Source organism: Heteronotia binoei, chromosome 21 (genome assembly GCF_032191835.1).
Source record: "Heteronotia binoei isolate CCM8104 ecotype False Entrance Well chromosome 21, APGP_CSIRO_Hbin_v1, whole genome shotgun sequence".
Taxonomy (NCBI): Eukaryota; Metazoa; Chordata; class Lepidosauria; order Squamata; family Gekkonidae; genus Heteronotia; species Heteronotia binoei.
Window position 1 is genome coordinate 169,704,682 of NC_083243.1, and position 65,052 is coordinate 169,769,733.

At 42.1% G+C, this 65,052-nt stretch overlaps 3 protein-coding genes across 3 annotated transcripts in view; 1 reads left to right on the top strand and 2 right to left on the bottom strand.

Annotated features, from left to right (window-relative positions):
* Positions 1-823, top strand: part of LOC132589190 (macrophage-expressed gene 1 protein-like) — a 4,022-nt gene extending 3,199 nt beyond the window's left edge. The window contains exons 1-2 of the mRNA XM_060261880.1: positions 1-219; positions 375-823. The exon at positions 1-219 is cut by the window's left edge and continues 3,199 nt beyond it. The gene's annotated coding sequence lies outside the window, so the exon portion shown is untranslated. The remainder of the gene's footprint in view (positions 220-374) is intronic.
* Positions 824-13,365: 12,542 nt separating this feature from the next.
* Positions 13,366-20,541, bottom strand: CNTF (ciliary neurotrophic factor). The gene is made up of 2 exons (XM_060261232.1): positions 20,425-20,541; positions 13,366-13,969 (listed from the first exon to the last, which is right to left on the bottom strand). The coding sequence occupies exons 1-2, from the start codon at positions 20,539-20,541 to the stop codon at positions 13,487-13,489; spliced, it is 600 nt and encodes a 199-aa protein (XP_060117215.1). The 3' UTR covers positions 13,366-13,486.
* A 7,499-nt stretch (positions 20,542-28,040) lies between these two features.
* Positions 28,041-59,321, bottom strand: ZFP91 (ZFP91 zinc finger protein, atypical E3 ubiquitin ligase). The gene is made up of 11 exons (XM_060261220.1): positions 58,308-59,321; positions 56,443-56,468; positions 54,476-54,688; positions 45,621-45,657; positions 42,934-43,020; positions 42,515-42,643; positions 39,393-39,443; positions 36,854-36,932; positions 34,587-34,701; positions 31,990-32,089; positions 28,041-31,809 (listed from the first exon to the last, which is right to left on the bottom strand). The coding sequence occupies exons 1-11, from the start codon at positions 58,679-58,681 to the stop codon at positions 31,299-31,301; spliced, it is 1,722 nt and encodes a 573-aa protein (XP_060117203.1). The 5' UTR covers positions 58,682-59,321; the 3' UTR covers positions 28,041-31,298.
* Positions 59,322-65,052: the final 5,731 nt, after the last annotated feature.

Consider the following 65,052-nt stretch of genomic DNA (forward strand, 5'->3'; position numbering starts at 1 on the left):
TGGGGAGAAGAACAGAAGGAGATTGCAAGCCACTGAGATTCCAAGTGAAGGGTGGGATATAAATCCAATCTCCTCTTCCTCCTCCCGTCCTCTTCAGATCATGGCAATAAGTAATTTGGTAACAGTCCTACTTTTACAACCACAAAAGTCTAAAAAGTGGGAGAGGGGATAAAAAGGCAGTGGTCTGTGATTTGAATGCAGATAGGCTTTCAAATGAGGGTAAAATGTAGATGACTGGGGAAGGCGATGGCAAGGAAAGGAAAGGAAAGGTCCCCTGTGCAAACACCAGTCGTTTCCGACTCTGGGGTGACGTTGCTTTCACAACGTTTTCACGGCAGACTTTTTACGGGGTAGTTTGCCATTGCCTTTCCCAGTCTTTTACACTTTCCCCCCAGCAAGCTGGGTACTCATTTTACCGACCTCAGAAGGATGGAAGGCTGAGTCAACCTTGGGCCAGCTGCCTGAACCAGCTTTCGCTGGGATAGAACTCAGGTCGTGAGCAGAGAGTTCCGATCACAGTACTGCAGTACTGCTGCTTTACCACACTGCGCCACAGGACTGCTAAGGCAATGGCAAACCACCCCATAAAAAATCTGCCAGGAAAGCATTAGAATGTGACATCACCCCATGGGTTGGTAACGACTCAGTGCTTGCACAAGGGACTACCTTTACCTTTTACGCTTTCAAATGACATAGCATTGTTAGTTATTTTTTTTTCTTTTTTACTTTGTTCATAAGCTGTTAATTGATGTTTAGGTAGAAACTTCCTTGGCAGTCAATTTGTGCTTTTTCATCTGACAAAATAAACTATTTTATACTTTTACACCTGGTGTATTGTGACTATTTTTCATTACCATACTGTATTTTTGCTAACTGGGTGAGCATTTTTGATGTGGGCTACTGCAGTGTAGCTGCTTACAGTTAGGGAGGGGGAAGGGTTGCGAACCAAATATGCTTAATAGTTTTCTAGCAGGAACCACATCTGAATTCTTTTATCCACTCCCTGAACTGGGCTTTTATTACATTTTATCCACTCTCTGAACTGAGTTTTTATTTCATTTTCAGTCCCTCCTTGGGTAAACATAGTTACTTTAGTTAGTCCTACTAATCAAAGGGGGGGGCGGGTACCAAGCGCTTCCCACTGCGTTTCCTGATCTTGCTGTGATTTGATGGCAGCAGTCCTTTGCCTAAGACCAAAGTTCTGACCCTTATAGCACTGGGATACATTTTCTAACAGGAAAACAAAAAAGCTTGAATCTCATTCATATAGCTTATGGCTAGTTTTATGCATTCTGTGTGGTATACGGTACCAGATTAGAACAGGGAGACCCAGGTTTTAGTTGTCATTCTGCTCATAAGCTCATTTGGTGATCTTTGACTAGTCAGATCTCAACCTGTCCTACCTCAAAGGATTGGTGTGAGGATAAAACAGAGGAAAGAAGAGCCATGAATGCTGCTCTGAGCTCCTTGGGAAAAGGGGGCTGGATTACAAATGTAATAGGTGACAGACTTTTTAGAAACCTGCTTTTCAGTTCATGAAGTAAAAAGTATTTGAGCTACTAGAAGCGCAGTCCTAAGAGAGGTACACCCTGCTAATTCTATTGTATCAGTGGGCTTAGACTTGGTGTAACTCTTCTTAGGATTGCATTGTAAATTGCTTTAGTCATAAAACGACAAGATTGCATAACCCCTGAACAGTCAATGTGCAAGCATGTGACCCTTCTGGCAAGTCAGCATAGTGCTGACTCAGTTTTTATTGCAGTTGCTTTTGTCCACACATGAAGCAGCTATTCATTCTCTTCCCCAGGAGCCAAAGCCAAAGATAGGCATGTGTTGTAACAAAGACTTTTCAAAATTCAGGTAAAAACAAACTGGCTTGCAATCTAAGTTTACGGTGAACTGTTGCTTAATCACAAACAATTCAGCTCCCTTCTTTTTCATTTCCCTCGGTGGCTAAATTTCAGTTTGGGGGCAGGGATCTATGTTCTGATTATGTACCTCTGTCTGGTGCCGTGCGTGTTATCTTTAAACTTTTGTCTTTTGCTTTTTATTTCCATAGTTCCTACATACTGTTATCCCCATATGTAATAAGGGGGCTGATGAGTAGACTTGCTTAAGGCCACCTAGTAAGTTGAAGACTGACATGCAATTGGGATCAGGGATTTCTCAGAAGGCAAACATGATCATGATTAACTACTTCTGTGTCTCTGTAAGGAAGGTGAATATCATTAACAACTTGGAAAATAGCACTGAGAATAGTGCTGCTGTGAACCCTTTGTATCTCACCAGTGTTGCAAATTAAAACCTATAGAGTAGATAGCGCAAAAAGACTTGAGAATCCATTTTGCTTCTTGAATCATTGGCTTAAAGTAAAAAACAGAACCACAACCCAGCCACAGAAAAAGGGGAACTTGTGCTATCTTAAGCATCTAACCCAGCACAGAAAATGTCTGCCAGGTGTTTACCCATGTTGCATACAGACTGAAACTGTCACATCTGCTCAGACCATGAAAAGCTGTTATATTTAGCAGCTAAATTTCAGACATTTCCATCCCCAGCATTAAGATCCTTATTAACTAAAGCAGTTATCACAATATGCTATTTACTAGAGTCAGGGTTATGTTGACAGCTAGTAATCTTGGTTGAAACTGACCAGGCAACATAAAATTTGTGGGGGGGGGGGGGGGGCTGTACATAGAGCCATCTGCTTAACATCAGCTTTGGGTCCAGGCATTGACATTACCAATCCAGAAGACTGAATATTCTGAACATCATTCAGCTTTTTAACTCCAAAGGCTTGGATCCAGAGCAGGGTTTCCAGGGGCTTCTGACTGTACAGCATGATTTTGCAATCTCCACACTGCTGTGGCAGCCCCAAATGCCAACCTGCAATCCTGCTTGACTACCAGGAACAGGATTTGGAGGGCATTTCGGGCTGCCCCAGTAGAAGACAGGAAAGTCACACATTGTGGGTAGAAATCCTTACATACTCAGAAATGCTGCTCTGGATCTAAGCCATCAACTGGAAGAAAGGCTAAACGAGGAGGATATTTCCAGAATACGTGAAACAGTAGTTGCCGTGACAGGAATTTCAGCGCACAAGATTGCCCTCTTGATTCTGATAATGACATGAACACATACATTGCCTATAGATCAGATGAAGAATTAACCAATGTAATTAGTGGACAATTAGACATGGGTGTAATATCTCCCTGTGTAGTTCTGTTATTTGAATATGGGACTAGTGAGACACCAGGGGTGTCAAACATGCGGCCCAGAGGCTGAATCAGGCCCCCGAAGGGTTCCTATCAGACTCCCGAGCAACTGGCTGTCATCTGCTTCCTTCTCCTCTCTTGCTTCCTTCTGCATAACAGCTTGCTTTGCAATGCTTGCTCAATTGCGCAGGAACTACAGAGCAAAACCTCTATTTTCTCAATTGGCCGAGGCTCCTCCCTTGGAGAGGACGAATAGCTTGCTTTGTCAGGCTCTCTCAATTGCACAGCAGAGCTACTGAGCCAATCTTCTCTTCCTTCTTTTGGCTGAGGCTCCTCCCCCTCCTCATCCTTTGGGGAAGGAAGGAAAGAACCAGAGCTTCCTTTGCCCAGTTCCCTGGATCACACGGAAGAGATACAAAGAAAGCACCTTTAAGACCAATGAGTGCTAATGTTTTAAGCATGTTTTAAGGTCTGGGTTTAAAAAAAAGTACAACAATCTTTGTGTTTGTCTGTGTCATTTAAAAAGTTTATGTCTCTGCTACCTAATCCTAAATACACATGGCTCGGTCCGACATGGTCCGGCCCGGCCCGGTATGGCCCAGCCCAACAAGGTCTCATTTATGTCACATTCGGCCCTTATGAGTCTGACACCCTTGCTTTAAGCTAACAAAGAGTGAAATCACTGAAAGTGATTTTTTTTTGACAAGCCTCCTATAAAATCACAGCTGAGCAGAGGTCTAGATCCAGAGCCAACACAGCTTGCTGGTTCTTATAGTTTCTGCTCAAGTGGCTCAATCTGAGAGGAACAGCATGAGAGATGGGTGAAAAGGGTAAATCTAGGCTTCCCAATCCCCAGGTCCCAGCGGGGGATCGCCCGTTTTTACAGGCTTCTCCCCACCCCCCACAGTCACCATGTAGTTTTAGAGCTCCTGCAGGTCTGTTTTTAAAATATGTGCCTTTAAAGCTGAGCAGGAAACAGGAAGGGCTTCCGAGAACGGCCCCTCCCTTTGTTTTGCTTTCGTTTTCAGATCAAGTAAAGTTCTGCAGGAACAAGACCCAGTAAGTATTTGTGTGTGTGAGAGAGGGATGGAGCAGGGGATTCCCTGGTTTGGAGGCCCTCCCCCCACTTTAGAAAGCGTGGCGGAGGAAGGGAAATGTCTAGTGGGCACTATTATTCCCTATGGAGAACGATTCCCATAGTGAATAATGGGGAATTGATCCGCGGGTATTTGGGGGCTCTGGGGGGGCTATGTTTTGAGGTAGAGGCACCAAATTTTTAGTATAGCATCTAGTGCCTCTCCCCAAATTACCCCCCAAGTTTCAAAACGATTGGACCAAGGGGTCCAATTCTATGAGCCCCAAAAGATGGTGCCCCTATCCTTCATTATTTCCTATGGAAGAAAGGCATTTTAAAAGGTGTGCTGTCCCTTTAAATGTGATGGCCAGAACTCCCTTGGAGTTCAATTATGCTTGTCACACCCTTGTTCCTGGCTCCTCCCCCAAAGTCCCCAGATATTTCTTGAATTGGACTTGGCAACCGTAGGTAAATCTGAGTCAGATGCCTACCACAAGAACATTTTCTAAAGCTACTTGTTTATGAGCTTTTATCAATTTTCACAAATTGACTATGTTTGCTAGTAGATGCACCTTTCTTCATGGCAAAACATATTTGAACTGTCAGTGGTTGCATGCTCTTCTGTTGCTAAAAAGGGATGGATGTAGAGATCCAGTGATATGCAGGATGATGTACAGCAGTTTCTGCTTTGCTTGCTGTGTAGGAAAATGCATGCACTCTGCCTGTAAATCGCTATGTGCTACACAGATGACTTGTTCCATGAACAGACAGAGAAAGTATATACTTGTGTGACTAGCTAGGTCACAGATTGTCCTGCAAGGAAATGCTTTGCTAAGAAGAGAGGCCCCAGCAGACAAAGCACATGAGGGAAAATTGCCAGATCGATCAATGCCTGACCTAGGAAGGCTGCAATTACTGAGCATATTGTTCTTCAATATAGGATGTTAAACAGAAGGAAACAGAGACAGGGTAGGACTTTCCCACATTTCTTTCTCCTCCGTTTCTCCTTGGTACATACAATGCAAGCATTCCAGGTCTAGATAAATACTCACCCTTAGCTGGTTTTAGTTATACTATTGTTGTCTTGAGGACCTGTCAGTTGCATCACTTGGGAATAAAACCTCATTCTTAAGTGTTTTTTACTTAGAAGTTCAGTTCAATGGAAAACAGCAGGCCTTAAGAGGCTCCAGTGTCCAGGGAAAACTGATGAAGATTTCAGTCTGCCTGTTTTATATGTTTTGGTTATTTTCCCTTTTTTTGTGGAGAAAAATATTAGAAAGTTTGTCAAATCTTAGAGTTCAGCAAAATTCTCACTGGGAGTTTGAACAATGGAGCCCAGAAGCAAGTACGGGGGTGGGGTGGAGAAGAACTCAACAAAATTTAGAGGTTCTGGAGCTCCGCTCTGCTCCTGTAAGCTCCTGCTAAAAATGAGGCCTGACTACATGGATCAACAACCAATAGTGTGAGTTTTTTCCTCCCATGCCTTCAAAAAGGGATATACACAAAAGCAAAAATGCAATATTACATTGTTTGGAGAAGGTAATACACCGTGGAGTGAAGAGTATAATACACCACTCACGCCTTGTGAATGTAATATAATTCATTCAGAAATTTTGATAGCTAACCCCCACCCCTCAAAAAAAAAAAAATCTGAATAGGATTAAGTTCCTGAATAGTAAAATTCTTTCAAGCTAAACCTGGCCCAGAGCAAAATGTTCAGGAAATAATGACAAGCATTGTAGTTATATTTAAGAACAGCAATATTTCACACAAGGAAGGGCTGTCTTGTGATTTTTTTGTCTCACTGCTCTCTGCTGGTAGCAATAAGATCTGCACTTCTCTTTCCTTATCACTGCAAGATTATTCCTGAAATAGTAAAGCAATTTTCAAATGTGGACACTTTCAGTAATCACTGCAAATACACTGTAACAGGTAAAGCAAACATAATGTTTAGTTAAAAATAAAGCAATTTTATTTAATAGAATCAGTATAACACACTTTGGTACAGTCTGTTTAATAATGTTATATTTTTCCACACACAATAATCTTCAAGCTGTGAGAAAAACAGCAACCATGATGTAGCTATGATGCTTCCAAGTGAAGGATCTCAAAATTTAGCTAGGCTTAAGTTTTATTCAATCAGTTTTGACAATATAAAAATAAACTCCCAGAACCATTAGATTTCACATATTTCTAAAAATGTCAAAGCTTGGCAGAAACATTTCACATTTTAAAAGATAAGATAAATCTAAACTTCAAGTTATAAACAGCACAATAACCTTTTATATTGTTTTAATAAAGTGTATTAGCAAATAGCCGTAGGGGGATCATTGGGCTTATTGCTTGCTTCATATATAGGCATGTAAAAGGTTTGTTTTCATTATGCAATTCAAAAAGGACTGTTTTCCCAACCGAGTGAACAAATCATGACTTTTGCAGAACAAATTGAAATTGCTAGATCTGAGTTTCTTATTTGATAACCACATGGTCACTGAAAACTTGGATGTTTAGCTTGGGGGCAGGCGGGGAGAAGTAGAAACCAGATCCAGACATTGATTTCTGAGCCCTGTACAGACTTGAAACGTGCACATAACATGCAGTCTCTTCTCTGTCCCTCTTCCCCTGCTTCCAGTCTCATCCACCATTAAAGAAAATTGTGTATTTCTAAATCAACCCTAATATATAGGGTTACCAGGTCCGTGTTGGAAGATACTGGGAGATTTTGGGAGTGGATCCAGGAGATGGTGTGGTTTGGGGAGGGGAGGGGCCTCAGCAGGTACGATGCCATAGAGTCCACCCTTCAAAGCAACTATTTTCTCCAGGGGAGCTGATCTCTGCCAGCTGGAGATCAGTTGTAAAAATGGGAGATCTCCAGGCCCCACCTGGAGGCTGAGTAAACCAAAAGAGAATCACAGTAGGGAGCAGCAGGAAAGGTAAAGCCCAAGGCTTTCATGCTTACCAGCCTCAAACAATAATGATTTTATCAAACAATGACGATTTTATCATTCTGTTGTTTGGTTTTATTGTATTGTTTAAATCTAACTTGTTGGTTTTTATTGTCTAACCTATGTTGTGATCCACCCTGAGCCCATTAGGAAAGGGAAGAATATAAGTTCACTAAATAAATAAATAACCACAGAAACTTAACAAGCTTATATAATGTAAAGTGATGATTAAAGTAGAGTCAATGCAGTCTCTTATATAATCGGAACATCTCAAAAACCACCAGAAATCAAGTCTATCTTTCAAGCAACCCAATGCTGTCTCTTGCCAGAAAATCCAATGGTGACGTGCAGAAAGATGATGTCACTATAATCCAAGTCTTATAAAGCAGCCAGCAACCTAATTGTTGCAACAAGGCTGTACTAATGCCCTTGTTTCACATTTGCTTCTTCAAGCTTCACAAAGTCAATTTCAGATACAGGGTATGAATGCCAAAAACTTCAAGTCACTTGCAGCAAGGCTTCTGCGATTACTAGCAAATGACTTGATGTTTTTGGCGTCCAAGCATTGGATTGCTTGAAAGATGGACTTGATTTCTGGTGGTTTTTGAGATGTTCCAATTATATAAGAGAGTGCATTGACTCTACTTCAATTATTACTTTATATTATATAAGCTTTTGTTAAGTTTCTGTGGTTGTTCGTTACTGTTTGAGGCTGGTAATCACGGAAGCCTTGTGCTTTACCTTTCCTGCTACCCACCTGGAAACTGGCAACCCTAATAGACTATCGGTGCAATCCTCAGCACGATTACCACCTTCTAAGATAATTGAAGCAAATGGAATTTAAATAAGGTTGCCAAGTCTAATTCAGAAAATATCCGGGGGCTTTGGAGGTGGAGCCAGGAGACTTTGGGGGTGGAGCCAGGAGACTTTGGGGCTGAGTCAGACTTTCCCATTTCCAAAATAAATGCATAAAAATACAGCAGTGTAGTTCACCTGAATAGTCATCATTTCCTCATCCCCCAATAGCTGCAATTCTAGTAAATGAAAGTGTAAACACAAAAAAAAGCAGCCAAAATGCAGTTTGCAAGCTCACATTTTTGTGATCTCACTAGGGCTTTACTCACAGGAACTGCTATTCTTCAGCCTAACACAGGCAAACAAAAGTGAGAGAGGTGGAGTTTTCCTCTATCTCATAAACAGGCTGCTATACAAAGACTCTGAAAACAATGCAAAACAGGCCCAGAGACTGAAAAGTACTCTCTCTCTCTCTCACTGGGTCTGGCTCCTCCACAATGACATCTGATAATTACAGGGGCTACGCTGCTCTCTCTCATACGCACACACTCTTACTTGCTGTGAAAGGAAAGCAAAACAAACGGAGGCTCTGCTTCTGACCCTGCCCCATGAAGTGCTTCCTGCTTCCTGCTCAATTTTAAAGGGGCACACACACACACAAAGAGGCATTTTAAAGCGGGACCTGTTTGCAGGTTTCTTAACCTGTGGGAGATCTAGAGGTACTGGGGGCGTGGCTTCCCTCTGCCAGCCAGTTGGCTGGGAACGGGGGAACGCCTATAAAACCGAGGGATCCCCCGCTGGGACCTGGGGATTGGGAAGCCTAGATTTAAAAGATGCATCTTTGCTTAGAACTGTGCTGCATATCATGGTAACAGAATTTCAGGCCAGCACTGCCTGGCATCCCTGTGACTGTAACCACTCACCACCCAAACACACACTTCACCTGCAAAAGAATCACCCCACTCCATGCCCCATCTTTACACCATTTGTCATTTTCTGTCTGTGCAGAAATTTTTACAGCTTTGCAACATTCACTTTTGTAACCACAGTATAGGGATCAGCAGAGGAACATCTGTTTTGCATGCAGAAGCTCCTTGACTAAATCCCTGGTACAATTAGTTGAAGGATCTCAGATAGTTGACACTGCTCAGATGGTGAGTTTGTGTCCCACATAATTTCTTCAGCTGTCTCAATGAGACCAATGACCTATATTTCCAGGTAAGCATATAAAGCAGCCCCAATCACATTCTCCTCTCCATACACCTTCTATCACTTTCTTGTCACTTTCCTTCTGACAATAAAGTAGTTCTTGCCAAAGTATCCCAAATTCAGACAAATAATCAGTTTGAGAATATATGTTTGCTTTTCAGTAATGTGAAAGTTTCGATTCTGGGAAAAGAATCTCAGAGTCATTTGGCACAGAATATAAATATTTATTTACTTACTTCGTTTATTCTTGGACATTCCTCCCAAGAGGGGAACCCAGAGTAGCTTATATGTAATTTTATATAAGGTTCTATTCAATCCTCACAATCCTGTGAAGTAGGTCAGACTGAGAGTGTGTGATTAGCCCACAGTAATCCAGCAAGCTTTCATGGTAGAATGGGGATTTGAACCTGAGTGAGAAATCTCCCTGATCCTAGTCCAACACTCTAACCACTACACTGTAATTCTATGCACACACATCCTCTCCATAAAGCTAACTCAGAAAATATTTGGGGACTTTGGGGGTGGAGCCAGGAGACTTTCATATTCCCTAAATCAAATAAATAAAAATACAGCAGTGCAGTTCCCCTGAATCAAGTCTTCATTTCATCCCCCAGCAGCTGCATGTCCCCTCTCACGCACTCACTCCAGCCAAAACAGTTTGCAATCTCACACTTTTCTAATCTTACTGGGGCAATTTGCTCATGGAGTTGTTGAATGTAACTATCTGCTGTATATTCAACCAAGTTCTTCAGACTAACACAGGGAAACCAATGGTTCTTGTTTACTATTTACTCTCTATTTTACTGTGCAAATGACTTCTGAAAGGAATATAAAACAAACCGAGGGACTGGGCTGGTTTCTCTTTCTTACTCACAGCTTCATAGTTCACTGGGTGCAGCCACCATTGTTCTGCCAGCTCGCCCCACCCCCATTCAGCCTGGCTCCTACAGATTTAAAAGCACACACACCTTCTGAAAAGCAAGCAGTTTCCAAGCTGTTTCTAGCCGCCTGAGGTGGAAAGGCACATGGTGGCTGTTAAGGCAGGGCTTCCCCCACTGGCCAGCTGACCGGGGATGGGAAGGAGCCTGCAAAACCAGGGGATCCCCTGCTAGGACCTGGGGATTGGCAATCCTACCTCTTCACAAAGGAAACTGCTCTTCAAATTAGTGAGGTGGGATGCAAGTTATATGACCCCTTCCCGTTCCTCTTGGGCACAGAGCAAAACCTCTCTTCTTCTACCTTTGCTCAAGGACATCAGCATAAAGCCTGTTCTCCAATCAAGAAAGATAATCTTCAACCCCATTACATTCTGCATTGTGTGCTTCTGAGTTAGGGTTGCCAGTCCAAGTGGATCTACCTATGCATTGGAGTCCTTATATTAACAGAGGTGGAGATTAATTTCAGATGACACAGTAGATGAAGAATCACATGGCTATCTACACTCTCTGTCTAGGCAAACAAACAACTCAGTTTTAAGAGACATACAACATAGCTTGCAGCCTTAACGTGTTGCTGCTAAACTGAATATTTCACCACAGTATGAAATTTTTTTTCAATTTTTTTCAGTATGAAAATATGAAATTATTTTCACTAATTGGCTCGGTACATTAACAGGTTTTTTAAATAAAAGCTTGTAGGAATGTGCATTAATTTTTCATGTCCAAGGTCAAGCTGTATAGCATAAATGTGGCAATTGTAAAATTGAGATCCCAAAGAAGGTGCTTCTTTGCCACGGTCATAGAAAGGATCTGGCCAGATTCTCATAAGAACATAAGAGAAGCCATGTTAGATCAGGCCAATGGCCCATCCAGTCCAACATTCTGTGTCACACAGCGGCCAAATATATACACACACACACACACACTGTGGCTAATAGCCACTAATGGACCTCTGCTCCATATTTTTATCTAAACCCCTCTTGAAGATGGCTATGCTTGTGGCCGCCACCACCTCCTGTGGCAGTGAATTCCACATGTTAATCACCCTTTGGGTGAAGAAGTACTTCCTTTTATCTGTTTTAACCTGTCTGCTCAGCAATTTCATCGAATGCCCCCGAGTTCTTGTATTGTGAGAAAGGGAGAAAAGTACTTCTTTCTCTACTTTCTCCATCCCATGCATTATCTTGTAAACCTCTATCAAGACTCTTAAGATCACTACAACTGTCAGGGAGTCTGCTGGTTGCCTTTTATCGTAGTTCCATTGAGAGCATTTTATCTTATTGCCTCTGCGCGTGGTTTGGGAGCTGCACGGAAGCAGAGAGAAGGGTGCTCCAAAGAGTGACGAGAAGAGCACAAAAGATTTGTGGATGTTCTCTCCCCTCATTGGTGGATCTGTATAATATGGCATGTAAAAGGAAGATACAAATGATCCTAAGGGACCATACACATCTGGGCCATTTGCTTTTTGAGATCTTACCGTCAGGTAGACGATATAGAGTGTTGAAGGCTAGGACAAACAGATTTAAGGACAGTTTCTATCCAAGTGCTGTGGTTAGGTTAAATGCAGGGTTATGAAGGATTATCTGTTTTAGATGTATTTAATGGTTTAAATGGTTTTAATGGTTTTATGAATGTTTAATGGTTTTATGAATGTTTATTTAATGGTTTTAATGGTTTTATGAATGTTTATCTGTTTTAGATGTATTTAAATGGTTTTAATGGTTTAAATGGTTTAATGGTTTCAGATGTATTTAAATGGTTTATGAATATGTGTGTTTGATGTGTTGGTATGTTTGTGGAAGAGCACCTCATTTCGTTGCTCTCTTTTTGTTGAGAACAATGACAATAAATTCATCTATCTATCTATCATGTCACTCCGCAGTCGACGCTTCTCCAAGCTAAAGAGCCCTAAGTGTTTCAAACTTTCTTCATAGGGAAAGTGTTCCAGCCCTTTAATCAGTCTAGTTGCCCTTTTCTGGTCTTTCTCCAATGCTATAATATCCTTTTTGAGGTGCGGCGACCAGAACTGCACACAGTACTCCAAATGAGACCGCACCATCGATTTATACAGAGGCATTATGATACTGGCTGATTTGTTTTCAATTCCCTTTCTAATAACTCCCAGCATGGTGTTGGCCTTTTTTATTGCAAACACACACTGTCTTGACATTTTCATTCTCCTTTTTGTTGTGGCCCCTGGGCCTCTCCAAAATCTGCTCCTGATGCTTGGGGAACCTCGGGAATGGAGTGACATGTAGTGTATGGGAATGAATCCAGAACAGGGAACTGACAGACCTCCCTCCAATGAATTTCTTATGTGAATGGAAAATGCCCCCATGGGCTCACTGTATTCATGCTCTCCCCAACAGGTAGAGGTCCATTAGGCCTCCTAATCCACTTGACCTTATCCAGTTTGAAGGCCATGAAAATTTATCATGGCTCAAACACAATGGATATCTGTGATACCACTGAGTGTTAATGCATTAGCATCCTGGCTTAGGACCCAGCCTATACTTTCATTTCAGTTAAATTTGCCCACATAAATGAAATTGGGTGGATTCAGATGGGTTAATTTAGGTCAAACATTGCTTCCACTGAACATTTCTTTTGATGTAAACTACATGTTACTAATCACCTGTAGCTTAAAAAAAAGTCACAGTACACTGATGAAAATGTCAAAGCCCGTGTGATGAAACAAATTGCAATGAGTTTAGAGACTGGAAATAGATGACTGCTTACCTCTGAACCTTTGTGGGTGACTCACCACCATTCTATATAAAACTGTGACAAGTTAGCTACAAGGATCTACTGCAATTGGGGCTGCCAGCTCTGAGTTAGGAAATACCTGGAAATTTGGAGGTGGACCCTGGGGAGGGGGCGGGACTTCAGCAGATTATAATTCTATAGAATTCATCCTCCAAACTGGCCTTTCCCCAGGGGAACAGACCTTGGTCATATGGGGATCAACTGTAATAGTGGGAGATCTCCAGGTGTTACCTGGAGGTTGACAACCCTAACTGCAACTCATCTTGAGCACTAAGGTGAAAATAAGAAGATAGCCAATTAGTAATCAATAACCAATTTATAGTAATATTAAAAAGCACAATGGTAGAAATCTAAACAAAGTTAAAACTGTCAAGGGCTCAAGTGTAAGGATGGTGCAGGAGGAAATAAATAACATCTGGAAAGTACTACTCACTTCAACCATCACAAAGGGCTCATTCTGTTCATACATGTCATTCTAGTACACCACAGCTGAAAACAGGAAAGGCCTTTGAGAAAGTAAAACTCTAACAGAGAAGAAAGGCCTCACTTTTTCAGAGCCAAGCAGCAACTGGCATGTGGGATTTCTCCTGTCTGAACAGGCTTGGAAAGCTGGTGTAGATCCCGGACAGACCTGACAGACCACTGAGCAAGCTCCTGCAGCACCTTCATGCCTCTAAGTTTCTTCTCAAATAAGCCTCTTTCGTGAGCATCTCGGGTACCTTCCAGCTCTTTGGCCGGCACATTGTGCTCCAATATCACCATCAGTTCTTCCAGTTGGTAAGCCAAAGCAGAGACTTGGAGCAGGACTGACTGGATAGACTCATGGAAGTCTAAATCATTTGGGGTCAGGTAGGACCTCTGCTCTTCCAGGATCTCATTCAACAAAATCTGAAATGCCCAGTAGGCCTTCAGGTTATCTCTGAGCCGCTCAGCTTCTGAAGCTTCACTCCATTGCTCAGTGCTGGCTGTTGGCACGCCATCCATTGAGTCGAGGTTGAAATTTTTGTCCAAACCCTGCTTCTCTACCTAAGAGGATGGAGGGGAAAGGAATGCATTTTAGAATAATTATTTTGCACATTTCTGACAGCAGTTCCTTCTGTTAACTAAAACTTGATCCCTATCACCAGGAATTAGGGTCTAATTTCAATGTTTAACTAGTTGGCAAGAAGATCTTAACTGTGTAATGATGCACGAGCCCAGCATGTTTACATGTGCATCATTTACATGCAAGTATAATGCCCATATGTATTGCGGATTTCTGGGGTATTATCACTGTTGGTGTCATAGCAGAGGAGATTGTTTAAATGAGATGCTGGGTGGGCATGTACAATGTTGAACGGGTAAGTTATTCTTGCCTGCCAGCATCACGAATCTCAGACATTAATAGAGGCATGAACTGCATGGATTCCTCCAGAAAAAGTTAAGCCAGCCTCTGAAGCTGAATAACAATAAGCCAGTTGATCTCAGTTTCTTGCACAAAAATGGTAACGGAAGTCTTGGAAGACCCTGAATTGATTGATACAGCCAATGCATCTAGGCAGGAGTTAGCACACACTTAAAGCCATCCCTTAAAACTCATTCCCCTATCAAAGATCTCGTGTTTCTCCACAGTTTACTTTAAATGACAGGAAAACTGAAGATGGAGTATGCATGTATATCTTGTTCATGTGCCCACTATTAACATGCAAAACTGGAGGGGTGATTTTTTTTACAAACAAAATGGAATAAGCACACATGAAGGAAGGCAAACCCTCTGCCCAGCACAAAACAAAATGCTGAAGGAAGAAAGTAGGACCATACCTGACTCAGCCATGATAGCTGGGAGTGAACAGACAAGTGAAGCTCAATATGAGGACTGTGGGCACCATAACAGCCCTACTGGCTCTGACCAGTGGTCCATCTAGTCCAGCACACTGTTTCACACAATGGCCAATCAGCTCCCCTGTGGGGACAACAAATGGGGCACAGAAACCGCAGCCTTCATCTGATGTTGCATCTTAGCACTTGGTTTCAGAGACTAATGCCTCTGAATGTGGAAGTTTCCACTTCCCTTTACTCACAATGTCTAGCAGCCATTGGTGGACCTTTCTTTCATAAAGTTGCCTATCTCCCTGTTCAGGACATCTGTGCTGATGGACATAATTATGCTCATGGCACCCAGTAACATATTTCCTGGCACCTACTTGCTCCTTTTCTAAAATACAACAAATGCAAACACTGTGTACAATGATGCTACAAAATTATATAATGTACAAAGAAATATATTCAACAAATAGTGGCACAATCCTTTTTATACAAATTCTGTATGTAATAAAGTCCTTCCAACCAATTAGTCTCTTAAGTCAAGCAGTCTCTTAATGGTGTTCACTGTCTTCAAATGAATTTATATTCTTGGAAAGTAGCCTCAAAATATAATTCCAGGCAAGTAGCCTCAAATTGTAATTCCCCACTACGCGTTTTTCGGATTTTGAAGTGCATTTCAGTCAGTGGCCCTTCGTCAGGTAAGGTATATTTCCTTCCAGAAAAACTCTATTTCATATATCCATTCCAAACACTTGCAAAGAAAAATTTGTGTATAGCTTCCATTCGGGGTCCTGATTAACAATATTACACAGCTTAACAGTTTCACATGATTCAGAATTCAGATCTTATCCCTCTTAAGACCTGAATTCTGAATCATGTGAAGCTGTTAAGCTGTGTAATATTGTTAATCGGAACCCGGAAGGAAGCTATATACAAATTTTTCTTTGCAAGTGTTTGGAATGAATATACGAAATAGAGTTTTTCTGGAAGGAAATATACCTTGCCTGACAAAAGGCCATTGACTGAAATGCGCTTCAAAATCTGAAAAACGCGTAGTGGGGAATTATAATTTGAGGCTACTTGCCTCGAATTATATTTTGAGGCTACTATCTATTCATCTGAAGACAACAGTGAACAACATTAAGAGACTGCTTGAGTCAAGAGACTGATTGGTTGGAAGGACTTTATTACATAGAGAATTTGTATTAAAAGTGTCAGTATTTGTTGAATATATTTCCTTGTATATTCTTTACTTTTGTAGCATCATTGAACACAGTGTTTGGGTTCGTTGTATTCGAGATATCTTTACTGTACTCCCCCCCGCTTTTGCTCCTTTTCTAAAGCCTCTCTTCCCCAAAGCACACAGCCAGGTTTTTCAGAGGTAGTTGCATAAATCCTGCCTCTGTCTTCTCAACTGCTGGCATTCCAAGGAGGTCTCCCATCCAAGCACTTGCCAGATTTGACCCTGCTTAGCTTCCAAGATCTAAGATCAGGCTTACCTGAGCTATCCAGGTCAGGGCAGTGAACAGCCAGTTTTGACTTCCCACTGCCTCAATGAAGCAAGAGATATTTCAAAATATTTCAGAAGGGGGAGGGACGGTGGCTCAGTGGTAGAGCATCTGCTTGGTAAGCAGAAGGTTCCAGGTTCAATCCCTGGCATCTCCACTAAAAAAGAGTCCAGGCAAATAGGCATGAAAAACCTCAGCTTGAGACCCTAGAGAGCTGCTGTCTGTCTGAGTAGACAGTACTGATTTTGATGGTCCAAGGGTCTGATTCAGTATAAGGCAGCTTCATATGTTCAATTTGCTTATTTGTTTAGAACCCAGGAGGTATCAAATTTGTGTCTTCACAAATGAAAGAATTGCGTCCATCATAGGGGAATGCATGGTTTGGAACCTCTCAACATTGTGGTAGCTGACCTCAGCCCCAACAATAGCCATTTTGTGGTTGTCTCCACACCCTCCTTGGCAACCATTTCATAAGTGCACCCACTACTTGTTCTCAAATCCAAATATGCCTACAAGCAGGGATCATTCTGTAGGAAAAAAGGTGCCAGAGCTCATTAGCACAACTCATTTACATATGCCACACACCCTTGACATCACTGGAAGGTGTACTAAATTATATCAGCTCAGCATCTACCTTGAAATGCCACTTGAATTATAATTGTCACAATAAAACCTTACTCCCATCATACTTTTAAAATTACTTTCTCCTATATGGCCACAGTGGCATGATGAAGATATCCATCCGTCTGCTTTATATGTTTTGGTTATTCCCCCTCCCTTTTTTTGTGTAGGAGAAAATATGAGAAAGTTTGTAAAATCTTAGAGTTCAGTAAAATTATCACAGGGGGGGTTGAACAATGGAGCCCAGGAGCAATTATTGGGGGCCAGGGTTAAGAAAAAAAAGAGCACAATAACATTTAGAGGTTCCAGAGCTCCGCTCTTGTGAGCTCCTGCCCAAAATGAGGCCTGCAAAGCACAGCAAGGTTTAGGGCTCCTGAAATAGCAGCATCCTGAAATTTCTATGAAGGAATGGCCTTACTTAAAAATAGTAACCAGATCATTAATCATGGACCCCCTCCCCCCTTTCAAATCTATCAATAGGCATTTTCCCACAAGATTGTCATTATTCCCATATCCAATTTCCTTTCATAGAATCTATACCACCCATATTTGGGGCGACTACCTCCATTGTTTCGGCTTTTACCTAGGTTTGGATCTGCCCCACAAACCTTGCAGTACAAAAGTATACAAATACAAACTGCGTGGCACAGATAACACTTCAATCATGTATACGTTTGTGTTTACAAAATATAATATCAAGAGTGCAGACAAACGAATGGAGCACAGCTCCAAGTGTGCAAACTCCGTCCAAATTAGTCCAATAATCACAACCCTTACAAGGGGAGGGGGGGAGGCTCAAGAGAGCATCGGTGAGATGAAAGTCCGTTCAAAGGAGGGGGGGGGGGCAACAGCGGCAGCTTTCCACCTCATTCCTCTTCACTCGCCGAACAAATCCATCGTCAATCCACACGCTGCCTTGAGATTTGTAACGCGCAGTGGAGAGAGTGTTACCCTTATTAGAATTTGCTCTTGAAAAAGCTTGAACTGCCCGCGGGCTGTTCCTCGAAACGCGCAGCAAGCATAGTCTACAGACGCATTGAGAAATTGTCGATGGATGGTGCTTCCTTTGAACGGACTTTCATCTCACCGATGCTCTCTTGAGCCTTCCCCCCCCCCCCCCTTTGTAAGGGTTGTGATTATTGGACTAATTTGGACGGAGTTTGCTCACTTGGAGCTGTGCTCCATTTGTTTGGCTGCACTTGTGATATGGTATTTTGTAAACACAAACATACATGATTTAAGTGTTATCCGTGCCGCAGTTTGTATTTGTATACTTTTGTACTGCCATTGTTACTGTGTTCTGCTGTTTGTGGTTGGGTCACAAACTTTGCAAGCTAACTGCTTAAGCAAGAAAAAAAAAACATTTAAACACATCGTAGTATGCAGTGCAATACGTTTTACTGAAAACCTTACAGTGTTTTAAACAAAGGGGCCACTCTAAATGGGATTTGGCTCAAGTAGAGTCATGCAAGAAGGGAAAATGCGCTAAAGCTGTTGTTCTAATAATCAGGACAGCGAGATGTTGTTAATACACTGGCAACAGAGAACAGGAGAGAATCTATTAAGGGAGCTCGGTGCAAAGGAAGAGGTCAATGACCGGACAGTGTGGTGTAGTGGTCAGGGACAGAGACCTGGGTTCGGATCTCCACTGGGGTAGTCCTTGCTTTACGTCCTCAGACAGAATTTTGGAATACTTTCTAGCAGGAACACCCAGGAACGCAGTTCCAGTCGGCTTGGCATCAGGGTGTGTGGCCTAATATGCAAATGAGCCCTGTTGGGTTTTTTTATACAGAAAAGCCCTATGTGAAACAATGGTGACATCAGGGTGTGTGGCCTAATATGCAAATGAGTTCCTGCTGGGCTTTTTCTACCCCCCCCCCCCAAAAAGCCCTGCTTTCTAGCATGCAGGATGGAACAAACATCAGTCCCAATATTATTATCAAAGATCTTCTTATTAGGGGAGATGATACAGGTAGTACTCACAAGATGGCACTACGTTTAGACACAGGGATTGCACCCATTGTTCCTCCCCCCGCGCCAATCTGCCTACCCAGGCTAGATCCACTAAACAAACACAATCGACCCCTGTTCCCAGCCCCGTAGAGACGCTGCCCATTTATCCAGTAGACGGCTGCTCCCCAAGTATGCCTCGGTGAAAGAGTTTTGCTGGTTGATCTACACTGTATCGGGAGATGGAAGTTACTTTTCTTCCGGGCCGAAGCGAATATTTGCTGCCCTCCCCCCTTCCCCGCTCTAACATTTGGTGGTTGTTTTTTGCAGCGCTTGGATTGGCAACCCCCCCCCCCCCCGGGCAGTGAAGTGCCTGTTTTCTGTTTAAGGGGCTCTGAGGGCTGCCGCTTAGAGATTTATTGTGGGGTGGCTTGGATTGGGTTACAGGTGGGTGGGTGGTTTTGTCTTCCAGCAAAAGAGGGCACAAAAGACGTTTTCTCTCTTGAACTTCTATGATGCCACGTTCCAACGGATTTACTGTCAAACACGGTGGGGACACCGATTGTAGCCTCCAGGGTTATAATCAGATGCCCTTCCTTAAGGATGGGATTGAGTTAAACCCAATTTAGGTTACAGCCTTAACAGTTTTAAACAGAAAAACATCAAGGCAGCAATCCTACCCGACAGCTCTGAAACTATTCCGTGGGGTTTCCTACTCCCAGGAAAGAGAATCTTGCTGTAAGTGATGATGCCCAGAACGATTTAAGGAAGCCCAGCCGGAACTCACCATGCTTGTCTATTGCTGTAGATCTTAACCTAAGAGCCAAAATCAAGACATCCCAGCTAGGAAAACGTGCTTGCTTTGTAACATCAACTTTGTTCTCTTAAGCACATAAGAGAAGTATATATATATATACACACACACACACATTGTGCCTAATAGCCACTGATGGACCTCTGCTCCATCTTTTTATCTAACCCCCTCTTGAAACTGGCTATGGTTGTGGCTGCCACCAGCTCCTGTGGCAGTGAATTCCACATGTTAATCACCCTTTGGATGAAGAAGTACTTCCTTTTATCCGTTTTAACCTGTCTGCTCAGCAATTTCATCGAATGCCCACGAGTTCTTGTATTGCGAGAAAGGGGGGAAAGTACCTCTTTCTCTACCTTCTCCATCCCATGCATAAACTGGTAAACCTCTATCGTGTCACCCCGCAGTCGACGTCTCTCCGAGCTAAAGAGCGCCAAGCGTTTTAACCCTTCTTCACAGGGAAAGTGTTCCAACCCTTTCATCATTCTAGTTGCCTTTTTCTGGACTTTCCCCCCAATGCTAGAATATCCTTTTTGCTTCAGCCCAACCCGGCTGCCCACCTGGACGGGGCTGGATTTGAATGAGAGAGAAAACGAATAGCCTAAAGAGGGAGCCACGAAGCTCTCATCCCTCTTCGGGAGAAATCTCCCCCCCCCCCGGCAGCCCCACCTTCGACTTGCAAGGGCTTCACCGCAGCCCATCTGGCTTTGCATGCTGCAAAAGGCGAGCCCCCGCTTCCCGCCAGGCTTCGTGGCCGCCTTTCTCCGTTGCGCGCGAAGGCGACTTACGTAGGACTCCAGGAGGCTGCTGACATCGGCGCGCATCTTCCTGAGGAGCAGGACGGTCTGGCAGCAGAGGTCGGCGTGGCCGGGGAAGGTCCCGGAGGGCCGCGCTGCAGCAGCCATCCCTCGCGAGCCACGGCGCCAGCTGCGCGCTGCTCCCCCTGGGCTGCTTAGCCGGCAAACTCCCTGCTCCGCTCGCGCATTCCAGCCCGGGAGAGAAGCCGCCGCTCGTGCGCCGCCCTCCGGCTGCTCGCCGTCCCCCGCGGACTGTCAAGTCCTGCCCCGGGGGGCCGCTAAGCCCGCAGGGAGCGACCAAGGCGGCTGGTGGTTCGCCTCGCTCCCCTTTCCCTCCCCTCCCCTCCCGGAGCTTGTTGGGATCCACCCCTTTCCCTGCATTCTTCTGCACAGCCTTGATTGCGATGGGCCGGCAGCCAGGTCAGGGACCTGCTAACCCCAGGCCAGTCCCTGCCACAAAGCTCTTTCTTGGCACGCCGCTGGCGTTGGTCCGGCGCGGTCGCCCAAAAGGGGAGGCCGGCGACACCTTGAAGCAGCCCGTCGTCTCCCCCTCGGGCCACCTGTCGCTGGATCTTTCCGGCGTGAGAACCGGCCCCCCTCGGGCGAAGGCCAGTCGGTCGTTCCCTCCCACCCGCGTGCTTGATTGCCAACGAGGAAAACAGCAGGCTTTTGTCCTGCCCGTTGACTACCTGCTCAGGGTACAGAAGGTGCCCGAGAGAGAGAGACAAACAAATTGTTTTCTGGTCCTTTCATTCCCGACAGTGCAAGTTTCACTCCCCACTAACACTGAGAGTAGGAGTAATAGGAATCCTTTTGGCAAAGCCTGAGCATTCTGCAGTGGAGTGTGTTGTTGTTGTTCTGTCGCACAGTCGAGTCCGGCTCTTTGTGACTCCATGGACAAAGTCACGCTAGGCTCTCCTGTCTTCCACCATCCTCCGAAGTCTGCTCAAAAGTGGAGTAGTGGAGCATAGTCCACTCCAATTTTGTTTCTTTGCTCAGAAAATTTAAAAGGACGCGGGTTTGCTACCTGCATTCAAATCTCCCTCTATAGCGCTTTTCCCTTTTACCTCTAAATAGCTAAAGTTGTGTGGTGTAGAGCCTAAGTCACACTAGGATCTGGAGCAATCTGTATAGGTCTAGTCAGAAGTAAGTACAATATTATTGGATGGGGTTTACTCCCAGGAAAATTATTTTAAGATTTCATCCTACGGTTCTAATCTCCCACTTCAGGATTATTTGCTGAGCACTCCATTATATCGTAGGGAGACCAGTTCACTAAAAGACATTGTTGCACATTCCTCTGGGAGGCATAAGTTTTAACTATATACTTCTTCATGGTTGTCAATGAGGTGCTTCTTTGTATGCAGATGCAACCAGACAAGCATTTTAGTAACTTCTTTCAGCACCAGTAAAAAGCACATGAACACATGAAATTGCCTTATACTGAATCAGACCTTGGTCCGTCAAGGTCAGTATTGTCTAGCCAAACTCGCAGCAGCTCTCCAGGGTTTTAGGTTAAGCTCTTTCACATCACCTCTTGCCTACTTTTAACTGGAAATGCTAGGGATTGAACACCTGGAACTTTCTGCATGCCAAGCAGATGCTCTATCGCTGAGCCGCAGCCCCTCCCCTCCCCAGCACTGCCTGGGTCTAGATCATATTGGTAAAGTATATACAGCAGCACATTACTTTAAAAACCAGAGTTGGCATCATGTTGCACATGTATTTTGGTACAAAATGGGAAACGCCAGATGAAGAAGATACCTGAAAGGTCATGCATCAAGTCAATGTAACTCACCAAAAAAAAAGCTAAACATAACACACCCAATCTCATTTTCTCTCAACGAAGTTTAGAAGCTTGCGGATCCATATTTGTATAGATTGTATGCAAATCCAAGTCTGAAAACTGAAGCAAATTTAAAAATCTCCTAAAAGGAGCCTGAATTTAAATAACAGGGCAGAGTTTTTGGTGGACGTGCGTTATACTAAAGTTCCATAAAATGTCACTCTTTCTGCATACATTGGCTGCAAAGTGCACTCAAGACTGAGCAAGTTACATCAGATAAGTAGTTTAGAGGATGATCAGTTTTCCCTTGGGATACCCTCCCCCCATTTTGGATGCATTATCAGAGATGCTACAGGTAGCAAGGAGCACCAGGGCCTTCTAGTGGAGGCCCTGTACATTGGAACTCTGTTCAGGAGGCTCATCACATTTTAAAGCATAACTAACAGTCCTATTCAGGAAGGTCATTGGGGACCCTGACTCATGTTACCCCAGTATCAGGAAGAGTGGTTGATATGAATGCGCTGACTGATGTGGCTAGCTTGTTATGTAATGCTTTTGGCATTTTACAGCACATTATATTTTAGTATATGACTTTACTTACTTGGCTGCAGCAAGTACCATTGCTGAGGATAAAAGTCTTTTTAAAATGGCATGTGGGAAAGTGCCTCTCTGTTGCTTTTCCATAGGAAGCGGTCACATCCAAGATGTTTTTCAGCAGAGAAGCAGGTCAGATGAACACTGCGTACAGCTGCATTGCAACATGCCGCATGGCTCTATTTAGGCTGAATTTTTGTGTATTACACCATAAATACTGATGAAGAAAGCAACTGAATTCCAATGGGATAAGGTCTCTGCCCTGAAAAAGGAAACCCTATGTGCCAAGTATCTGTGATTAACTAGGTTTCTTTCAAAATCCTGAAGTACATCAAAACTGCAAAATACCACTTGCTGACTTTTTAAAAGTCTAGTTTTTCAAACTAGGAAGATGGGTGTGTCTATGAATTAGAGCCAGAATGCTGTAGCACAGTCAAGACCAATGGACGGGAGAACAGGGTTTGATTCCCCACTTCTTCACATGAAGCCTTTTTGGTGACCTGGGGCCAGTCACAGTTCTCTCTGTGCTCTCTCAGTCCCACCTACCTCACAAGATGCCTTTTGGCAGGAGAGGAAGAGAAAGTGATTGTAAGCAGCTTTGAGACTCCTTAAGGTAGAGAAAAGGACAGAAGGGCTTTAGAGGCAGCTGGAACGACTGTTCCTCCCTTCACTTATACCTGGTTAAATGCTAGGTGATAGAAACATCTCATTGATGTACACTGAAATTCCATCACTCCTGCCATCTCATTTCCCTCTGAAAACAACCCCCACCCTTGTTCTATTACGACATATAAAGAATGGGACACAAACAAGGCATAGGCAGGTCAACAAAGATTTCACTACCGTCATAAGGTGTTAGAATACATTTTGATTCCTGTTCATTCTCTATCATGGAGAAGAGCAGGGCATAAAGACCAACTCTTCTTAACACCAGACAGCAAAATAAGAGAACAGAAGAGCATAGATGGCTGTGCATTATGATGATGATTGATATTGGATTTCTATCCCACCCTTCAATCTGAATCGCAAGAGTGGCTCACAATCTCCTTTATCGTCCTCTCCCGCAACAGACACCGTGAAGTGGGTGGAGCTGAAAGAGCTCTCGCAGAAGCTGCCCTTTCATGGACAACTGCTGCGAGAGCTATGGCTGACCCAAGACCATTCCAGCAGCTGCAAGTGCAAGAGTGGGGAATCAAACCCGGTTCTCCCAGATCAGAGTCCACACACTTAACCACTATACCAAACTGGCTCAGGGAAACATTCAGAGATACTTTGCACTGAAGCTCTTATTTCTCCTCCTTATGTGCAGCAATTTAAGCAATCAGCTCAATGGTGGATCTTTGACAACATCCTATTTCCTTAAGAGATAAACAGTTCTGGAGATTTACTAACACCTCCAGACTTAGACTCTGTTCCAATGCCCTTCTATTTAGCAGAGGCAGCCAATGATCAATAACAATGGTACACATTTCTATGCATCTTCCTGTTCCCAAGAGAAATGCAGAACTGAAGCACACCTCTCCAGCTTGCAGAAAACAATCAAAAGGAGACTGGATTGAGGGGTGAAAGAATGTGGCCAGCAATGCACAGCAGCCAAGAAGGTCTGAGCGCCTGCTCCGGCTGCAACGCCACTGAGGATGTTCTCCGCAGCTGAGAACGAAACTGGAAGGAAAACTTTCTCCAGTAGAACACGGCACTTGATCCCGAAAGACTCTACAAACCCTAATGATGTTACCAGCCGTGAAAACCTGAAATCTTTGATAATCTCACTTCATGTAATGCATGGCAAAGAGCCCCGTGGCGCAGAGTGGTAAAGCTGCAGTACTGCAGTTGGAGCCCTCTGCTCATGACCTGAGTTCTATCCCAGCGAAAGCTGCTTCAGGTAGCCGGCAGCGGGTTGACTCAGCCTTCCATCCTTCTGAGGTCGGTAAAATGAGTACCCAGCTTGCTGGGGGGAAAATGCGGATGACTGGGGAAGGCAATGGCAAACCACCCTGTAAAAAGTCTGCTGTGAAAACGTTGCGAAAGCAACGTCACCCCAGAGTCGAAAATGACCTTTACCTTTAATGCATGGCAAGCCATAGCATGAATCACTTACGTTTTAGGAGTGGTATGTGATATCTTGAGGACAAAATGATGCCAATTTTCCAGATAAGAGGTGTCCATTATAAGAAGGGTTAGCAGCACTTATGGCATGGTTAGTATTGCTAAGGTAAACAGTAAGAATGGTACATAAGCAATAACTCCAAGCAATGAACTGCCTACAGTCCATGATATGCTGCCATACACGCAAAGCCTTGTTGATACCAATGCACACATCTTAACAGCATTACATTCTAGGCTACCTTTCTGGAGCACTAGCATATTCCTATACGCCATAGTTACTGAAGGAGGTATTTTGATCTACTTAACATCCCTTATCTACTAATCCATTAGGACTGTATCACCCTAATATTATTTTGACATAAGCCTCTGCTGTCCAGAACTCTTCAGTTATTTACCTATCACCCATTTAGAACATGCTCTGATACTAAAGCAGAGGCTAATGGAAAGAAATATGAGAAATGAAATCCTTCACTACTGCCTCCTCAGAACAGTTTTAAGAAAGTCTAGTCCAGGAGTGGTCAATCTGCTCAATGTAAGATCAATATAGAATAAACTTCAGATGTTTGAGAGCTGCAAGACATGAACGCAGCCAGACTCACTCTGGCCCACCAGCTCCTGAGACGCCAATCATGGCCCCATCCTATTCACTGTGTAGTTATATATTATTATACATAGGCACACACAGAGCATCAGGCAAGAATAAAAGCAGCCTTGAGCTGCTGGCACAGCATCTTACTTATTTCAGTTTTTAAATAATCTTTGATGTAATAAACTGAACTAGATAACTGGAACTTTGTTTCCTGAAAATTTTCTTGAAAGACATGAACGCAGCCAGACTCACTCTGGCCCACCAGCTCCTGAGACGCCAATCATGGCCCCATCCTATTCACTGTGTAGTTATATATTATTATACATAGGCACACACAGAGCATCAGGCAAGAATAAAAGCAGCCTTGAGCTGCTGGCACAGCATCTTACTTATTTCAGTTTTTAAATAATCTTTGATGTAATAAACTGAACTAGATAACTGGAACTTTGTTTCCTGAAAATTTTCTTGAAAGTGATATATTTTGCCAAGCATTCTCTAGCTTTGACAATTGGAAACAAATTAAAAGAGAGGTGGAAAGAATGAAAGAAGTGGAGAGTGAAAATAGATGGGGGAGAGAAAAAGAGGGACGAAGAGAGATTTAAAGAGACAAATATCTTCTCCATGCCAGCTAGCTTGGAGATGTTAAATGCCTTCTCCAGACCAGCCAATGAGGTGGTGAGGGCTTAGAGAGCCATACAATGTGTGTGGAAGAGTCACATGTGGCTCCTGAGCCAGTTTGGGCACCCTATCTAGTCTGTCTGCACTCCCTATTCATTATCAGATTGGGGAACTGTTTAATTAGCTACCCTATTTACTGCTGAGTGGTTTTTAGAACATTTGGCCATCTAGACACTTCAGAGACAACATACTCCTCTTCCCTATAATTCTCTAGTCCCTAGCTTCACTACCAACTTCATGATGAAATCATAAGGTTTTTATAACCCAATCAGCTTTTTAAAAAAATCAGTTTTGACCGTTTTGAATACAAAAAAAGAAAGGGTGCTATGGCAGTGTCTTCAGTAGCTTAAGACCATGCTTCAGCATTTACTATTTTTATTAGTTAAGATGCCACAGGAATCTGTTACAGACTGGTCACTCTGCCCCTACCTCATATCAGAGTGGATACTGAGCAGGGTGTTACTACCCTAACATACCCTTTCTCGTACACTCAGTAGCAGGGTGGTAACCTCCTTCAGCCTTAAACACTCTTGCCCAGCTTTATAAAGCTGCATAGTTACACATAAATGCACTTCAGGCCTATAACTTCTGAGGATGCAACTTGGAAAAAGAATATAGAAAGTCAACGGCAGTGTGAATACAGATTCCTATTTTTGTTTGAATATGTTAAGTGACCAGTCCAGACTAATGAATGCCACTGGTGAAAACATTTAATGAAAGATCTGGACACAGAGAGGTAGAATACCCTAACACATCTGTATCACTTTTGTAAGAGAATGGCATGAATTCTGTAGCAAGAGAAAAGGACTGGTTGTTGGCAATAGAATAAAAATGCTTGGATGAACATAAATCATTAGTGATTCAAGTATAATTAAGGATGTATGTAATTTTGCAACTGTAATAACTGTCATTCTCATTCCTCTTTGAAACCAGTTTACTTTAATCACACAGGTATTCAAAACAGTCATTCGAGTCCTACAAACTGCGTCTCTTATCTCTCCTTCTGAAAGCAGTTTCAATACCCTGGAAAGTCAATAATGGGGAGCAGGAAAACATAATAGACAAAATGTCCACACGGTGAAAGAACTGCAGTGAGATGGAGTAATCAGGAAAAAAAATGCCCTTCCTTCTACTGGACACAGTGATACAAGATACCCACTGATGCAAATGGATGATTTTGCTCAATTCCCACCCCCCCCTGCATACGCAGTACAACCCGTGTGTGTCATTTTCCATGAAGCTCCCACAACCACCAGCTTTGGCTTTTAGGTAGTCTTGAGGGACTATTAGGAAAAGATGAGGAAAAACAAATGCTTTTTGCACACTGATCAAATGGCCAATCACACTAATCAGCCTTCTTCCATAGCATGACCCAATAGTCACTGCAGAGATCATATGAAGCGGTTTTATATGTGTCAGATCACTGGCCTTGGATAACTGGCAACAGCTCTTCATGGTCTCAGGCAGAGGTTTTCATGTCAACGACATTTTGATCCATTTACCTGAAAGTGATTGAACCTGGGACCTCCTGCAGGCAAATAAGATGCTCCATATGACTAAGCCATGACCCCTCTCCTAAACTGCATATAGAAAGCAAGTGTGGAGTAATGGTTACTACTGGATTGGAGATCCAGATTCAAATTCCCACTCTGACACAAAGCTTACTTGGTGATTTTGGACCAGTAACTCTCTCTCAGCCTAACCTACCTCACAGGGCTGTTGTGAGGACAAAGTGGACAAGAGGAGACCCATGTAAGCCACCCTGAGCTCCTTACAGGATGGGTGTGATGAGAAAATACTGGAAAGGAAGAATATTTTAGCTATCTTAAAATAGTTGAAGAAAAACAAGAGATGAAAAACAGAGTATCCCTTTTTATTAGTTTATTTACTTCTGTATACACAACCCTTTATCAACATGGATTTAACACTGCCCCTTCCCCACCCACCCCCGTTCCCCTCCCCAGGTATCCACCACCACTGTGTGGAGAACTCTGTATGCAACAAGGCTTTTAAGCAATCAAAGACTTGTCAATTCCACCATCCTTTCCCCTTACACTAAAAAATAGGGATGTGCCACAATGCAACACAGCTCTGTTGCCACCCAGTGGCTACTACTTCAGGTAGTTCTGCTATCAATCGCAAATCCTGGCCCCTGTCCTCTGGTAGGATTCACAATGCAATGCAAGTGCAGTTTGCCCCCAGCTCTTCAAAATCTCCTTGGAAAGTGCCACCAAGGCTTTATCTCCCCTTTCTCTCTTCCCACAAACTCATCAGTGTCATGCCACTTTTCAGAGACCACAGCAATGAAGCATCTAAATCAGATGGGCCATTTTTCATACATTAAAGTATGCTAGCCTTTGCAAAACTCCTGAGATTCTTGTTCTCATCTACTGTTCTATTGCCATTCAGGTGAAATGCTGGAGGGAATTCAAACTCATCCAACTAAGAAATAAGCTTGTTTCAGCTCCTTAAAAGGGAGATGCACAGGATCCCTAACATGAACAGGAAGGGGCTCAAATGCTTACCATTCAAAGAGTTTACAGATAAGACAAGACTATGGAACTGCACTTGCAGTCGGTGAATGTCAGATTAGTTATTGTAAACTATCCTATATTGAAGGAGGAAGGAGATTATATAGCTTCAGCTCCCAGCACCATGCTTCCTTCACAGAGGAAAAAAGCTTAATAGAAGAAAATACAAATAATTTATTGCAAGTACAATAATTGAAGCAAAACTGCATGCGTTTTGGTGGGAGACACACAGGGGAAACTGTAGAAAGTTTTGTATCAGAAACCAATTGGTTCAGTTCATAAATCCAGAGAAGTTGTTGTAATGGTCTTATCTACACTGGAGTGCAAGGGGCTGTTCTTATTAAATACAAGACAGTTACTTTCATACATACACCCATGGGAAAGCAATCAGCAGAATTGTCTAAAAGAGACAGCTAAAAGACTGATGGGCACCTCAAGGAGGGGAACAGATCACCTAACCATCTATAGCATCTCTGTCCTGTCAAGTTACAAGCCTGCACAAGTTGAAAACAATTTACATGACGATTTCTCTTGGTTACACCACACTATATTCCACAGTGGGCAGTCTCCTCAGTAGAGCACAGGACAAGCTTTCAACCTGACACCATTCCAGTGTGAACTTTATGAGAGAATTCATGTCTGTATGCACAACAAGCATCTGCTAGGCTATGTGCAGCACAAAACAGAAAAGGCTGTTAAAGTCTCTGGTCATGCTGCAGAAGAGGCAAGATAAAACTCCTGGTAGGCTGGAGCACATGTGCAGGACTGACCACGACTGGCTCATTTTAGTGCTTCACTTAATATCCTGCTGATGCTTAGCTTCCAGCTAGCTATAAGGAACAGCATTGAGGCTCCTCTCCAGATAACAAGGACTACAAAAAGGTGTAGCTGGAAATGTGTGCAGATAATGCCAGTGAGTGCTACAACAGGATTTAGAATTATGTGAGGTAGAGCGCTAGACTAAAAGCCTTTTGTCCCTTAAGTATCAAAACACTGCTCTAACACAAATGGCAGCACAACTGTTTAATTATAATCATGCTCAAGAGAAATCCTCAGTTCAGTCCTTGGACTTATGAACATATTAGGTTATTAAAAAACCTAATGAATCGCAGAAGTATTATGCCACTACAAGCTCATAAATAGTCAAGAGCTCCCACAAATGATACCTCAAAAATACTTAAATGTCACATTTGCCTTTCTAATTTTCCAACAAAATACTAAACTCATTTCATTCTCTGTTGATACTCACACCAATAAGTTTCACAGAAACAAAAATATGTGCATCTAAATGAGAAGACTGGACGTATGGCTGAAGAAAGATTGAGATTCCACCACTCAATGTCAGTTTTGCCTCAAAATGGATTTGAAAAGGCTGGGTCAAAATGTCTAAGAGGCAGAGTGTGTTAGAACGCTAGCCACAAAGATATTCAGAAATTAGTACAACCTCAAGACAAGACTTGCTGTTCTTCCTGGCATTTGCCCATCCAAGCTACAGGTAAAGCAAACAATGAAACACAGTGAGAAAGAGGTTTAAAAAGTTGAAATGATTAATGATAGCAGAGCTATAAAGTAGCCATTGCTCCTCCTCAACCTGATCCTTCCCTCTCCAAACAAGCAATGTTGAAGCTAACGGGCTCCTTACTGTTTTCCAGAATGGACAATGAGACCTACTCTGCGACACTAGCACTTTTTCCCCTTAGGAAAAAGAGATAATTCCTAAACATGGTTTGCTGTTCCTGCTATATGCCACATAAAAGGTATTTCAGTTTTGGAAGGAAAAAACTTCCCTAAACAGCAACTAAAACAGCCCTTTTAACCCCCCCCCCCCAAAAAAAAACAATAAATAAGAAATTGTTATCTCCACTTTAAAAAACAAACAAAAATGACATGTTCAAAGTGCAAATTTACTTTTACCAGCCTAGCAACCATTCTCACTGCTTCTCCCACACACTTTTGCAGCCAGCATAACTGTACAAAAAAGGATGGCATCCCTCATTAAGAAAGCACACACCATCAGAGTGCTGGTATACCCATTCTTTCCTCACAGAAGCAGAAGGGAAGGATGAGAGAAACAAATATATGCTGTTTTACAGCTCATCCTAAAGTGCCAAACTATACTTCCAAACCCTAGAAGGAAAAGTAACAGCCTGCAAGGGTCAAAGTGTAACAATGCATAGAACAGGATGAGTGACTGGAAAACCAAAAGAGGATTCCAAGATTTAGATACCGATCCAAGCACAAACACCTTCAAGCTTGCGATGTGGTCAAGAAGCAGGAAGTTTGCTTACTTGGGAGGGCAGGGAGAGGGATAGGCTCTGGCTGCTTCTCTTCACTGCATTGCAAGAATTCCTTTGCTTTGTCAGACTGTCTGTGTAAAGGCAACATTCCTCTCCAAGGGACTCTGAAAGAATGTGCAGTGATCCACTCAGGAAGGGGGTGGGTGAGTGGGGGAGCAGGCCCTTTAGTTATCTGACTAGTAATTTTAATTTGTTTAGCTTCTCTATGTTGAATGATTTTTTTCCTTTTATTTTTTTTTAAATACAAGTTCAAGTTGTCCCAATACCCATGTGCTCTTTTCTCACTAAGGTCCTGTAGAATCAGAATCTTCAATTAGAACTTCAGTGGTGGCTCCAAGGATCTCTGTGTTCATGACCAGCCCTTCTGTATTCTCACTGCTAGCACTGCCCACAAAGATTTTTCCATCTGCCATCAGACTAACACGGTCACCCCCACTGCAGTATGCCTTAGGCATCCCATCAGGGTTCAGCAGCAGACACTCTCCAGAAGCGGTGTTTCCAAGGGGTTCTGGAAGAAGGGGAAGACCCTGGCCATCTGTGGGTGGGGCAATTGACTCTGCATTGGTGCCCAGGATGTCAGTGCTAGTGATGAGGGCGCCTGCATTGGCTGCCAGCGCTTCAGCAATAAGCACCTCTGGGTGGCTCTTTGCCTTATGTGCTACAACGCTGTCCTTTTTCTCAAACTTCTTTCCACAGATATTGCATGAGAACTGGTAAAAGGTATCTGCATCATGCTTTTTCATGTGCCAGTTCAATGATGCCTTCTGCCGACAGGTGAATCCACATATCTCACATCTAAAGAAAATAGGGGAAAGGGGCAGAAAAGGTAGGTTATAGTTAAGGTAAAATCTACTGTTTACAGAATGAACACAACTGTAATAAGAGGCAGCCTAAGAGAATAAGCACTCATTACAAAGATGCAGTTGGAGCAATCCCATATGAAAACAGGAAGCAAGGGAACACGACACTACTCACTGTAATGGCTTCTCGCCTGTGTGGATCATTCGGTGAACTGCTAGATTGTGAGAACTCTTGAAAGCACGAGCACAATATTCACAGATATAATCCCTTTGATCTGTAAAATAGCACACAGTACCTCAAGATTTGAGTTTGCATCTCAAACAGACTCAATGTTTCTCCATTGCCATTTGGATTCACAGTACTATTATAGTTTCGAATATTTTCCCATTAAGATTTTTTTTCAAAAGTGACAGGGAACTATTTCTCCGCTACAAATATAAATGCAGTAGATAAAGTACAAACATCTCACTCATTCACACAAAATATGTTTATCAGTTCCATTTAAATTCTATTATATAAAGATCCCAGCAAGGAATGAAGGCAGACAAAGCTCAGGGATTTGAAAGATCTGCACTATTCCTTTCTGAGCAGATTGCTGGTGGAGAAGATCCTTTGCATTGGGTAATTTTTCTCAGTGATGATGCTGATGTCACATACTGCCAGTTTTAAAACTGGCTGGCTCACTACCACCCTCCCTACCATGTATGGACAGATCCAGAGGCATACACACTCCTTTAGAAACTTTACCCCTAGCTACCTCAGGAGAGGTGGTTTGGGTTAGATGGAGAGGGTGTCGATAAGGACAAGATAGGTGGAGGGAGAAGAGGTCTGATCAGGCTGAAAGGGACAGAGACATTCCACTCTTGGCTTAGACAGAACAGAGTTCTTCAATTAAAAAGTCTTACAAAACAGTGATAACACAAACACTAATTCAGGTTAAATTATAGATTTGTGTCTGTAATCTAGTTTTTCCTTATTCGCATAATTTGCAAGCTCCAAGGTTCAACAAATGTCCTTTCACTTCTTATTCTTTCAGAGGCTAAAGTAAGGGAAAACAGCATATTCTTCCAGACTCCTAGGCTGGACTACGGTAACTCGCTCTACGCTGGCTTGCCCCTGAAACTTAACTGGAAACTGCAGCGGGTGCAGAATGCGGCAGCTCGCCTGCTGAGTGCATCACCTGTATGGGAGAGCATATGGCCAGTGCTCCGTGGCTTGCACTGGCTGCCTATAGAGTACTGGATCTGTTTCAAGGTGTTAGTTTTGCGCGGCCTGGGACCATCTCCTCCCATATACGCCCCAGAGGTCGCTTCACTTGGCCTCCCAAGATCTTCCTATAGTCCCCTGCCCAAGAGATGCCCGTCTTGCCTCTACCAGGGCCAGGACTTTTTTGGTCCTGTCCACAACCTGGTGGAATCAGCTCCCTATGGAGATCCGGGCCCTACCTGGCTTGCTGGCCTTTCGTAGGGCCTGCAAAACAGAGCTGTTCTGCCAGGTTTTTGGATGAGGCAGCGGGCATCTATTTATTCGATTGGTTGGCCTCCCCCCCTGCTGCTCTACTGCACTACTGTATTATAGTGCTGTATTGTGGTACTGTTTTTGTGCTATACCACTTTGCTGCCATATCATCTTGCTGAATCATCTTGCTGCACTTTACTGAATGTTGTAATTGGTTTTATTATGATTTTATTTCTATTTGATTTACTCTGCTCTGAGCCCCCAAACGGGGGAATTGGGCGGAATATAAATAAGCAAATAATAACAATAAAATTAATTGCTTCCCTCAATATTTCATATATATAAATACCTAATGCATTCTCTACTCTCAGTGCAACTCTAGTATAAGTAGAAAAGGCAAATATTAAATATCCATGTTTCAGTGAACATCCAAAAGTGTACATATAAATACCACTGAACATTAACAGTGGTTTAAATGTGATTATCAGTGTTCACTGACATATGCTTTAAAAAGTAGAGAACCTATTCTGAAGTTCAGAAAATGTGTCTGGGAACATCAATATTGCTTGTGAACACTAGTATTTACTAAATTTTAAGCTTTCACTATGTTAAAGTAGCTAGGTATTCAATTCTGAATTCTGTTCATTTGCACTTGTATATTTGGGCATGTGGGTCAGCAAAATTTATAGGCTGGTGACATCTGCAAACTCATTTCCAAACCAGTTGTGAGTACAACTAATCAATGCAGCCTTGTCATACTCCTGCAGGAAAGAAGTGAGGACAAAGGAACAGACTAAATGCCCTTGGACAGAACTGAAAACAGATTACATGATTTATCTGGAAGGCAAAGCAATAGCCCATACACAGAACTGATTATGCTACATGGATCTGCAACAAGAAAATATTGGGAAATGCTTTTTTAAAAGCTATGGGCATTGAACGTTGAAAGTCTTTATCATATTTCAAAACGCACATATACTCTACACTACTTGCTTTTAACAGGACACATGAAAATTAGATTAGACGCATTAGATATAATTACTGACAAAAGCCCTAACCTGGCATATTGTCATTGTAAACTGAAAAGAAACCTGAACAGGTATCTGAAAATGGAACAAGAGAGTAACCCTGAGGCACAACTTTACAAACACAGGAGTTTTAAGTTGGTATCTGAGATTTTCTTTTCTCATGCTCTATAACAAAGTTTCCCATACTTGTATCACGTGCTCTCTGTGCTTGGATTAAAGTTTCTCATGCTTTAATCAGTTTTCAATTCTTTACAAAGTTGCAAATGAGAATTGTGGCCATATTACCTGTGTGGTGTTTGGCATGCCGCAAAAGTTGCTTCTGGAGTCGAAAGAGGCGCCCACAAGAGGGATGGGGACAGACATATTTCTTTTTCAGCAAGTGCTGATACTTGATGTGATGCTGAGGTCAAGGGAAATTTTAAAGGTTTATTAGTAATAGGGGAAAAAGTCAAACCAAGTGTTCTACATGTTAGTAACATATGACTGAAAGCCAATGGCAGTCTTAAGTTTTGGAGGGTTTTTAAACAGCATTCATTATGAAAGCTTTGGACTAAAGAGTGACAGAAGCAGGAACTGGGACTTGAAGTACACAATATTTATGGTGTCCCTCAGATTTCTGGCATTTGCAGTACTGTTAAGTGGGCATCAAAACATTTCTTGCTACTCAAAAGCAGCAACATATTCTGGAGTTCTTCAAAAGAGCTAATTACATATAACAGTGCACTGATACCAACCTAGAAACTCCAGCTGGAACAGAATGCCGCAGCCCAGTTTGCAAACAGGCAAAAACTTCTCATACATGTGCTTTCAGTTGTGGCCCCTCCCTTATGAAATAGCTGTCAGAGGTGAACAGGGCTCTCATGTTCCTGTTATATAACTATGTAAAACTGTCATGCAACTATGTAAAACTGAGTTGTTCAGGAAAGGTCTTCTATAAGGGTAACAGGCTATATACTATAACAGAACAGTTCAATAAAGTGCTTTATAAAGGGAAAGGGACTATGAATTCTACCACTGTTTGCTGCACATATTACCCTGTTGATATTTCATTGTTTTCATCTGATGTAATTTTCCCCCTCATTATATCCAAACACTGTATTCATGTCTAATATGCTATGGCCATTCTGATTTCGGTAATTCTAGTCCATTGCTCTTTAGACACCTCCTCATACAACTACATATCAACCTACACTGTGTTTATTAGATGCCTTTTCATATGGATTGTCAGAAATTTATACAGTTTAATTTGCTTTGAGTCTCACAGAAAAGGACTGACTATAAATACAGTAAACAAACCAATTTGTGAAAAGGTTAATTAGAGCAGAAAAACAGCAGGAGAAAAAAAGTATGCACATGTATTTGAAATCTTTTGGAGGTGGGGGAGAAAGGAGAGAGAACAGTATTGTTGGTCCCTGGAAAAGCTGCCTGAGGACAGAAGAGTCAGCCTGTGCTGGAGTAAGGATCACATTCCACGAGAGAGTAAGTTTGTAGCTTAGAAGTTCTGTAGGATCATGTTCTACAGTTGCACATTTAGGTCTACTCTGTGACATGCAGCACCTTTTATCATATGGCTGAAACTGCAGCTGGTCCAAAACACAGCAGCTAAGGCTAATGTGAGGGTCAGGGATCCTATTGGCCCTGTGCTGAAAGATCTACACTAGTTGCCCATCTGTTTGAATTTCATGTGGTTGGTCTTACCTTTACGGCCCTAAATGACTTGGGGCCAGGGTACCAGAAGGATCACCACCTCCTGTATTGTCCAGCCTACCAATTAAGATTTTTTCTACAATCTCTGCTCTTTGTGCCATTGACTGCAGACATGAGCCGAGCAGAGAGAGGGCTTTTCCAGTGGTAGCATGTTGCCTATGGAATGTTCACCTAGTGCCTACCCTGTTCCTTTTAAGTTGCCAGGCCAAAATATTTACTTTTCTGCCCAGAATTTTAATTTAGGGGTTGATTTTTTTACAGTCTGTTTCTAGCTGGAGAACTACTTAATGAGAATAGTTTTAAAGCTGCTCAATGTACTATGCTGTTGTAATGTTCTAGCTGGGTTTTTAATTTGTAATTACTGTTTTGCTATTTTATTATTTCATTGTGTATTATTTTGTAATCTGCCTCAAGAAGGTTCTCTGGAGAGACAGTACGAAGATTTTCCAAATAAAATAAAAGGCATTTGCAGCAAAGAAATGCAGGAAATGAAATGATTTAAATACACAGGGCTCTGAATTCCCTCCTCTTAAAGGCTTTGTTAGTTTGCTGCTCAACAGTAAACAGGCATCTGAGAAACGTGTGTATGGCAGCATGCAACAGACCAAGAGATGGAGCTGAGTGTTTAAGAGGCATCTGGCAAAATAGCCCTACTCGCTTTGGACAGAAAATCCTACCGATTCCACAAAACTTTTACTGCAGAAATAGTGCCATTGCACTAAATGTCAGGTGCATTTTGTTAAAAGGAACAGCAAATGGAAGTGGAAATGAAGAAACCTATACTGTAAACAGTAGTAGTGTATTTCCCTTGAATGGCAACTAACTAGTAGTACAACTCTTCTTACCTGTAGATACCGAGGATGTGCAAGAACTGTACCACATCCTTCCATCTCACAGCGAACATACTGTATTGGGGGCTTCTTCCTAAGAAAATGCAATCAAAGAGGAACAGGTAAGGGAAGCAACTGCTAATATTTTAAGATTTTTTTAAAAACCCAAACTAATAAGAGTACAGTGTACTTTTCTAACATCGGTAAGGACTAGTTTGTTCCCTTCAACCTTGTATAGAAGCAGAATTACACCATTCTTAGCCCACTGATCTGTTTATCCAGAGTTCCACTGAAAATGTGCCATGATGTTTGTATTACTTAGTTCAACAACAGAAGTGCTGATCATCCGCACTAATACTTGTTAAAAGGAACTTTCAAAGAATGTTATCCTTTGAATTACCTGCCAGCCTCAGAAGAGACTGTTTGGCACATTGAGTATACATAACTTGGAATCATATACAACATATTTCATTATCCCCTTAAAAGGGATTGTTTACAATTGGGAATATGAAGTTTTGTTTAGCTTTCTGCTCAGGGCTTTAACAATAGACATTACAAAATCATGGATTTCATGATCACGTTTCAGAATGAATTCTTGGAAGTGAGAGGGAATCACTAAAGTATTATGTTCAGGACCTTTACCAAGTTCACAGCCTTCATTCTGCAGAGCTGAATTCAGTCACACTAACATATTAAAAATAGGAAAAGCACCATAAGAAAAAAGCGAACCCAGGCTTGCAACTTCATCATTGTAGTGAAGGAATAATTTAAAGATTCTCTTCAAAAAGATTAGGTTTTCCCAACCTTCTTTGCCTGAATTCCCCAGAAGTGCCTTCCCACAGCCACAGGGCTTTTGTGACTTTTTTTTCTTTTAAAGGCACTATAACTCAATTATTATCAATATACTGTTGTACCAATAGGTGCAGTAGTTTCTCTGAATTTCCGACTATAAATTTTTAAAAAGTTTCTAGTCAGGCCCTTGAGCAACTAGCTGTCATCTGCTTCCTTCTCCCTATCTCTTGCTTCCTTCTGCATAACAGCTTGCTTTGCCAGGCTTGCTCAATCGCACAGCAGAGCTACTGAATCTAGTCTCTCTTCTTTCTTGGCTGAGGTTCCTCCCCCTTCCTGGGGAAGGAAGGAAAGACCCAGAGCTTCCTTCGCCCAGTTTCCTGTATTCCATGGGAAAAATACAAAGAAAGCACCTTTAAGTCCAAACAGTGCTAATGTTTTAAGTTTTTTTTAAAAATATTTGATTGTGTTTTTCTGTGTCCTTTATAAAGTTTTTATCTCTGCTTCCTAATCTTAAATAGATATACACATGGCCTGGCCTGACATGGCCCGGCCCAACAAGGCCTCATTTATATCAGATCTGGCCCTCAGAGCCAGTTTGGTGTAGTGGTTAAGCGTGCGGACTCTTATCTGGGAGAACCAGGTTTGATTCCCCACTCCTCCACTTGCACCTGCTGGAATAGCCTTGGGTCAGCCATAGCTCTGGCAGAGGTTGTCCTTGAACAGGCAGCTGCTGTGAGAGCCCTCTCAGCCCCACCCACCTCACAGGGTGTATGTTGTGGGGGAGGAAGGTAAAGGAGATTGTAAGCCGCTCTGAGACTCTGAGTGGAGGGCGGGATATAAATTCAATATCTTCTTCTTCATAACAAATGAGTTCGACACCCCTGCTCTAGTCCTTTTGCTTGCATACATAAGGACTACAGACTTATTTTTGTATACATAAGGGCTACAGGCTTTTGGGGGGGGGGGGGATGAAAGCTGGGAATTAAGATAACCTACTGCACCCTATCAGTACAATGGTATTTTGATACAACCATATTCTGGCACCAATGTTTTGAAAGAAAAAATGCCTTACTGGAAGGGGAGAAAATGGCTGCCATGGCAAGAGATTCAGGAAAAAAGCCTTCCATGAGCCAGAGAATCCTGATTTTCCCCCACACACAACGGCCATCCCAACTTTACTGCAGTCTTCCCCAAAACTTTGGAGCAAAGCATGCTTGAGAAAGACTGGATAAAAGTCAAGGAACTCCAGAAGTGCATGAATGCACACAATGCTGTGGAGAAGCAGGGAAAAACCTGTTTCCCAAAAGAAATGAACATGGGGCAGATAACTCATGAGGAAAACATCCTAGTTACTCTTTCCTGCTGACAGCAGCAGAGAAACTATATCTAGACAGCACGGGCTGTTTTTCCCAGTTCTATTAGCATTAACTAGAAATCAGACACTCTCTTTCCACTTTTATATGTGAAGCAAAAGACGCAAGAAGGATCCGTCTAAAGAGCATCTTTGAATAACTAAATTGATTGTATTGTTTTACAATAGTAAAAGAGAACTTTGGGTGCCCTGAAGGGCACTAGCAGTAGTTAATCCTGCATATAACACAGGAATTGTTCTATTTTGTACTGGCTGTTTGCTTTGTAGTTTTTTGCTGGTATTTTATTTCTACTATTGACACCTTGGGTCCCATTATGTGAGAGAAAGGTGGGCCTGTGCATGATTTAAAGGAATTAAAAATATAAGATGGAGAAAACAAAGACAACTAACCTCCTTTTGGGTAGTCTTGGGCTCTTGTCATCTTTTCTCCTCCGTCCTCTCCTAAGACAAGAACATAGAGAAAACAATTTAAAAACATGAAGACAGAACAAGAAAACGTAACTGTAGATGCAAGAGTACGCTCTAGGGCAGTCAGTCAGTTAATAAAAGAAATCCTTGTGCTTAAAAGCACAGCACAAGGACAATTAGTTTCTGCACTGTATGATGAAAGTCAATAAACACAGTTCCACTAGATGAGACCAACTGAAAACTTCATTTTGACACAAACTGCCATCTGATCATGCAGACATGCAAGCCCTCAGGACTGAAGACACAGTGAATTGTATTCAAGGACTTGAAAGCAGAGCTCAGCTTATGGAATGTATCTGTCCTGTCTCTCATACTGCCCACAGGGTTCAGAGGCCTCTAGGACCACCACTGGGCATGATATGAATGTGTAGGTGTGCTGGGGGAAAGACCTGAGAAATATAGTACCCAGAAGAACTCTTCTAACAGAAGAGGCAGCAGAGTGTAGTGGTTAAGAGGCAGACTAATCTGGAGAACCTGGTTTGATTCCCCACTCCTCCACATGAAACATGCTGGGTGGCTCTGCGCCAGTTACTGTTGTCTCAGAACTCTCTCAGCCCCACCTACCTCACAAGGTGCCTGTTGGGGGGAAAGGAAAGGCAATTGTAAGCTGCTTTCAAACTTCGAAAAGCAGGGTATAACAACCTACTCCCCTTCTTCAAAAATGGGGAATGGTTTTGCAATTCAGAATGTAAGAATGAGTGTTGGGGGGCGGTTTGGGGGGGATTCAATTTGTGGATAACTCAGTTTGGAAAGGAAGAGTTGTTTCTCTCTTGTCTCTTCCCACAAAAGCCTACCACACAAAGGAGAAACCATCCTTCCCCACACATTTCTTAATTTTTATAATTTTTATTGGTTTTAACTACAAAAGAAAAAGCATAAACACAGATACAAAAAAAGAGGGGGGGGGAGGGCATATACAGAATGGGAAAGGTGGGGGGGGGAAAGGAAAAATACAAATATATCAATTTTAAATCTACCTCCAAATAAAATATCCAATTCGTTCTACCTGCAAGTATAAAATTCTCCATATATTTTATCTTTATCTTCCATTATAAAACATTTTTACCAAGTTATTATTTGTAATGCAAGTCTAAACAGTTCTTCAACACATAAATATGAACAAGTCAGAGGAGTCTCAGCACAAAACTAACTACTTTGGCTTAACCTTGTTAAAAAAACACAAACTAATTTGTCGGTTTATCACTATCCTCATTAACAGAGACATGAAAAATTCATATCTTTATCCTTAAAAAAACTAAAAAGAAACACAACCTGGTATTATGTCTATTTCAATATGAACAGTTTTTCCTGGGGGACATTATTAAAAAAAACAAATCTAGCAGTTTACATAACATCTGTGTTGTCTGCCTTTTAAACAATTAATCCACCTCTTGTATCCCTATTGGGCTAGAAAAAACAACTTTTTATGACCCAAAAATGAAAGTCTCAAACCTGTTCTTATTGAGAGTTATCTACCCAACTATCCAAGATAAAAACGTTTCAGGAAACCCTTCTCACTGAAAATTATAGATTAACTTGTAGAATTACCCATATCTATAACCAACATAGAAACTACTATCATCTATTAAAACAAGTTCAGCAATTTGTCAGGAAATTACATTATCTGCCTTCTTAAAAATTAATCTAAAAAACTATTTTTACATAAAATTCTTTTCAAAAACTTTTTAGCCCTTTAACTTTTAAATCCATATTGTTTTAATCAAGACAGCTTATTATAGCCCAAAAACAAAAACAAAAGAAAAGTCTCACTTAGCCTTCTAATTTCACATATCAGAATTTCTTACAAAGTCCATGTCCAGCTATCCACTGAGAAAAATCTAGTTCAGGAGACTTTTCTTTCTGAAAGATTTCCACATCATGATTTTCTGGATGAAATGCATCTTCTTACTTCTTAATGCAGTCATCCTTCTCGAAGGAGATGAGAAAAATTCCACAGCCTTTGTTCCTCTCAACCTAGCTTGAGTCGGTCTCCATTTCCGGTCCTCTTTTTTCAAGTGTGCCACAAGATTCCATTTTAATTTTCTTTTGTTGATTTCCAGCGGCTCAGTCTCCCATTTTGATTCCACAGACATCACCAGGTTCTCTTTAGAACTCTGCTCATGTAGATTTGAGGTTTTGCTAGCTTTCAGCAAAAAAGCTGCCATTTGCTTCTTAACCAAATCAGCCAATAAACCAATTCTTGTGGAGGAAAAGGAACAGACCTCAAAATTACTCTAGAGTATGTGGAGACACTTAGGAATGTGGTGGTGGTGGGGTGTGTGAGTGTGTCAGAGAAAAAACAGTGGAAGTAATACACCAAATCCCTTTATGGGAATAAAGCACCCTTCTACTCATACAATTCAAGTTTGAGTCAAACTCGTATATTTGAATACAAAATTTGTCATAAATAAGACATCTCTACAAACACAAATGGCTCTTTATTTGTAGTCATTATATCAGAGACTTGCTTAAAATATTTTAGTAGCCTGTCCACACCTACTGTGGTTATGGCACCAAAGTCACTGAATTCCCTCCCTAGGGATATTTCTCTATCTCTATCGTTGTCGTCTGCCAAAAGATGAAGACTTTTCTGTTTTGGTTGGCACTCTCTCACTAATTATCCTTCAAGCTGGTTTGTGCATGCATATTTTAAAGCTTCTTTTAATGTTTTTGATTGCTGACTGCCTCGAGGTCCTTAAATGGGCAAAAGGATGGCATAAAAAATTTGTAAATAAATCAATATTAATGTGGGAGCCAAGCAGAACCACACTGCTCACCAGGAAACAGATTACTTGTGCTGTGCAATATGTGAAATCAATTTGTTGTTACTTGATACCCTGTAACACTGTAGTTACAAAACAAAGGCTTTACTTGGGCTAGCCTAATTCCACACTTTGGTGATATGGCAATATAAATTCTAGAAGAAACAGAGGGTTTTTTTTCTGTTTTTGCTTGTGTTTGGTTGTCAGCACTGACATGGTCTTGGTTTCATCTGGGATTGAAAAACAAGCAGACATGCATACAAAAGGTATAAAATCTCTTACTTCCTGGGTGGCTCCTCATCTTCCCGAAATTCACTTTCTTCTTTGACTTCTATCTCTACTTTAATTTCTTTCGGTTTCTCTTTTTCTTCTTTTCCTTTCCCTGATTTCTTTCTCTGTTTTGGAATTTCCCTGCAGATACAGAGAAGAAATTTTCATGAAGACTTTTTAGACAACCTCTTTATTTTAACTATGTGTTGTAGCTTTTGAACAATTCCTCAGCATGGACCTTGAGAAGTTCTAGTCTTTCATAACTTCCATCCCTGGAAATAAATTATCATCATGTACTTTTGATTTCCTTTTCAAAGCAGATATAAATAGTACAGAAAGCTTTGGTTTGCGTCCTAATTGACAGACATTATCTCAACAGATCAGATTAACAGCATACAATCCCTCTGTATCGAAAACAGAATACAAAGCACCTGTCTAAATGGGGCTTATAAGTTTCATCTCTTGGATCATCTCTGAAGGGAACTTCTTCTTCACTGATGAGCATTTCTTCTTCATCACTGTAAATGAAAAAAGAAAGGGAGTGTTGAAATTGTTTATTCACATGTGCAATATATTTTTGGGTAAGAAAACAGTAGTAGGCACCCTTTTTCTGAGTTTCGTACTACCTGTAGTATACACTGGATATCCTGTGTGGAAGCAATATGAAGAAGAATCAGATTCCCATGAAGGATGGAACAACCACTTCCAAATGCATGTTGGAGAATACCTGCTATCTCATTTATTTCACTTGTTTAAAGATAGAATCAACAGTTCTAGTTATCCAATGACAGCAATTGTTTCATTGCACATGTTTGCAACGGTAAGCAGAACTAAAAGGATCTAAATCCTTTAACCCAGTGTTTCCCATTTGCAGGGTTGCAACCCGGTACCGGGGCACAGAAGCCTCAACACCAGGTCAGAAGAAAAGCCAAAGCTAGCCCCGCCCCCAGCAAAGCATGAGTTCTGCTCTGCTTCCTTCCCATCTCTCTGCTGTGCAGAGAAAAGCTAGGCTTGAAGACTGACACAGGCTGCAAAACCTGAGCTCCTTTTTGCTTCCTTCCTTCTCCTGCCTCTGCTGTGCAGAGAAAAACTAGCCTTGAAGACTGACACAAGTTGCAAAGCCTGAGCTCCATTTGGCTTCCTTCCTCCCCCCATCTGTGTTGTGCAGAGAAAAGCTGGCCTTGAAGACCAACACAGGCTGCAAAGCCTGAGCTCCATTTGGCTTCCTTCCTTCCACCTTCTCTGTGTTGTGCAGAGAGGAGCTGGGCTGCCTCTCCTTCCTTCTCCCCCACTCCCAGTGTTTGAGAGAAAATATGAAGTCCACTGGCACTTTAAACATATGAAAGTAATGAAAGCTCAAGGTATGAGCTTTCATGTGCCTTGCAGTATGTTCTTTTGGGGGGATTTCCCTGGGAAGCCTGGGTGGCAAAGAAAGGGGTGGGGAGTGGGCATTCCAGTAGTTTGGGGGGGGGGTTACAAAATGAGCCCTGGGCAGAACTGCTGCTGGCTGGGGTCATCTGATGGAAAGGCTTTTTTCCCTGCTAAATATGTCAGCATATTTTGAGGTAGAGCAGCTGTCAAGGCCCAGTGTGGGTGGTACACAGTGCTGGCATTCCTGATGGCAATGGGAACAGCACTCCCAACCAGTGTTCCCTCTAAACTGAGTTAGCGTGAGCTAGCTCACAGATTTTTAGCCTCCAGCTTACACATTTTTGTCTTAGCTCAGTAAAAATGGCCCCAAAGCACAATAATTTATGCAGTAACTCACAACTTTAATGCCAGAAACTCACAAAGTAGAATTTTTGCTCACAAGACTCTGCAGCTTAGAGGGAACATTGCTCCCAACTGTACACTGGCCAGTGCTGCTGAGGAAGGGGTGTTTAGGTGGTGCAGGCAACTGAACATGGGCATCAGGAGTGCTCGCAAGCTGGAGAACACCACACAAACAGATAGGTGCATGCAGGTGTGGGGGTGGAAAGAGAGGACCCTGGGAATCTATGAAAAAGTTACGGACCGCCCGCTTTCCACCCCCATTTTGACTAAACATGAGTTTCAGAGAGATTTTTCTGAAAACAAAGTTACTTCAGAAGAAGAGGCAGGTTTGGGGGAGTGCCCTGGAAGTGACATCACTTGGCCCTTGACCTAGAAGTGACACCACAGGAAATGACATAATTCCTGTCTCCCAGCTCCACCTCCAAAGTCTCCTGGCTCCACCCCTGAATTTTAGTGGGCCACGAGGGAGAAGTGTAAAAATAACCGGGCCACGGGAAAGAAAAGTCTGAGAAACCCTGCTTTAGCCAATTTTCCTTCAAGAGCCTTTTAACCTAGCAGCTAAAATATTTTCTCTCTTAATAAGAAGCTTAAGTTTCAGACGAAAGAAAGGCAAGCATACAGAAAGTTGCCAGCTGAAACAAACAGTGGATGAATGTTCCTTTATATTGCAAAATCAGATAGTAAGTGTCATAGATACCACAAGCCACTGTGGGGTATAGGAACTGACACAATAAAACTACAGGTCAAAAAGTGCCTAGGATAGTAATTCCAAACCTTCCCACAACTGAGTGACACCTCCCCTCATTCAGAGAGAATGCATGAAGTCTGAAAATTATTTCAGAAATGAATTGAGTAATAATAATAAACCAGCAGATACAGCACACAGGTCTCTTTCAATTCTTCTGGCATCTTATGGGCTCATTTCTGACATTAACTGTATTGTAATTTCACCCTCCATTTATTTTTCAACATGAGACCCTATTAGCAGGGAACCACACAACAAATGGCTGTCTGAGATAAATCATTAGTACATATTGAGATGGAGCTTTCTAGATCATTTTATTAGCATGTTAAATTCCTGAACAACCATTCAAAAATGGCTCAGGTTAAGTGAGTAGGGCTGGCCCATCTTGCAACAAACTCAGGGCTCTGTGAACTATAAGACCCATTTAATGCCATTTATCAAAATGTTACTGCCATTTATTTTACTTGAATTTCTCCTGTAATATATTGAAACACCACTTCAGACTCATAGCCACTTTGTCTGAACTACTATTTCTACATTCAGCCAGTAATCTAGCCAGCACCCCAGGTGGGGAAGAATATACCAATAAAAACTTCTTACCTGATTCCAGTTGGAGAAAGATGCTCTTCTGTGACCTCTAAAAAGCAAACGATACACATCAGATAACTATTCTGAGCAAGTATAGTACTTTCTGTATATCTAGCAGTATAATTCTATGTGCAAATAATGTAACACACTGAATTTCCACAACATAATCCAGAGGAATGCTTCTTTCAGACACTGGTGTGGGCCAGAAATTTTTCTGTAATGGTATTTTTCTACTTAAATGTTTCCATTTTTAAAAATGTATTGTTTCAAACAAGAAACATATTGAATATTATTTCAGTCAGACTGGACAAGCAAAAACCTAAAAAAACGTCAGTGACTCCAGCTGTTTTGGTGTTCTCAAATTAGGGTGTTAGCCTTTTTCTTCTTAAATACATAAAACAGTAATTCCTAACTGCAGGTTGGGAACTTGAGACCTAAGGACCCAAAGGTAAGCCATGAATTTGTTGTAGATGAGCTTCAAGGCCGGGAAGGGGAAGGAGAAGGAACAGGGTGAGTTGGGAGAAGGGGCTCAGTCGTAAGTTTGAGTTTGTCTCCACATGCTGTGCAGAAACCCCATGGAATTCAGCCTGTTGCTCTGGAATACTGTATCCTTAGAAATATAAAATATACATGTACTAAATATTAACTGATGTTAGATTCCAATGGTTTATGCTCAGGAGTGGGAAGTAGCACAGAGTTACTTTGTAACTGGGTCCTGAGAAATTCAATAAACTCTGATGTGGATTCCACTTAAAAAAAAATTAAGAAACATTAATGTTAGGCAAATGTTATCATATTCTAAAATGTTTACATGTGTTCCAGTAAAACTACATTTCAAATAGCTACAATTTTCTGAACTTTTTACTCACATTTAATATCTTTTTAATTTTTTTCTAAATCAGATACTTAAGCCCCATAACTCTGCTACTGAGAAAACTTAGAAGACTGTAGATTTATACCCCGCTCTTCTCTCTGAATCAGAGTCTCAGATCTGCATTAAAAAAAAAGGTAGTTCCCTGTGCAAGCACCAGTTGTTTCTGACTCTGAGGTGACATTGCTTTCACAACGTTTTCATGGCAGACCTTTTACGGGGTGGTTTGCCATTGCCTTCCCCAGTCATCTACACTTACCCCCCCCCCCCCCCCAGCAAACTGGATACTCATTTTACCGACCTCAGAAGGATGGAAGACTGAGTCAACCTGGAGCCGACTACCTGAACCCAGCTTTTGCTGGGATCAAACTCAGGTCGTGAGCAGAGGGCTCCGACTGCAGTACTGCAGCTTTATCACTCCACGCAATGGAGCTCTTCAGAGCTGCATACAATCTCCTTTATCTTCTTCCCCCACAACAGGCACACTGTGAGGTGGGTGGGGCTGAGAGAACTCTCACAGAACCTGCCCTTTCAAGGACAACCGCTGTCAGAGCTATGGCTGACCCAAGGCCATTTCAGCAGCTGCAAGTGGAGGAGTGGGGAATCAAACCCGGTTCTCCCAGATAAGAGTCCGCACACTTAACCACTACACCAAACTGGCTCACTACACCAAATTTAGCAGATATTAATTTCACAGCATGCAAAAGTAACATAGCATGTATTTTCAAACAAAATTTTAGAAGTCAAACAAGTATGCCAGATCAGATTCCAAATTATTTCCAGATTTTCTGGAAATCCATGACTTTCTCAGAGTTGCCACTAAAATTTTAGTTACCATTTTCCTAATAACCAAACAAAAATTGCTCTGTCAAAAGATACACAAGTTATATTACATTAAATAAAGGTTTTATTAAACTGCTTAAAACTATACAAGTACTGAAATATAAAACCATTTAAGAGCTTCAATATGAACTTTTTAAAAAGTTGACTTTTAATTTGTTTTGAAAATCCACTTAAAAATTACAAAAATTGAAATTTAATGACAATCTCCAAATGTGAACAAATGACATATTTTGTTTTAAAATTACAATAAAAATTTCCATGAATATTCTTAAATGGCCTAACTGAAGCAACAATGTAATACTTTGTTGTATAATTAAAAATGGATAGAAATTAAAGTTAAAGTACAAATATTCTACAGTTTTTTATTTTTGTTTTGCAATATTCAAGATTAAAATACACTATACTCCTATACCAATATACTATTAAAAAAGAAATTCACTAAAATAAAGAGGATGTATAGCCCTTCTTGGAGAGTATACATATTTAAGGACTGAATGAGTTTAGCATATGTTGTGAGATAAGAAGCCAATAACCCTCAAGTCCTGGGGAAGTTTTTGTTCTGAGTGTTGTAATAATTCAGCAATTGATCTTTCTAGTCTGTTCCTGAAGTTCCTCAGCAATAAAACAGCTACTTTGAAGCCACACACTGAATGTCCTGGAAGGTTGAAGTGTTCTCCTACAGGTTTCTCAGTCTTGTAATTCTTGATGTCAGATTTGTGTCCCTTTATCTTTTGGCATAGGGTTTGACCTGTTTGCTCATTTAACAGCACATACAATGTTAGAAGATGAGCTTGTGCATAGGCCAGAGATGGTATAGATAATATTGTTAAGTCCAGTGACTGTTGTGTAGATGTATGTGGCAGCAAAGTTGGCATCTGGGTTTATTGCAAGCTCTGATACTAATATTCATGTTCAAATTAGATGTTGCATTATTGTGGATGAAGAGCTGTTTGAGATGAGGTGTGTGTGTGTGTGAGCCTTTGTGTAAAAAAAATGTTTGCCCCCCCCCCCCCCGTACTTGTGAAAAAGAACTATCATTATCCAGTAGAGGTTGTAAATCACTGATGAAGTGTTGAACTGTTTTGAGTTGAGTGCTGTATGTGACCACTAGTGGCGTGTTCTGTTATTGTCTCTTTTGGGCCTGTCTTGCAACAGGTTTTCTCTGTGTACTATTCTGGCTTTGTTAATCTGTTTCCTAACTTCATCAGATGGATATTTTAGTTCCAAAAAGATTTGCTGTAGATCCCTTAGGTGAGAATCTAAGTACTAAGTCTGTAGAATTGGAGCAGATGTAGCTGTAGCGTAGAGCCTGGCTGCATACAATGGATCCTTTGGTATGTGTAGGATGGTAGCTGGAAGCATTTAGATATGTTTGCTGGTCAGTAGGTTTCTGGTATAAGGTGGTGTCTATGCATCATTGTGTACTTTTACAGCAGTGACTAGAATTGGTTCATTGTCAGGTTGATGGTGAAGAGCCCCATGGCGCAGAGTGTTAAAGCTGCAGTACTGCAGTCCTAAGCTCTGCTCACGACCTGAGTTCAATCTCTGGCAGAAGCTGGGTTTTCAGGTAGCCGGCTTGAGGTTGACTCAGCCTTCCATCCTTCCGAGGTTGGTAAAATGAGTACCCAGCTTGCTGGGGGGGAAGTGTAGATGAATGGGGAAGGCAATGGCAAACCACCTTGTAAAAAAGTCATGAAAAAGTTGTGAAAGCAACGTCACCCGAGACAGAAACAACTGGTGCCTGCACAGGGGACCTTTCCTTTCCGGTTGATGGTGGGGTAAAAGTTGTTGAATGCTTTTTGGAATATATTCAGTGCTTCTTTACCAAGTGTCTAAATAATAAAAATGTCATAAATGCAGCACAGGTATAAGAGGCATGAGAGCATGGGAGTTTAGGAAGTGTTGCTCCAAATCAGCCATAAAGATGTTAGCATACTGGGGGGCCATGGCTGTACCATTGATCTGGAGAAATAGGCTGTCACCAAATCTGAAGTGGTTATGGTGAGAAGAAAATGGCACAGTTTGGTGGCAAAGTCAGCTGTGTTGCTGTCATTAGAAATCATATTCCTTATGACTTGTAATCCATCTTTGTGTGGGATGTTGGTATACAGATATCTCATATCCATGGTGACTAAAACAATGTTCTTTCTAAAGTTGTTCAAAAATTGTATTTCCCCCAGAAAGTCTGTAATGTTGCAAACATAGCTAGGAGTGTTGATGGCTTAGGGTCTTAGAACAGAGTCGGTATATCCAGATACTCCCACAGTGATTGTGCCTATGCCCGAGACAACGGGGCATCCTGGGTTGCCAGAACTGTGTATTTTGGGTAGAAGATAAAAAGTACCCGGTTGAAGTTTCTGTCGTATGTCTGAAAGGATTTATTCCTGAACATGCAGGGGTAATTCCTTCATAACATTTTTAGTTCTTTCTTGTATTCCTCTGTGGGGTCTGAGTCCAGTTGTTTGTTAAAAAAAGAAAGGAAGAAAAAAACGGAATATTTGAGAGCTGTCTTTGAGCTTCCTGGATGTAGTCTGATCTATTAATGATGACAATGGCTCCACCTTTGTCTGCCTCTAATATTCAGATTGATCCTGAGACTGTCTATGGTCTTCCTTTCAGCATGGTTGAAATTGTGCTATATGCAATGTTTCTGTTGATCACATCAGTTTGAATCCTATGGCAAAAGCATTCTATGTAGAGATCCAGTGTGGTAATGTGACCATCAGGAGTCCATGGGGAGTCTCTTTTCTTGTAGGATTGTTCTGATGGTATATGGTAAGTAACTTGTTCACTGGTGGGTTGGACAGCTGGTAACTGTTCTCCAGTAGATAGTGTGATGGTATGTTGTGAAGATGCTGCCTGTTTACTCTTGTTTTGTTCTTGTGTATGTTCAAAGTACGCCTTCAGGCACAGACAACAGAAAAAGGTTTCTTCCTGGTACCCACAGAACTGAATAATCTGTGTGGATCTGGTGAAATAGAATTTATTTATTTAATTCTATTGATATCCCGCCCTCCCCGCTGAAGCAGGCTCAGGGAAGTGAACAAGGCCAATAGGCAAATCAAAGACACTAAAACCAGTTAAAACCAATTACAATTACAGCATTAAATCCATTTAAAACAGCCAATACAATGACATTAAGTACTATATTCATACTACATTTGTGATGGCAGTGTAGCAGCAGTTCTCTTCAAATAATCTCCAGATGTAATTCAAATCTAGAGGCCAGGCTCTATGGTGATCAGTTTGATTTGTCTAAACAGGATACCAGCTCAATATGACCAGGCAGAGGTGACAAATTTAGCGGTCAAAAGCTTGGTGGAAGAGCTCCATCGTACAGGCCCTGTGGAACTGTAATAGATCCCACAGGGTCCTAACCTCTTCAGGGAGCTCATTCCACCAGCATGGGGCGCAACCAAGAAGGCCTTTGCTCAAGTTGCAGCCAACCCAGGGTCAGAGATAGAAGGTTTTGAAACCCAGATCGTAGTACCCTCTGGGGAACATGTGGGGAAAGGCAGTCCCGTAGGTATGTAGGGTCCTGGCCATATAGGTCTTTAAAGTCAAGAACCAGCACTTTGAAATGGATCCAGTATGCAATTGGTAACCAGTACAGAGCTTTCAGTGTAGGCTGAATGTGCTGCCTCAAGGGGAGACCCAATAGCAGCCTGGTTGCAGCATTCTGCGTCAGTTGAAGCTTCTGGTTTTCGGACAAGGGCAGCTCCATGTAGAGAGCATTACAGTAGTCTAGTCTTGAGGTGATCATAGCCTGGATCACTGTCGCTAGGTCATCACAGTTGAGGAAGCCAACTCCTCGCAGTTGAGGAGGCCAACTCCCTCACTAGTTGGAGATGACAAAAAGCCAATTTGGCTGTGACTGCTACCCAGGCCTCCATTGTCAGAGAAGAATCCAAGAGCATTCCTAAACTTTGGCATCAGTACTGATTATGCCCTGCTGAACGTGGGGAGTGAGAGTTCCATCCCCAGACCGACATGACTCAGGTACAGGACCTCCATCTTGGTCGGATTCAGTTTCAATTGACTCAGTCTGAGCCAACCAACCATAGCTTGTAATGCCAGGTCCAGATTTTTTGGGTCATGGCCAGACCGGCCACCCAACAACAGATAGAGCTGGGTGTCATCTGCGTATTGGTGATATCCCAGCCCATATCTCCAGGCAAGCTAGGCAGGGGGCGCATATAAATGTTAAACAACATCAGGGAGAGAACAGCCCCTTGTGGCACTTAGCATAAAAGTGGGTGCCTCTGGGACAGCTGCTCCCCTATTGCCACCCTTTGACCCCGATCCTGGGGAAAAGAGGAAAGCCACTGTAAGGCAGACCCTTGTATCCCAACATTGGTGAGGTGGTGGATCAGTAACGGATTGTTGACTGTGTCGAACACAGCCAACAGCACTGCTGACCTGCCCCAATCTGGATGCCTCTGGAGGTTATCTGGGAGGGAGACCAGAACTGACTCCATCCCATGGCCCGGGCAAAAGCCTGACAGTTTTCCACAATCAGTCTCCCATTTTGACATGTTTACTGTGTAGACCACTGATACATAGAAATAGAATACTTCCAGGTTCAGGCTAAGTCCCTTTAGTAGCCTACAAGAAACATGCTTGGATACACTTTTCATATGGGTCCAATATGGAAGTCCTCCAGCTGAATTGTCACCACTCTCTCAATTATCTTGCCCAAAAAAAGGCAAGCTTTACACCAGCCGATAATTTGTCCAAATGGCCGGGTCCAGTGATTTCAAGAGAGGATGGACCACTGCCCTAAGGGCCCGTGACACAGGAACCTGTTAACAACTCCCCTTACAGACCCCGTAGCTCTACCGGGCTAGCTTCAACTAGCCATGATAGACGTGGATCTAAACTGCATGTGGTCAGGTGAACAGCAACAAGAATTATGTCAACTTCCTCCACACTGAGTTGTGAGAACTGCTCCAGAATCAGACCAGAAGACATGCATGGAACCTCGAGCTCATTTACTGTCTCATGGCGGAGCAATAAGACTTTATCCATGAAAAAGCTCGCAAAAGCCTCACAGTCAATATCCAATTCCCTATCATTTGGTCTGCCCTGAGACAGGGTAGTCAAAGACCGAACTGTCCTAAATAATTGTGCTAGGTGTGAGTTTGCAGATGCAATTAAGGCCATGTGAAAAAACTGATTCCTTCTGCAGGGTTGAATCCGTGCTCTGACAATATTGTTGGAGAAGCTATTGTTAAGATTATCAGCCTGCAGGTTAGAGAGGGTATTTTTTTTTTTTTTTTTGTCATTTCACTAATTCCCATTGAGAACAGTAGATAGCTTGTCTTTATGGACATTTTGCCAAGTAGGTTGATTCCTTGTAGAAATGTCCAGTTCAGAGAGTTTGTCCTTGAATTGGCTTCTGTTTGGAGAGGAGACAAGTGGAGTGCGGAGGGCATAGTCTCAGAGGAGGACAGTTTTCCACAATCAGTCTCCCATTTTGACATGTTTACTATGTAGACCACTGATACATAGAAATAAAACTTAGCCAGGTTCAGGCTAAGTCCCTTTAGTAGCCTACAAGAAACATGCTTGGATACACTTTTCATGGAAAACCAGTTAGGATACTTTTCTTCTCAGCCTGATACTTCTGTTGATTTTTTTTGTCTTCTTTACATAAAGTGAACATCTAATGTTTGTTTCATGACAGAAATGCTTCAACTTCCTTTGAGTAGAGATAAAAGCATGTCTCTGTGCCAAACTATTATAAAGTGTCTAAATTTCTGTTTTTCAAAAATTAACATTTTAAATAAGGTCTGATTTCTAAACCAATCTCAAACTTATTTGAGTAGTATTGTGACATGACTGGACGTCACAGTTGGCTAGAAGAAATAATGCACAATTTGCTGACCTTTCAAAATATTCCCATTTTAAGAAAATAAGAGCCCTGATGGTCAATCTAGTCCAGCACCCTGTTTCACACAGTGGCCAGTCAGTGCTTCTGGATGGCCAGCATAGAGGCTGAGGCCTTCCCCTGATGTTGCCTCCTGGCCCTGGGATTCAGAGGATTAGTGTTTCTGAATGTTGAGGTTCTCCCCAGTCACCACTGCTAGTAGCCACCTGATAGACTTATCTTCCATGAAGCTATCCAATACCCTTTTAAAGGTGTTTATTCTTGCAGCCATCACTACATCCCCTGGCAGCAAACTGCACATTTTAATCACTGTAAAAAAATTCCTTTTGTCCACACTGAATCAGTTTCAATGGATGCCCTCAAGTTCTAGTATTTTGGGAAAGGGAGGAAAATGTCTCTTTGTCAATTCTCTCCACTCGTGTATAATTTTATAAACCTCTATCATGTCCCCCCTTAGTCATCTCTTTTCTAAACTGAAAAGTCCCAAACTCTTCAGCCTTTGCTCATAGAGAAGGTTCTTCAACAACCCCTTATCATCTTGGTTGTCTTCCTCTGTACTTTTTCCAGCTCTGCAATGCCCTTTTGGAGATATGGTGGCCAGAACAGTACCCAGTATTCCAAATGGGGCCACATTATAGATCTATACAGAGGCATTACAATATCTTCAAATCAACTGAAACTAATTCTAGTTTGTCTGAGTTCAAGAAAGTTGCAAGGTGATGGTCAGCTTCTCCACAAACTAATGCTCTCTTAAATTCATGTTATTCTGTTTTATTGTTGACAACTATCAGCCAATAAACATTTTCAAAATCATAATCAAGTTATCAAATGTGTGCATCATTGCTCTTGTATTCCACTACTTTTCTACTTTAACTGCCACATCTGTCCTCCTGCAGTGGCATTTCAAAAGAATGTTGTAATCACATTTTCCCTGATTTTTGACCATTTACCCTGACTTCTCAGAAAATTGCATGGTATTACAGTTTTACATCACAGGAACAACCAGAATGACTTTGTTGCAGTTGTCTGTGAAAATCAGTGGAGTGAAATATGTGCCATCCTAGGAGACAGTTTGCTTTTTAACTATTAAAAATGTCTTTACCCCATTTTGTGGGCATGGACTTGAGGTAACCATATGAAGTAAAAATAACTTCTGCCAAAGGCACACAAATTATGGCTTTGAGAGTAAACATCATCTTATAAAACACAAATTTATAACAGTTCCAAAATTTTCATTTCCAAGTGATTTAATGAAACACATACCAAATTCTAGCTGATCTGTGTTTGGTTCTGACTTGCAGATGAGATGCAGGGATCCAGTCTTGGACCTAGAACTGCGTGAATTCTCCGGTTCACACTGGTGAATTGCAGTTGCCCTGTTGCTACGCCAGCCTCGAGTGGGCCTGGCTGTACTAACTGGGATACCAGCAGCAATAATAGTTGTGACTTCTTCCTCTTCCGTTTCTTCTTTTGGATCTGTGATATAAACACATAAAGACATACCTGGATCAAGAAGGAAAACCCTTTCTATGCTTAGAATTACTGAGTTGGAAAAGATCAAATAAAACTCTATTCCTCCTGTAACTCTCAACAAATGGGGACTATTAATCACCCCATAAAGATCACCACCAAATTGTGAGATAATATGCTAAATATGAACATTTAGTTCAGAACAACTGACATAACTTCTAAAGACAGAGATTTAACCTAATTAGCTTTCTATTCTAGCACTTATACACTGTTCTTTGCACCTGTTCCAGACTGAATTCATTGGACCAGCATCCAAAGATATAAATACAGCAAAATAATTAATCTACTAATACTTCATTAACAATGCAATAACTGAATAGCTAGCTACTTCCACCTCCTTTTTTCTGAGTACAGCGTGTGTAGAATCAATGTATGTCGATGCGGAATGTGAGGTATCAAGAAAACAAACCTCTCACAATTTTGCTTATACAATATCTTCTTCATCTGTAAATCTTCCTCCAATAGCTGTTTGAACACTGAAGAGGTAATTATTCCCTTTAAAAGTGCTTTAACTATTACACATGGGTTTTCTTCTCCTTTTATCCAATAAAAGCTCTGTGATACATCGATCTAGAGCAGTAAATAGCTGTTGTAAATCACTTATCACCAAATAGACAACTGAGCAAAAAAATTTTGCAACTCCTATAGCTTTGCTTTTTAAAATCACTGTCAGCGAACAGATATGTAACTAAATCATAAGAGTACGTATCAGAATGAATTGGCAAACATGGTGAAATGTGTCTCCTGATATTCGCATATAAAGGATACTTTAAAAGAACATGTACAATCGTAATGCTCTTACCCAAGACGAAGGGCAGATTTGTTCTGAATAAAGTAAATGTATGATCCTTCCCCTCATAACTACCAAGGAATAGGTGGGTTTTAAAAGTCCTTGTTTGAAAAGTTAGTAATAGAAAACAGTGCCAAATCAATATTCACACATCCTTCAATGCCACAACTGGTAAAAATCTGTCTTTATATAGGCTTCAATACCTTCTGAAAAATAAACCCAATAGAGATGTATTTTGAAAATGAAATTTCTGCAAGATGGAAATAACTTTCCAACAGTGAAATCCTAAGAAGAATTACATTCTTCGAAATTCATTTAAGTCAATGGCCTTAAGGGTGGTGTCGGCTTCGAGAGCCTCTATGTGTGAAAGAGCAACCTGTGGCTCCTGAGCAACAGTTTGGCCACCCCTGGTCTATTAGATAGCAACAGCAGAGACAGCAGGAGTACGGGATAGCATAACTTCTAACAAAACACACAAAAGGAAATACTTAACACTGCAAAAAAAGCAGACTGAGTTCTTTGTTTTTAACTTGTGTGAAGATGCTACACGACTTCTGTCAATATATCTGCACAACTGCATAAAATATTACTAACAAAAAGAAATAATTGGCAAGTAAAGCAACTGCAAAATAGCCAAACTGCATGGCAGTACGTTCAGAATCAACAAAAGGAAGTACTTGAAATGATGTTACATTAGCTCATGGAATGCACTAGGCACTGGATGTTTTATGTGAATTTTTATAAAGATGGCCCTAATTCACAGATCAACCAACAGCTATGAGATACAACAGATATAACATCCTGAAGCAATATTTCTGACTACTAATTTATCAGTTTCTTTGTGGATCTAGAACAGACTAATAAGTGAATCTAAAACAGACTTCGTTTTAGAGAAACATGTAAACATTACCTTTCACAACAGCTTTTTCCAGGTACCTGAAATAAACAAAATGTTAAAAAGTGGTGAATTTCTACTATAACAATTAAACACTTGATAGCCTGAAAGGAACAAATCATTCAGAGTACTGTAACTGCTTCAATAAAACTCAGTTTCCTTCCTGAACAGTCTTGCCATAAGCTCTTATCACAAGTGCATAATTAAGAGGTTTAAGAAAAATTTAGTGACTCCTAAGACGTGACAATAAACATTAATATCCCAGAACTCAATAGATTCTTCCTGATCTTACATACATTGCTATTTTCTTCCACTTGCATCTGGTTAACTTCTTTTAATGCTTATAATGCCATTCAGGGATATCAGTGGGACTATGTCTGCTTGAAAACCTTAATTTTTACTATTTTACAGCTTGGCCAACAGGTAATCACCATTGCTATTATCAAATACCTTTCCCCATATAACATTAGAATGGAAAAGCTCGTTTCACTTGTTAATTTTGTACATGGCTCATGACAACCCTATTACAGGAACCAGCAAATTACTTAGGATCTGGATCCCATTCTGTTAAATTCTGATAACATTCAGAGCAACTGTATGAATGTTTATTTGGAAGCAAGGTCTACAGCTGTGTAAAATGTTGACTACTATCTAGTATAACACTTCTGTTCTTCTCCCTCACTTCTATAATTCCACATGAATGAATAAAACAGAAATATTTAACTTGGCTTTTAAAAAAATGATATAATGAAATGGTTGAGGAAGGCAATTTAACTATCTCACAGTTTATTGCTAAGTATCACCTTGCTCTTACTACATATTATCTTGTTCTTACTACATAGTCTTCTGAGTTTGAGCCCAGTGGCACCTTTAAGACCAATGAAGTTTTATTCTGGGTATAAAGTTTTTATGTGCATGCACACAAAAGCTTATAGCCAGAATAAAGCTTTGTTGGTCTAAAACAGGGGTGGCCAAACTGTGACTCCTGAGCCACATGTGGCTCTTCCACATATATTGTGTGGCTCTCAAAGCCCCCACCTCAGCCAGCTTGGAGAATGCATTTAAAGTTGCTTTCTTTTCATCTCTCCCTCCTCCTCCGTTTATTTGCCTTCCTTCCCTCCCTGTCTTGCGGCTTTCAAATATCTAATATTTAATCTATGTGGCTCTTACATTAACCAAGTTTGACCTCCCCTGGTCTAAAAGGTGCTACTGGCTGCTTCAGAACAACATGGCTACCCCCCTGGATCTACACTGTCTTCCGTTTTTGTAATCTATTATCTGTACTCCACATGGTACGCCTGGTTTTAGACCTCTAAAAAAATCTGCGTTACTTTCTAGTTTTATATTAATAGTCTATTGCAGTTATTATGGAGCATTATTTTAATACTTTGTAATTTGCCTACAGACTCAGTGAGAACAGTGAACTATAAATTGTCCTCCAACCACAGCACAAAACTGAAACAATGGCCCAAAGCTAGGTAGTTTTCTTAAATAGCTTCACATGCTAACTTATTACTGTGACTCCCCCCTCCCCCACAACAATAAAACCATTTCAGTGAGAACGCCGAAGCACCTCATTAGAGTGGGGAGGATAAAAAGCCAATGACACCTGTACAGCTATAGGAGGTTTCATCTAAGAAAGGCGAGAAGGAGCAGAACAGAGCAACACGTGCTGGAAAAAAACAATAAGGAAGGGCTGCTGCATTCACGCCTTACTGCTTGTGAGCTTTCCAGGTGCATCTAACTGTCCACGAAAGTAAAGAGGCGGACTTCTGTCTGTGCTACCAGGGCATCTGTCACTACGGAGGGCTACTCCCTCGGGTCAAAACGTTACGGTAGGGCCGCAAGGAAGGAGCGCGCATCCCTCCAGGAATACTCACGAGCCGCGCGGAGACGCCTTCCTGCAGGCAACGCCAAGCAGAGTGGCAGTTGGCAGCGGTTCGGCTTCAACGCCAGGCAACAGTTCCTCAGACTCGTCGTTCAGCTGGGCGCCGGGGCTGCTGCGGCGACGGCGAGGGTACTCAGCCTTCCTTCGTCGTGAGGCGGCGGCTGCTGCAGCGGCGGCAGCCCGGCCTCGCTCCCGGCTCCCCCGGAGCACCCGACTGCCGCCAGACTCCTCCTCTAGGTCGACGGTAACACTGGAAGGGGGCGGGGGACGCCGGCGGCTGCTGGGAGGCGGAGTGCACTCCTCTTCTCCGTCCGGCTGCTGTGGCTCTTCTTTCTGCGTCTCCGGCTGCTCGGACGCTCCCGGCATCGGAGCAGCTGGCGGAGGGGGCCCCGATAACGGCTCCCACTCCCGCTCCTGACAGTACTGCTTACCGCTCACTCCGCCTCTGTTCGGAAGTCTCCTCCCCCTCCGTGGGAACGAGACCAATGAAACACAAGTTCAGAGTTCAAGCCGGACGCAAGATCCTCCTACGACAACCAATCAAGAGAACAGATGTAGGACCTTGCCCGCCCACCCTGCCAATCAGAGCAATAAGCCGGGCTGGCTCGCTACGGGCCAATCAACTGGCGAGTCACGTCGGGAACGCGCGTGCCGAGTCACAAGCCCGGCCGTGGCGCGCGCTTCCTACAACTAAACCGTTTAACTGTAATCTCGGCCTGCGCCGTGTGAAGCGTCCTTCTCCCCGCGTTCCAGTTGCGAAGAGGTTATCAGCTGACACTACTCCTAGGCAACCGTTGGTCCTGTCGTCGTCCCCCTCCCCCCCTCAGTTTGGCCCTGTTTGGAATTCCGAAGCCTCTGTTTGCAAGAATTGAAACAAAGTGAAACCAAGTACCTTTGGAAAACCTGTTTCCTGGTTTTCACATCGCCTTCGGTTTTCGAAGTTCCATGTTTGGAGAGATGGGAAAAAAAAAAAACACTGTAGCTTCTCCTTTAAGAAAAAAAAGCACGGTCGTATGGCGGGTGATAGTAGCTGACAAAATGGCGTTTGATGAGAGGAGGCGGGGCTTGTGAAAGACTCGCCCGTTTCCGCTTTTGAGGCTGGTACTGCGCATGTGTTCATAGTTGAGTTGTGGGAATTAGAGTTTTTAGTATGGTCCTAGTTTTTTATTGCTACTCCTCTGAAATTATAATAATTGTTAAGAATCCTCTACTTGTGGGACTACAGAAGAGGAAAAACGTATGAGTTCTAAGTGCAGTGAAGTCGCTTCCGACTTGTGGCGACCCTATGAATTAACAGCCTCTAAAACGTCCTGTCGTTAACAGCCTTGCTCAAACTGAGGCCGAGCTTTCTTGATTGAGTCAATCAGTTTCGTGTTGCCATCACGTCTTCTGTTACCTTCAACTTTTCCTAGCATAATTTTTTCCCCAGCGACTCTTCTCATAATATGAGCCAAGTATGATAGCCTCAGTTTAGTCATTTTAACTTCTAACAGGCCTCATTTTGGACAGGAGCTCAAAGCGGAGCTCCGGAACCTCTAAATTTTTATTGTGCTCTTTCTTAACCCCCCCCCCCCCAAAATGCTGGGCTTCATTGTTCAAACCCCCTGTGAGAATTTTGCTGAACTCTTGAGGTTTGACAAACTTTCTAATATTTTCTTCCTCAAAAATGGGAAAATAATCAAAACATATAAAGCAGACAGAAGGAAATCATGCCACTGGCCATGCAGAAGAAAGTGAGTTAAAGAGTATGATGGGAGTAACGTTTTATTATGACAATTAGAATTCAAGACGCATTTTAAGGTAGATGCTGAGCTGATATAATTTAGTGCACCTTCCAGCGATGACCCCGCCTTCTAAGGAGGTCAGACTTTATTTGATCTAGAACCCACTTATTTGTCATCTTGATGGTCCACGGTATCTGTAAAACTCTCCAACATATTCCAAAAGAATCTACTTTCTGTCAGCATTCTTTGTCCAGTTTTCACACCCATACATAGTAATGGACAATACTATGGCATGAATTAACTTGGTCTCAGTCACATCTTTACATTTATAGCTCCTTCATTGCTGCCTGATTCCTTGGGTTCAATCCCCTTTTTGGTTGATGATGAAGCTGTTGTACAAATCTGCAAAATTATATATCCTTGGCCAATAAAAGACATTCAACTGAAGTTAGGGTTCCAAGCTCTGACTCAAGAAATAAATGGGGACTTTGGGGGTGGAGCCAGGAGCAAGGGTGTGACAAGCACAATTGAACTCAAAAGGGAGTTCTGGCTATCACATTTAAAGAGATTGCATGCCTTTTAAATGCCTCCCCTCTGTTTAGAAATAATGAAGTCTAGAGGCTTTGGGACTCATAGAATTGGACCCCTGGTCCAATTTTTTGAAACTTGGCCGGGGTGTGTGTGTGTTGAGGAGAAGCACCAAATACTATGCTGAAAATCTGGTGCCCCTACCTCAAAAAACAGCCTCTCCCGAGCCCCAGATACCCACAGATCAATTCACCATTATACCCTATAGGAATTGTCTCCATAGGGTAGGGGTGTTGAACGAATTTGTTATGAGGGCCTGATCTGATATAAATGAGCCCTTGTCGGGCCAGGCTATGTGTGTCATAAAATGCAATGCTAGGGAGCAGATATATAAACTTTATAAAGGACAGATTAACTAAATTAAGATTTTTTTAAAAATTTAAATATGCTTAAAAGACTTGCAATATTTTATTTATTTAACAGTTTCTGATCACTGACACCTCTTGCTTTGAATTATTGCATCAAAATCTGGCCACAGTCTGTGCTGTAGCAATCTTGACTATGCTGTTCAGATGTTGTTCAGGTGTAGTGTCTGTAAATTGCAAACCTACTTTGAGCCTGAGATCCAGGGCAAAACATGAGTTGCTTCATGTGCCAGTCAGCCAATAGAGAAGTCTGGCAAAACAAGGTGTGATGCAAAAAGAAGCAAGAGAGAGAGAAGGAAGCAGATGACAGTGAATTGCTAGCAGGCCTGATAGGAGCCCTCCAGGGGCCTGATCTGGACCTCAGGCCACACATTTGACACCCCTGCCATAGGGTATAATGGAATGCCCAGCAAATATTTCCCTCCCCCACCCCCGCACTTTCTGATGACCCTGAAGCGAGAGGAGGGCCTCCAAACTGGGGGATCCCCTGCCCCCCAACTGGAGATTAATATATACGTCTTCTTAAGCGATCTGAGCGTTAGACTCTTTGAGAATTTGATGTAGGGCTGCCAAGTTCCCGCCAGGTCTTGCCTTGTAAATGGAAACTTAACTGTGTGTGAAGTCTGTGGAATTTTGCCATGCTCTGATGATTGTAGAAAAGCTGGTTAAAGCTTTCATCAAAACGGGGGAAGATTAAAGTACTACCTTGTCGCTGTGTATGCTGTGCTTCGAGAATTATTGAACTTCAAGTATTTCTACGGAAGATTGCAACTCATATCAACTTTGGGTCTCTTCAGAAGCAAAACTAGAGATCCCGTTGGAAGGGGAAGGACTTTATATGAAACTGTACATGGACTGTTCTATTCAAAGAGTCCTTCCAGAGCCACTTGTTTTGGGTGTTTGCATCAGGGTATGTTTGTTTGAATATTTTGTACATGAGAGTGTTAATAAATTGTTATATATTTCTAACTTTGTACTGTGACATTATTGAGGCTGCGGTTTTCTCCTGTCACCCCAATTGGCAGCCTACTTTTGAACAAGCAGAAATATATGGAGATTTAGTGATGAGCGTTTCTATGTGATGTCTAAGTTTTAAAAACAAAGGCATATTGGTTATATGGTTTTTTTACTGCAGTGCTTTATTTTTAATCTGTACCTAAAAGTAATAAAGAAACAAAAAAACTACAGAAGGTTAACAGGTATGGAAAGAGGGTTCCTCTGCCATGCTATTGTTAAAGTTTTACTCCACGTTACCTCTATAGAACTGAAGAGTGGTGTGGATGGCTTTCCCATCTGTGGCTAAGAGCAGATAACTGGTCGAGTCAGCTTCATAACATAATGGGAATTACTTGGACTAAGAAGACACGGGAGCACTGAATTTCCCAAATGCTTGCTTATAAACAAACTGTTGACACAGTATGTGTCTGATTGTACTGTCTGCATCCTCATTTCCCACATCATTCCAACCACCTTAACCAAGCAACCAAGTCATGGATACTAAACCTGTAAGTGAAAAAATAGTGAACATGGTTGCAAAACAAGGAAGCCAGCTAGGTTTATTATTTATGTATTTTTACTTACGTATTCTTATACTCCATCTTTTTCCCCAATGGGGACCCAAAGTAGCTTACATGGTTCTCCTAATCTCCATTTTATCCTCATGGCAACCCTCTGAGTTAGGTGACTGGCCCCAGAAAGTTTCCATGGAAGAGCTGGAATGTGAAATTTAATTTCCCAGATTCAGATTTGACAGTTTAACCACTGCACCACACTGGCTTTTTTATAGTGTAGTGGTTAGAGTGTTGGGTTAGGATCTAGGAGACCCACTTTCAGATTCCTACTCTGCCATGGAAGCTTGCTGAGTCACCTTGGACCAGTTGCTGCCTCTCAGCCTAACCTACCTCACAAGGTTGTTGTGAGGGTAAAATGGAGGAAGAAAGAATGTTGTAAGCTGCTTTGGGTTCTCACTTGGAGGAAAACTAGGGTAAAATTAATTAAGTAATGGAAACTCTCACCCTGTTCTGTTTTACTTGAAGACCACTTGGGCAAATACAAATCAGAGCCAGAAGTGAAGGCTGTATGAATTTCTTGGGTTTTAAAAACATCTTGTTAATAAATATGTAATATGTGCTAAAATACATGTTGGGAAATTGGCCTTAAGTGGGGGGCATGAGACTCTTGGGAAGGATCCTATATCCCCTCCATTGCTGAGATGCTGAGGCTCCAAGCCCCAGCATCCAGCACAGCGCAGCAGCCAGCATCTGCTGTCTTCTGACCCACAGTAGTTGCTGGTATCCACCACAGCAACGTTTGGGCCAAGACCAGCTGCTGGCATTTATTGCTGCCGTACTCAATCCCAGAGGGCTGGTGGCATCCTCATCTCTCGGTCCTGGGCCTTGGTGGCATCCTCAGCTGTGGCTGGGCCTGCAGTGACTGCCAGCATCCTCCACTGTCGGGTCTGCAAGTGGTTGCTGTTGTCTGTCACCACGGGGCCCAGAGCAGCAGTTGCCATCGTCCTCCACTGCAGCAAAAGGCTGGAGCAGTTTCCCTAGAAGTGTCTGCATGCGCAGACATTGCAGTTGTATTTTGGAAAGATCTAAAATCCCCATCTAGTTTATTTTTGTTTTTTGATTGCTGAGCTGGTGAGGCTCGAGGCACCACAACCAGCACTGAGCCTTGCAGCCAGCATCTGTGGCTGCCAAGTCTGCAGCAGTTGCAGGTGTGTTCAGCTGTGGCACTCAGATGCACAGTGGCTGCCAATGTCTGATGGTGCTGCACTCAGGCACAGAGAGGCTGCCAGTGTCCTCATTTCCTGATCCTGGGCCCACAGTGGCTGCCAGCATCCTGTGCTGCAGCTAGGCCTGCTATGGCTGCCAATATCCTCTTCTGCCAAGCCTGCAGCAGCTGTTGGCATCTGCTGCCATCAGGCCTAGAGCAGCAGCCCACTGAAGTAGTTTCCCCAAATCTCCTATGTGTTTTTTTTTTTAACTTACTGAAAAATTTTCCGGGGGAGGAAAATGCCGAGCTGAGCTGCTTCTCATAACGGGAGCAGGCTGGAACTTCTGTTCGGGGTAGTGGAAGGCAAATTAATGCCTACTGCCTACTTTTCTCAGAGATTAGTCCAAGATATGCACAGAAAACTTCGAGGAGATTTACCTTGGCTAAAAGGGAGTCCCGGGGTGGGGGGGCTCTTTTGAGGCTTTGAGGGGTCTCTGGAAAGAGTTGCATTTTCATCATCTGCAGAAGTTCTCAGAGTCATTTATTTGACATAAGCTTGACAGAATCCTAACCTTCTTGAACATTACTAAACATCTAAAGCTACACAAGACCAGTGTGGATCTGGATAATTGGCAGAAAAGGTACAGATTACTATCTTTCATTCTGGGACTATTTACAGTGAAACAGAATAAATTCAGAAGGTGGGAATTGGAAATCTAGAAAGCTTGAAAGAAGAAGGGAGGAAGAGGTGAAATTTGGACTTTGTAAATTTAAAGGACAGTGCTAAAAAGTGGGAAGGAATTTATTGTTTGGTCTACTTGCGGTTTGAAAAAAGAGCACCATCATCACAGACCTGCAGCATATACAATCAACACAGGAAGTACGTCAAGTATCGGTGAGATCTCTCTACCAGTGAAAACGAGATTTGGTGGCAAGTAAAGCAGGAAGTAGCAGATGAAAAGTCTAGTCTAGGACTATAATGCCATAGAGAAACATTGGCGGCCATTGCAAGGAGGTTAAAATTAAAATATTTTTAAAGTGAGAAGATAAATACTATTGGACATATTGTGTATAATGGACTTTAGAAGCCTTTAAAAGAAAAAAAATTTTTTTTAGAGAGAAGCAAAAAGTTGCAACCACCATTTTGAAGGATTTAAAAACTTTAAAAATTAATATCTCGGTCTGGGAAGCTCTGAGGACGGTGAAATTAAGCTTGTTGTAAAGAGCAAGCTCTAATCTTTTGAACTTGATAGTAAAATCTGAAATTGGTGAGATCAAAATTTTCGGTGTTTTTAAATATCAACACAAGCAAACCCGTGCAAGGGCTACCTCATTGGAGAAA

Coding starts and splice junctions, on each gene's coding strand:
- CNTF (XM_060261232.1), bottom strand. CDS start 20,541: ATGGCTGCTGCAGCGCGGCCCTCCGGGACCTTCCCCGGCCACGCCGAC. Junction 13,970..20,424: donor GCAGCCTCCTGGAGTCCTAC/GTAAGTCGCCTT, acceptor CCATCCTCTTAG/GTAGAGAAGCAGGGTTTGGA.
- ZFP91 (XM_060261220.1), bottom strand. CDS start 58,681: ATGCCGGGAGCGTCCGAGCAGCCGGAGACGCAGAAAGAAGAGCCACAG. Junction 54,689..56,442: donor GGAAAAAGCTGTTGTGAAAG/GTAATGTTTACA, acceptor TTTATATCACAG/ATCCAAAAGAAGAAACGGAA. Junction 32,090..34,586: donor GCATGCCAAACACCACACAG/GTAATATGGCCA, acceptor GCTATTTTACAG/ATCAAAGGGATTATATCTGT.